The following is a 72089-nucleotide window of genomic DNA, read 5'->3' as shown; positions in this document are numbered from 1 at the left end:
CTCATCATGTCGGACCCCTCGAGCCCGTATCCCGCACTGGCCCTGTTAAAAGTGCTGTTTCTAAGACAGCGGAGGTGTCGCGGGTCGAACCGGAGTTTGAGCGCGTGCCAGCCGACTCGAGTGAGTCAAGTGCCGAGCTGAGTGAATCAAGTGAGTCAAATACCGAGCTGAGTGAATCGAGTGCCGAGTCAAGTGAGTCAAGTGCTGAGCCGAGTGAATCAAGTGTGTCCAGTGTTGAATTTAGTCTGTCCAGTGAGTCTTCAGTTCAAGTGGGCGAGTCTCCTGTTCAAGTGAGTGAATCTTCAGTTCAAGTGGGCGAGTCTCCGGTTGAAGTGAGTGAATCTCCTCTTCAAGTGAGCGCTGAATCTCCTCTTCAAGTGAGCGCTGAATCTCCTCTTCAAGTGAGCGCTGAATCTCCTCTTCAAGTGAGCGCTGAATCTCCTCTTCAAGTGAGCGCTGAATCTCCTCTTCAAGTGAGCGCTGAATCTCCTCTTCAAGTGAGCGCTGAATCTCCTCTTCAAGTGAGCGCTGAATCTCCTCTTCAAGTGAGCGCTGCATCTCCTCTTCAAGTGAGCGCTGCATCTCCAGTTCAAATGAGCGCTGAATCTCCAGTTCAAGTGAGCGCTGCATCTCCAGTTCAGGTGAGCGCTGAATCTCCAGTTCAAGTGAGTGAGTTGTCCAGCCCTGTGACGCGCCGCCGCAGGAGGAGGAGAAGGAGGACTCGTTCGGTTCGCCAGGCCCCGGTGAACGCGCCTCTGCGCCTCGCTCTGCCGGCCCCGCCTCTGCGCCTCGCTCTGCCGGCCCCGCCTCTGCGCCTCGCTCTGCCGGCCCCGCCTCTGCGCCTCGCTCTGCCGGCCCCGCCTCTGCGCCTCGCTCTGCCGGTCCCGCCTCTGCTCCTCGCTCTGCCGGCCCCGCCTCTGCGCCTCGCTCTGCCAGTCCCGCCTCTACGCCTCGCCCTGCCGGCCCCACCTCTGCGCATCACCTTGACTGCGCCCTTCAAGCTCCGGGAGACCTTTCCTGAACCCGTTTACCACCCAGAGGTTCCTCCCGTGAATTTCCCCAAGTATTTTTTGGGGGGGGGGGGCACTAGGTACTCTGCGGGGGCCTTGGAGGCGACACTGACATGGACCGCACCTGTGTCTGCTCCGCCCTCGTCTCTGTCTAAATCTGCTCCGCCCAAGCCTGCTCTGCCCTTGTCTGAGTCTGCCCCATCCTGGTACTCTTCCAAGCGTGCTTCCCCATGGTCTCTTGCCCTGTTCTGGTCCCCAGGCCCCAGGTCTCTCCATGTGCCTGGCCTCCTGCCTCTCCATGGGCCTGGCCCTCCATCCCAGCCCCCGTTGACCTCCCCCCGGAGCTCTTAGGAGCGTCTGGAAGCCGCTCCTTAGAGGGGGGGTTATGTGATGATCAGCAGCTGTGGTGCCCTCGAGAGCCACTAGAGGGCACTCTCTCCCCATGTTCTGTTTCCCCATGGACTCTTTGTGTTTCATTATGTTCAGCTGTGTTTCATTATTGGTTATTGAGTTCCTTATTTAAGCCTGAGTTTTCCCTGTGTCCCTTGCGAAGTCTTGTTACCCTGTAAGCGTACAATTCCGAGCGTTATTCCCTGTTCTGTATCTCCGTGTTTCCCTGGACTCTTGACCCTTGCCTGTTTCCTGGACTGCTCTCGAACCTGTGCTGCCTGCCTCGACCATTGCCTGTTTAGACCACGAGTTTCTGGATTGCCCCTTTGTTTGAGTGTTTGCCAGTTTTCATGTCTGCTTGTTTTAATAAAGTGCTGCACATGGATCCGACCGTCTCTGTCCGTACGTTACACATACACTGTAAGTTTAGTGAAGACACATTCTCTTTCTTCGTTTTCTAGAAATGGCAGCTGCTTGATGCTAGCAACAAAAAAACAAACAAAAAAATAATTCTATTAGTAGTTACCAAGTCAAAATGAAAACCATGAACAATGTTGTGCTATTAAAATGTTTAATATAAGCAACAATTTGGTGTTAATAATAAATAATTCAAAGAATAGTGCATTATTTGCAATACTTTTGCTTTTGACAAAGAAAGACATCTTACCTTTAAGCAGAATGTTGCGGGAGTGCGTATACCGGGATGAAAAGTCCGTTGTCATCACCGATTTCATTTCTTGAGTCATGTTTGTATTGTCTTCGCAGGGCTCGAGATGTTTCAGTAGTTTAGCCTGAAGAGGCTCAATCACAGACACGGTTGGTTGTTCTTCTTCGTACATCATAGTAGTAGCGATCCTAATGGGTGCCATCACTTTAACAATATCCTCAGCATGACTGATGTCCGTTTCTGTGAGAGTGTGTACTTCTGTTCCCCTCCGCAAATCCTTTGCCATAAGCGCTCCAATGATTGCAGTTTGTTGTTCTAAGAAACGCTCAATCATTTCCACTGAACTGTTCCACCTAGTGCAAACGTCCTGTTTAAGTTTGTGTACCGGCAAGCCGAGCATTTGCTGTTTCTTTTTCAGTTGTACTTCGGTGGAAAAAAGAGACAATACGTCTTACTTTGCCCAACAATCCCTCTGCACTGCTAACTTTCATGGCCTTTTGGGACATCAGGTTGAGGGTGTGTGCAAAGCAAGTGATGTGGGGGGTAAATCCAGCAACTTTACCTGCAACAATCATATTGCGGGCGTTGTCATTAACAAGAGCAGGGCTCGTGCCTGCAATTGTCCTCTCGGAGCAGGCGTCGCGCAGCAATTCTCCAATGTTTTTGCCTGTGTGGGCTTCGTTTAGAGTAGGGATGCACCGAAATGAAAATTCTTGTCCGAAACCGAAAACCGAAAAAGAGGAAACCAAGGCCGAAAACCGAAACATTGAAAGAAATTATGCCAATTATTAGTATCATTGCATTTATGGTTATGTGTACAAACTTTACTAAAATCAAGGCATTGCAATTGCATAAATTAATATAAAATTTTCAAAGAATAATAAAATTACAAATTACAAATATTTATTTAGCACAATGCACAGTATAAAATAAAATTCAAACTAAAATGTTTTTGACCCCACTCATGTGTACATTAAATAATAATATGGCCTGCAGAAAGGTTTTAAAATTAAATGTTCTCTCATAAAAACAAAGTCAAGCATGAACTTCTCATCACACCAGCACCCAGTTTGCAAGTCTAAATTAGTTGCTTACATTTTAAAAACTTAGCATACAAAACCATAAAAAGCCTGTTTAGTGAAACGCTAAACATGTTTAGTGAATGTAGAAAATATTTAAGAGAGCATTAATTTAGTTCTATACATACATGTCCTCATATACATGTCCCCATATATTTTGTAATGTCACAAGTAATAATCTCAGGGTTTATTGGGTTTAACATGATTATTTTTGTATTGGTGGTGGAATACAAAAAAAAAAAAACATTGTCATGTGTTTATCTTTCTTCTGCTCACCGATTCCTGGTTATGCTACGTTCACACCGGACGCGAATCGCGCGTCAAATTCGCGCTTGACGCGTCTAGTTTGACCACTTTGTGTTAATTCGCGTGTCAAGAGCGAAACTGGCGCGCGTAAAAACAAAAGTTTGAAGCGAAATTTACGCGCGTGACGAAATCCGTTGGCAGCCATTGTTTTTATGTCGACCGAGCATTCATCAAGAGAGTTACCGCTCTGTATTTACTCTGGAGAGCAGAACAGCGGCGTGGGGATCATCGTCGCCGTATATTTGTGTCCACCGGACCCTTCGGAGCCGAACCGTTTGGCGAGTTTCACCATTTGCTCGCTCCAGGAGCTGCGCTGGATGACGGCCGCTGTCAGCGGTACTTCCGCCTGTCACGCGCCCAGTTTGATGACATGTTGTCCCGCATCGGAGCGAGGATCACCCTCGCCCTCATCCGTCTAATCTAGCGGTCATTTATTTTTTGTTTTGATGATAAATAGAGCCAGCCTTCAAAAGTCATTAACCTGTCCTGTGATTTTTTTCTCTCTCTCACGTCCAGACACGAATTTATGCACATATGTTGATTGTCTTTACAACATAATACTATTTCATATAATCTAGCTATGGAATGAATAACATTCAATACAAAATGAACATGTCTCGTATATAGAAATAATGTTTTAAGTGATAAAACATTTGCTTTGTTGTGCATAATCCCACCATGCATTTAGTCATAACAAAATAATTTATTGAAGCATCCAGACACTTCACCACGTGAGCAAGCAGTTATGGTCCTGATTGGTTAACGCGGCGCGAATTCACGCCAAATTTCAGATTTTTCAACTCGAGCGGCAGACGCGAATTCGCGTCAAACGCATGAATGCACAAATGGCACTAACTGAATCATTAGCGCTTAACGCGCCAGACGCTCAAGACGCGCGAATGAGGCGTATTTGCGTCTTCCGCGCCTCGCTCCACGCCTCATTCGCGCCGCAGGAATTTTTCACGCGCGTAAAGCATCGTTGCATTGACTTAACATTGAAATCATTCGCGCCTGACGCGCTATTCGCGTCCGGTGTGAACGTAGCATTAGAGGACAGTTACTTGAGTCATCCCCTGTCGTTTCAAGGAATAGCACAACGGCGAGCGGGTCAAGTATAAACGCCTCGACCGTTTGGAGCGGTGCGCGCGCTGTCTGTGGAGACTCGCGCTGCCTTGTTTATACTTTCGCCTGCCTCCGCAGCGCGAGTCTCCACAGTTAGACAGCGCTCGCACCGTTCCAAACGGTCGAGGCTTGACCCGCTTGCATCCGGAGTCGTTGTCATGGCGCGCATTGTTTAGAGCAGATATAGGTGGATAAACAAGGCTTCTGTCTCCTCGCGGGTTCAGATACACTGAAATACGTCCGCACCGCAGACATGTTGCTTCAGACAAGCACGTGCAGGTCGCGGTTTCTGTTTGCGTCATCACAACATTTCGGCCGTATTGTTTCGGTGATAAAAGTCTTTCGGCCGAAAACCGAAAATGCACTTTTGGGCCATTTTCGGCCCAAAATTTTCAGTGGCCGAATATTCGGTGCATCCCTAGTTTATAGTCCTTGTTTGAAGAACGAAACTCTGCATTTGCCAGTTCATGGAAATCAGATGAGCTGTAATTGTCACATAAGACTCTGTCGAACACGACGATTGAGAAAGCTTGAGCTGTAGCTCCTCTTTCGTAGACCGATACAATTCCGGGATGCATTTTTCACTGAAAAATTAACAACTAGGTATCTTGGTTCTAAAGTGTTTATCATTTCTCGAAAACCAGTGTTTTCCACCACGCAATAGGGGCGCATATCCTTGCAAATAAATCTCGCAATGGATGCAGTTATTGCTTTAGCACGATGGGTGTTTTCGGGAAGACTCTGAAGTTGACCAAATAGGTTAGGAGTAGGACTTTTCACGTCTGACCCTGAAATACTAGCTGCTTTAGGTGCAGGTATTTCTATTTTAATGGCACGGCGTCTGCGGAGATGGTCGCCAAGGTTCGTTGTATTTCCAAAGTATTTTAACTCCGATATACAACGTTTGCAAACTGCAACGGACTTGTCAATCTTCCCATTTACCTTGTGAAAACCGAAGTAATCCCAAACCTTTGATTTCATGTTGGCTGGTGCCTTGCAAATTTCTCCTTCGTTGCCCTCCATAGTGCACTGCTGCGTTTATTCAAATGACAGCAAACAGGCGCGAATTGACGACTTCTTCGGTTGTCCATCGAGATCCGATGATGACGTCCACGCCTTTTAACGGTGAGATCTTTGATGGCTATACAGTCCTATACTGGACCCACAAGCTCTATTGCAGGTTGGGCATATGTATGTGATGGTGGTGGTAGTCACATTGGCAGCTATGGCTGCCTTTCTCCTGGCTCGCTTCTGCTGTTTTCTGGTTGTCCTCTCCATCTCTAGTGTACAAACCCCCTCTCCACATAGCTGCCGTCAGATGGTGCGGTCAGCAGCAACATCCTCCAGATCCTCAGGTCTGATCTTACACTTTCTCAAAGCGTTCTTCATCTGATCTTTATAGCGCTTCTTCAGACCCCCAGCTGAGCGTTGACCATAATGTAATTGGCCATATAGCTTCATTCGATTTTTTTAATTTAAAAATGATTATTGACCAAATCAAACGATTCACGATTCAAAAATCCATGTTTCAAGATCGATGCATATGCATCGGCAGGATTTGTAATCGATGCATCGAGAAAATGAATGAATCGTTACATCCCTAATTCTAACTAACCCACTGGTGTCTCATGGACTACTTTGATTATGTCTTTATTTCCTTTCTGGACAAGGACAGGATACCGTACACACATATTGAATGGTGGGACAGAAAACTAATTCTGACTAAATCTAAAATATCTTAAACTGTGTTGCAAAGATGAACGGAGGTCTTAAGGGCTTGGGACGACACGAGGGTGAGTCATTTTTGGGTGAACTAACCCTTTAAGGTGTCAGGAGGTGTTACTTATGCCTCGTTTCCACTGAGGGGTACGGTACGGTACGGTACAGTACAGTAGGCCTACGGGTCGGGTCGGGTACACCATGATCAGGCTTGCGTTTCCACCGCCAACAGTACCCTTACTTGATAGGCGTGGTATGCTGGAAAGAAGCGATCGACGTCATTTTCGCGTGAAGAAAGCGACATAGTAAACAACAATGGATGACAGACAGCAGATCTTGTTCTTGCTTCTCGGCATGTTTGCAAAGCCAACGCAAAGTCCGACTCAGGAGAATGATCCCGAAGACGCGAGTCCAGTAATTCTGTTAATGGAACAACGCGTTCTTGAACGCGGCACTCAGCTCGCTCTGGCTCCGGTTATCTCTGTATGTTCATTTTAGGCAACAATAAAACGAAATATGTTATAAAACACCACTCTGCTTCTTTTCGGTTCTATTTCAATCCATTTTAAACATTCTAAAGCACACAAATGTGCAACGCATAGCCTATTGATTAATATATTCACTGCATGTAACGTTATTTATAACAAAACTAAATATAAAACAACCCTGCCTCTTTTCGTTGAAATTTAAAAATATTAAACATATTCCAGGCAGTATGTAGCCTAATGTATTGCATAGGCTATCGCATTGGTACAAATGTTGCAATAAACAACATTACAGATGATCTTGTAATAAAATAAAAAAATGACAAAACTATCTCTTTTTGTTGAATTTAAGTTTTATCAATAATAGCCATTATAAAAGTATAAGTAAAAAGTACAAAAAGATATACAGTAAAGCTTAAATATAACATCAAGAAACAATTCAGTCAGTCAAATATAGCCTACTCAGCGCTCAAAGATATGAAACTTCACGTAGCCTTCTGCCAAAACTATTGGCCAGGGAACGAGTTATAGATTCACGAGACCAAAGATCACCTGTTAGGTTTATACAAGACGAACTATATCTCATGTTTAACCACTACAAAGAAATCCGAGTCAGCGGCAAACATCAGAACGACTAGCCGAGGAAAGGCTGTTCCAGGCGGGGGACACGAGCGCGAGCGTCCGGTGATCGCTTAGAATGGATCTCAGTCAAATTATTATAAATCTATAAATAAACCACAGATTAACTACTTTCTCGCCTGAAAAACTCTTAAAACCACATTTCGTGACACAATAACAGTAGAATTATATTTCAACTGTATATGCTTCTAATGCCCTTGTAGCACGCGCGAGTGACGATACTCGGTCCACCAATCAGCGTTCTGCAGTGAGTCTAGCTCCACCTTTTAGTACCCTTTCACAGTGCTAGGTACCCCAACGGAAGGGTACCCAAAAAGTGGTACGGTACGGTTCGGCTTTTTGGTACCATTCACAAGTTTTGACAGTAGAAACGCAAATAATTGCGTACCGAACCGAACTGTACCGTACCGTACCACTCAGTGGAAACGAGCCATTAATGTGCATGACGGTGTAGTCTTTAAATCCCCAAAAATCCAACAATAGAACACACATGAGATCACAGAAAAAAGCTTAGAAAAAACGGTCCCACTTTATATTAAGTGGCTTTAAGTACTATGTACTTGCATAGGAAAATAAGTACAATGTACTTATTGTGTTAAGGTTGTATTGTAAAACTCTTTTGCTGCTATTTAGGTGTGATATGGGTAAGGTTAGGGACAGGTGTGGTGGTATGGGTAGGTATCAGGGTGGGTTAAGGTGTAAGGGAAGGGTCAACTGTGTAATTACAATTGTAATTACATCAATTAATAACAGTTGTAGTTACATGCAGGTATTTTCAAAATATAAGTACAATGTAAAAACATGTATGTACACAATAAGTCCAATGTATCAAAGTAGTAACTTCAATGTAAGTATATAGTACTTAAAGCCACTTAATATAAAGTGGGACCGAAAAAACCAACACGTATGACATAGATGACACAGAACAAAGCTTAACATTGAACGCTAATGAACAGACACAAAAACAGGTGTAAATCAAATCAGTTAACAATAGAAACAAACTAGATGCGGGAAAATGAGAACAAATGAAACCAAAGTAAACAAAACCAGAGCATTCACATTACTCAAGTTTGCTTAAGATAAATCTTTAAATGCAATACTTGTTATTTGTTAGCATTTATACCGCTTATTAAACAATAAAAATACTGATAATAATCCATTAAAACATGACGTTTACAATTTCAAATAGACTACAAATATCCAAACTCAGTATTAACCTACTTTGGAAAAGGAATTCCCAAGAAGGGGCAGAGGTTTACTCTTTAACAGATAATAATATAAGAAGATGACAGTGTTAATACCTGTGAATTATTGAGGGGGTTGAACTTGTACTGCCTTATGACTCTTTAATAGAGTCTGACTTTTGGATGATGAAACAGGACATGCATCCAGTGGGATGTTCTGGATAGAGTCGGTGTACTTTCCTTGACCCATTGAACATTTTAAGATCTCACCACGTGTAGATACCAGATACTTTTATATGTGTTGACATGAACCAGATGGTGTCCACTGGCAAGACCCTCTTTTATTAGTCAGGACACCTGTTTTAGACCGTGGCAGTAATGGTCAGCCCTCATGGCAAGACTGAGCAGCGTTCGAGTGTGGATTGTCTTATTAATTTTAAAGCAGAGTCACTGAAGCAGTGTACGTTCCCTCCGGGGAGGGCTCTGCACTCTGTGCTTCAGTGATAATGACAGGGCCAGTCAAACCCATTTAATGAAAAGCACCAATGACTTCCTCATCCATCACATAACAGACAGCATAACCAGCTCAGAGCTGATGGCTATGAGTCAAATGTGAAAATACATCAAGGGTCACAGAACATAGTTTTTGTCAGGATGTTACACCGTTGCAGATGTTCTGTTTGAAATGAACAGGTCCCCAGTTTATATTAAGTGGCCTTATTACTTGTGAACTAACATGGTTACTAGACTTGGTATGTAATTACAGTGTAAATACACATTGGTACATAATAGTAATTATTACAGCTATAATATTTGTGTAACTACACATAACAACCCACGTAAAGGTGTAGGTAAGTACTAGGGATGCACCGATACCAAGCTCATGTACTTGTACTCGTACTCGTAAAAATACCCCGATACCAAAGACCGATACCTCACGCGACGTAACTGACAGAACTTTCCAGTGCACACAGAGACACCAGATGCAATGTCAGCCTCAGCAGTGTGGAAATATTTTCAAAATCAATGATGACGACCCACGCATGGCAATCTGCACGATTATTTCTGCATTAATATGGAGAGTAGGGCTGCACATTTTCGAGTTTTTCATTAACCGGTAATACTCGGTTAACCATAGTGTTCGTGCTGCAACATACAGAGTTAATTTTTAAAACCTTTAATAACTGGTTGGACCCCATTTGAAACGAATTAATTTATAGAAATAAAACGCAGTGATAAGTAGGCTACAGAGCAGTTAAAGTAGGCACATTTCCATCACCCTTCAAACTGAAATTGCCAATTGAAAATAGCCTACGCACAGAAACAAGTCCATTTCACAAAAACTCTGTGTCCGCAAATAAACATTTATGATCATCATCATTATTGTAACATTTTATTAGGCTGCATATGTAGAAGACGCCTTTATCCAAAAAAGGAACAAAGCACAAATAAACACAATATTTTGACGCATATCCAGTGTGTGTGCTTCGTGTGGAGCGTGCACTGATGGCTGCGAGACGTTTGCAGTTTCATTGCAGTTCTTTCAGTGGAAACAACTTAAAATACTCTTTCATTTCTGGTCATACAGAAAATAATAATACATTATTGACAAATACATTTATTTGCGTAAACTCACAATAACAAGAAAACGTTGTGCTTTAACAGCAGGCGCGCTTCATGATCTCCGTGAACTGAAGCGCGAGAACTGAAACAGCCGCATTCCAATTTGTTCGTTTTAAATTGGACATTTAAAGCTTTAGTCTGAGTAGACTAAAGCTTTAAATGTCCAATTTAAAACGAACAAATTCGAATCGAAAGCCAATATCTTCTGACTATGTAATTATGTAGCCTAGCTAATTATGTATTTCTCTCTAAAGGTGGATCTGGGGATGGAGATTTGTTTTTAGCAGAAACTGATTTAGAAAACAATAGTTTATTAACAAACAATTAATGTTTTGGTATTTTATATTATTTTATTATCAGACACATTTATTATATCTTATAAATCATCTATAAATCTCCTTTCTGTAGGCTGTGGTTACGGCTCTACTCATTCATTACTGTGGGGAAAATATCATTTCCAGGTTCTAATTTGGCCTCAGAAAACCAGTAAAATCTTTTTTTTTTTTTTTTTCCACATTCATTTGCCAAATATTTTAAATGTTTAAATGGGCAAAAAAAAAAAAAATCAAACAAATATCTGAAAATTCGTCGATATGTATAGCCTATATATAGCCTATATATTTTTGTGCAGCATTTGACGTAGTCCTACAGTTCAAATGAACATTTTGGTGTTCAACTTTGTGTTTTACAAAATAACCATTCATTTTTCGTTTTGCAATTAGGCCTACGGATTAAATAAGGGGAAACGAATGAACACTGACCGTTTGGACATAATACGAGGCAGAGTTATTTATTTATGTTTTAAATCATAAAAGATTAAGGAATAGCCTACTAGACAAAACCTCAAAGAAATGCCAAAATCAAGACCTCGGAGCAGAAATGAGGGAGAAACACACAGAAACTCTGTGTCTTTGCCATGTGCGTTGGATATTTACGCTTTTGCAAAAGCGTTATATATGGCGCTTTGGGATGAGAATGCATTGGGATGACACAGCACGTCTCCTCACATAAATAATAATAGGCTAATGTCTAGTGCGGTGGTTGTGATATAGACCGTTGCCATTATTTTTGGAATGACTTATCGCGAAAGAAAAAAAATGCTTTAGTCGCAAAACATCTTTAATAGAAACGCTGTCATTTCACAATATTTCTTTTATCGACATTCAGAAAAAAAAACGCAAAAGTTTTGTGCAAATGTATTGACGCCACAATTTTAAACGGTTAATCGGTTAACCGGTTTTAACCATGGACACCCCTAATCGAGAGGAGGTACAAAAGCCAGTACATATAATACAAGTAACTTGATAAAACATCTGAAATTTAAACACAAAAGTGAGCACGGTGAATTTGCCACTAGCAGTAGCACTCTGCAACAAACTTTTTTCCAAAAAAACCAAACCAAATCACATGAGGGTGATAAGATAAGATAAGTGATAAGATTTTCTTTTTTAGTTGGACTATCCCTTTAAGACTACTAGGCAAGGCAAGGCAAGTTGGTAATTCAAAGTGCTTTAATTAGAATTCATTAAAATAATCAAAAGAAATAAGAATCATTTAAACGGTTTATAATAAAAAGGAAATAAAATACAGTGCAAATAGTCAGGCGAACAGTGACACAGTGCTCATTCATTAGATGCACTAGGACTAGGACTAGCATGCACTAGGATGCACTATTCATTAGGAGCACATCTGCGGGCCCCCCTTTTTAACGATCTGAAACGCAAGTATCAAGCGGGAAGCGCAAGTAACTTTGTGGGCGGGTCTTGGGCGCTGTTGCTATTTAACCGGTGGGATAAATGACTCTTGCGCTGGACCCAAATCTAAAAGAGGTTGATCTGAAGTAGCTTCATTATTCATAGGTGTGGTTTGGGGCGTAACGGGAAACAAACCAATAAGAGCGTCAGATCACATTCCCTTCAAGAGCATGATGAACGAGGTGCGCTTGTTCCATGGCGCAATACTATTATAACGGCGCAATTACCAGGCGCACTTCACAAGCCGAAGAGATCGATGTTCAGTCGGTGTACAAAGTCATTTGCACTGGGTGCAAGATAGGGCCCCTGGTGCCTTCTGGAAGCTCCTCAACAGCAAATCCAACCGTTGACTTTATCAATGGATTGGCACAAGGAGTCAATGGGCTATTTTGTAAAGCAATAGGGCTAAGTAGAGCTGTGTGTCATCTGAATAGCTGTGGTAACCAATCTGGTTCCTACTCATTATCTCATTGGGAGCATACAGGTTGAATAGAAGTGGCGCAATAATAGAGCCTTGAGGGACTCCGCAAGTCATGGATGTCGACTCAGACAAAGGCTCAATCCCAATTCACCACTTGCCCCTACCCCTTGGCCCTTCCCCTACATTTCGCACGTTCACGTCTAGGGGAGTCCCGATTCTTGTTGAGATCGAGGGGTAGGGTGAAGGGGTAGGGGTACATAGCCCTCGAAACAGAGATTTTTCAGAGGCACACTCCAAACGGAGGGCTGCGAGAAAGTTCACGGAATGCATCGCAAATCACCAGTGAGATGGCTTCGCAAATGGTTAAACATTTAAATTTAGCGCAAGATGATTCCACCACTCACTTTATTTACTTTTATAATAACATTATAGTCATTTAAATTAAGAAATGGTATAATAAATTAATTTTCCGATCTGAAAAGACATACATTTCAAGGAAGGGATGTTATAATCATCATGTTTATTCAAAGTTAAGACCAGCTGTGCTGATTGTCAGTCGTTGTCATGGAGAAATCCTGTACAAACTCTGTAACGGCAGAGCCATCTCTGATGACTGATGATGTATCGGGTTCATGACGGGTTGTTCCATTTCGTAGGGGAATATTTCAACTCCTTGGCCCTTGTAACTCTGTTAGGGCCAAGGTGTACACTCGAAAACAAGGGGTAGGGGCAAGGGGTGAATTGGGATTCAGCATTATGGTCTCCTATATTCACATAATAACCTCTCCCTTCTAAGTATGACCTGAACCATTTTAGGACTATCCCAGAAAGCCAGACCCAGTTTTCCAGCCTTAAAGAAGTATGTTGTGTTTGACAGTGTCAAATGCAGCACTGATAAATTGCCCGTATAAATATTTAAGCGAATATTGTTTATTATCTTAATGAGCGCTGTCTCAGCGCTCTGATGTGGTCAGAAACCAGATTGAAAATTGTTAAAGTATCCATTCGACCTTAAGAATATGATCAACTGATTGATGACAACTGTTTCAATGATCTTGCCTATGAAAGAAAGGAAGATTTGAGATCTGTCTATAGTTGGTTATTATGGTCTTATCCAGATTGCTCTTTTTCAGGAGTTTGCAGTTTTCAGGGAAAGTGAAGTGAGGCATTTACCACTTCTAGGAGATCAGCTTCTAAACAGGTAAACAAACTTTTGAAAGTGTATCAATCACGCAGGTTGATGTTTTAAGGTGCTGTATGGTTTCTTCAAAAAGTTTGTCATCAATTCCTTCGAAATCAGACATAGTGGGTCCCATCTTGCACCTAGTGCAATTGAGTTTGTACAACGACGCATGAATTATTCCTATTTTGTCTGTAAATTATCGAATGAACTTGTGCCCCTGGGGATGGTTCAGCGAAAAGAGGATGTTCTTTTTTTAAAGTATCACCTTATTCAGATGCTATTTTAAGAGCGAAAAATTTCCCCCCCAGAAAGTCCCTGCTGGTGAGGTAGTACTTTTTCAGAGGTCAGGAATTTTCAGGGTGGGACTTTGTGCGCTGAACATGCTGGTTGGTTCTTACTAGGGCTGTAGTCAAGACCACCTTTGTCGAGTCCAAGACAAGTCCAAGACCAGGAGTCGGACTAGTCGAGTCCAAGTCAAGACCGAGTCCAAAGAGGTTCGATGTGCAAATGGTAAGCTTTATTCACGATGCACTGCTCGATTGTGCAAGTGAATATTCCGTCATGTCCCGACTCCTGAACGCGAGTGTGTATTATCGCAGCAGCGCTTTTGAGAGAAGAGAAGACGCAGCACCGCCGAACACTCACGATGTTTGTGAAATTGCGTCTGGCAGATAGTTATTAAAAGAATGATTTGATTTTATAATCTGTGTGGATTACGATTGTGGGAATATCCCGCATTATAAATGGGAGACCTGCGGGAATGATTAGAATTGTGCGCAACACAACAAGTAACGTTAGCTAGTAACTATAGTAACAGAGAAGATGCGCTCCGTTGTAGTGAGCACTTGGTTGGTTAATTTTGGCATTTTCTAAGTTAACGTTACCGTGATAGGCTTGCCTAATAAATGAACACACATTCAAAAATGTTGGACTCGGTCGAGACCAAAAGTCATATTTGGCAAGACCAGTGGCCAAGACCGAGACAAGTCCGAGTCCGAATACCAGCGAGTCCGAGACCATAGAAAAACGGTCTCGAGTCCTGAGTACTACAGCCCTCCCAGACAGCAAACTGACATTGAATCAACGTGGAAACGACGTCTCTCATGACATTGAAACAACGTTGATTTTGCTCATCGAATTAACGTTGAACCAACGTCAGACGCGGCATTCTTCAAAGCTAAATGAAAATCGAAAATTGGTTTGCTTTCATAACGTTGAAACAACGCGTTGATTTCAAGTTGATTTTCCGTTAGTTTTGAAAGAATGACGCGTCTGACGTTGGTTCAACGTTAATTCGATGAGCAAAACAATGTCAGATCAACATTGTTTCGATGTCATATTTCCACGTTGATTCAATGTCAGTTTGCTATCTGGGTTAGTTCTTACCACGCTATTCTTTCTGCCCGATGGCGTGTTCGTCCCATCCATCTCACGGTCAATGTCCGCTGATAACAAATGTCTACTTTTATATCCAGCATTACGAGCTTTCTGAATACGCTTTGGGTGCTCGTCTCTTTTCTGCCGTTTTGTTAATTACCTCGTTAGTAAACCAATCGCACACAAAAGCAGCAAAGCTTGAATCTCCTCCATACAAAACTTAAAAAAAATGCGCAGGCTAGGAAGAGCAGTCACACGCAGTTCAACGTCACTACATAATCTTCCCGTCCCGGACCGGTACTTTAGTATGCAGTGTAAACGCAGTAAGCAAGCGGTCTGGGGAAAAAAAGTTCCTCGGACAAACAGTTCCTGGTAATTGCGGTGGAAATGCGGCTTTAGATTGGCGTCGGCCGCAAGATCTGCCCACAAAGTTTATTGTGTTTTGCGTATGATACTTGCGTTTCAGATCGTTAAAATAGGGCCCAGAGAGGGCCAGTGAAAATCAACAGAGTCAGCACATATGCTTATTGTTAAAGATATAGCCCTCATGAACAGTACAGTAGTGTTTTCATTTAAGCATCTCTTTTTGACAGAAACAGATCTAGCTTCAATGACAGGAGAGTTCAATATATCAAAGAAAATACAGAAATTATAAGACAGTGCTAAATCCTTAACTATTGATGAAATATTTAGACCCTTACTGGTAGATAATTCTTGATAGATCTAGATTAAATAGAGCAGCTACAAAACCACCTCTCCTACATTTCTTGATCAAGATCGGTAGACATTATGGTATTGGTTTGTTAATCAGCCTATTGTGTCTAATGTATCAACTTCTGAAGATCCAAATTAAAGGTCATACTTTTCATGTTTTCTTCATTTTGTTTTTTATTTCAAGAATAAGTATAGCTATCCTTACCAACACTCTTTTGGCTGCTCTTTTTATTGTTATTAATGCGTGAACATGACCTTTTTTCAAACATTTTGTTCCTCAGAAGTAGGGATCACTCTCTGATTTTGTGTTGTGTCGTGGAGAGCACCAAGCCTTACAGAATCTCTTCCAACATTGTCTTGTCCCACACTCTGTACTTCTTCTGTCGGTCTCCAGCATGATAACAGATGACTTGAGCAGGACTCACATTTTCCACTAATGCAGCAGTCATAGACACCCACAACAATAATCACCAAGGCACTGAAGACAGCGATCAAGACATAAGCTGAAAACTGGGGGAAATAAATACATGTATTATAGGTTATCTCATATGATAATAAGATTGCTTCAAACACACATCAAGCAAGCATATTTGAGCTTCCATGTTTACCATATATGTACTGTACTATGTATAGTACTTACATTATCCAACCCCCGACCTTAGTTTGTATTGGTAACTAGGGGTGTAACGGTACATGTATTTGTATTGAACCCTTTCGGTTCGAGACTTCCGGTTCGGTACGCATACAAACCGAACGATTGCTTGGACCATTTTTCCTGCCGGCAAAATTCGTGCTGACACGGCCAACACAACGTTGCGCAACATAATGAAAGCGAAACGAAACTGCGATACTCGTTATGTGCCTCACGGATCGTTTATCAGTTCGGACCAGCAATATCTGTGCAGCGCGAGCCGATCTCGATCAAGCAACACTGTTAACACACCGCGCTAAGAGACCCGGTAAAGAAAACATTTGAATTCGCCACTGAGGTAATAACATCGCTGCGAGATCTAGTGAGATGCAGTCACATGGATCTCTATTAGATCAAACAGCGCTGTCATGGAAACCAGGAGAAACATTGTGCCGTGATTGAACTAGTAGTACTTTACGTCCACAGACCAGCAACATTCACCATGGATTTAATATAGTAACACTAACTGGAACCAGTTTGGCTGGAATGGTGAAATGCTTTCAAGTACTTCACACATCTATTTCCAGCACTTCAAAATTCAAATATTATATAAATAAATATGTATTTAAATGTTATTGTTAATGTGATGACCAAAACATTTTTTGTTCATCCTTCAAAGATGACCCCCATTTATAAACCTGAAAGTTTCAAGATCTACTGTAGGAAAACTCACTTATTTAAAAATATTTTTTCTTTAAACAAATAGGAAATTTCTCTGGCATTTCTTTCTTTTTGCTGTATCGAAAATGTACCGAACCGTGACTTTAAAACCGAGGTACGTACCGAACCGTGATTTTTGTGTACCGTTACACCCCTATTGGTAACACTTTAGAATATGGTTCCTTCGTTAATGAATAACTACACAAGAACCAATGAGTAACACAATATTAACAATCTAGTAACTAGGGGGGCGCTTCCGGCACCGAATGGAGTGAACGTGTTTTTTATAGCTCTCCACAAGTCTGTCGTATTGTCAGAGAAAATACCTTGTAGCCGCTTAAATATCACAAGTTATTAATTCTGAACATCCTGAGCAATGCCGACAAAGCAGAAGAAAACTGAAAAATCGAATACGGAGGAGCCAGGAGGTACAGATAAAGTTCGCGAGTCGTCGCCGGCTAAGGCTAATCTTCAAGCTAACGTTAGCGTTGAAGCAACAGTGCCGACGAACACAGACATAATGGAAGCAATAGCGAAATTGAGCAGCACCTTCGACATGAAGTTCGATGTCCTTTCATCTACGTTATCCGAGGTGAAAGTATCACTTGCTAGTATTTCCACTAGAGTAGCAACGACTGAAGAGGCAGCAAAAGTTCACGAGGCCCGCATCGAATCACTGGAGAAGTTATGTGCACACCTGGAGTCCGAATGTGAAAAGCTTAAGGAAAAGTCCTGTGACTTAGAATCAAGATCCCGACGACAAAACGTTAGAATTATCGGCATAAAGGAAGGCGCTGAAAATGGCAAACCTACTGAGTTTGTAACCAATCTTCTGGCTCAGGTGTTGGGTGAGGAGAACTTCGACCGACCCATTCAGATTGACAGGGCACACCGCTCGCCACAACCCATAAGAGAAGGCCGCTCTCGGGCATTCATTGTACGACTTCATCACTATCAAGTGAAAGAACGCATTCTGCGCCTGGCAAGATCGAAACCTCTGCAATTTGATGGAAAAGCGATGCATATCTTTCCAGATCTCGCCGCGGACATCTTGAAGCAGAGGCAGAAGTTTGACAACATACGAAAGAAATGCAGGCAGCATGAAGTGAGATGCGGATTTCGTTTCCCGTCCAAGTTCATCGTGACCGTGAGGGATAAAGAAACGAAAACTTTTGATTCACCCGAGTCGGCCGAAATATTTCTACGGGGCGCGGTGGAAAACTGGTGAAATTGCTACGTTGGACAACAGAGTCAGAAGAGACTTGTGCTTAAATAATTCCATTTGATATATTGAAAAAACTACAAGGTATTGTTTTTGTTGTATTTGCTAAGATGAGTGGTGGGTTATATTAACGGAAGAATGCCAGGTGGCATCGAGGGTGAGTTGACAGATGCAAATGTTATTTTCTTTGGGGTGGGCATCCATAATGTTCGTATGGGAATGGGATGCAGTGGGTGGGGGGTGGGATGGGAGGGTGTATCTGCTTTAATACACAAGGTTCGTAATGTTCAATTTCATGGGAAGGTTACATGTTTTAAATTGGAAGGTTTAATACAGTTTTTATTTAATGTGTTCAGGCAAAACACGTTTTATTTAATACACTGAGTAACGGAGTGAGAACTTGCAGTGATGGGACACTGAATTTATTAAGTTGGAATGTGCGTGGAATTAATAGTCCAGTTAAAAGAGGAAAGGTTTATGCGCATCTTAAGAAATTGGATGCGGAGATAGTTTTTCTTCAAGAAACGCACATCAAAAGTACAGCGAAGTTTAGCATTAAGGCTCCATGGATGTCTCAGGTCTACCAGTCAAATTTTTCTACTAAAACTAGAGGAGTAGCAATTATCATTAAGAAATCGGTCCCCTTTATACATAAGCAAACAATTAAGGATAGGAATGGCAGGTACTTAGTTGTGTGTGGGGAGATAAACTCATTATCCATCACTTTAGTGAATGTGTATGGTCCTAACTTTGATGACCCTTCATTTTTTGAAAATGTCTTTAAAATCATACCCGACTTTATGCATTCACGAGTTATCATAGCAGGCGATTACAATTGCGTGTTAAATGCTAGGTTAGACACGTATCCCCGCCGAACCGCAACTAGTAAATCATCTGGGGTACTAAGCAATTATATGCAAAAGTTAAATCTAATCGACTGCTGGAGAGCTTTGCATCCCACGGATCATGACTTTTCATTCTACTCCTCAGTCCATAAGGCATACTCAAGAATTGACTTTTTCCTGATAGATTCCAGACTGTTGCAATGCGTAGTTTCAACTCAATATCATAATAGATTATTATCAGATCATGCCCCTGTTTCTCTTAATTTAAGAATACAATTTAGTAAAGGAGATTATGCCTGGAAATTTGATAATGTGTTATTAAATGATGTCAAATTTTGTGAATATATTTCTAACAAGTTTACACTATTTTTAGAAAACAACAATAAAGGAGATGTATCTGACTCGGTCCTGTGGGAGGCAATGAAGGCAGTTATCAGAGGTGATATTATAGCATATCAAACTGCAAAAAATAGAGAGAATAGAGCCAAATTAAATAATATTGACAAACAAATAACAAATTTAGAGATGGAATACAGATCAACCAGTTGTGAGACTATACTCAAGAAAATAATTGCGCTGCGAAGCGAATATAACTCAATTCTCTCTAAGAATATTTCAAGACAACTTGTGTCTATTAGGCAAAGGCAGTTTGAAATAGGTGATAAACCCCAAAAACTGCTTGCACGCCAATTAAAGCATTCTCAGGCAACTCGTGCGATATACAAAATAAAGTCGGATAGTGGGAAAATAATCGTTGATCCTAAAGAAATTAATTGTTGCTTTGCTGATTTCTATAGAGAAGTCTATGAATCAAAATGTGAAAGAAGCTCGGAAGTAATAGAAGATTTTTTTTCTGGTTTGGACCGTCCCATTCTTAACACTGAAGCAAAACAATTTTTAGACAAAGAAATCACACTGGAAGAAATAAATGAAGTAATATCACAGTTACCCAATAATAAATCGGCCGGACCTGACGGCTTTAGTGCTGAATTCTTTAAAAAATTCAGGAATAATCTTATTCCTATAATCCAAAGATTGATTAGAGATGCAACAACACAATGTAAATTTCCACCAACAATGTACCGTGCGAGTATAGTATTAATTCCAAAACCAGGACGAGATAAACAGCAGATGGCTTCCTATCGACCGATTTCTCTTATTCCCATTGAATCTAAGATTATAAGCAAAATTCTTGCGAATAGGCTGAAAAAATACATTTGTTCAATAATTCATCAGGACCAAACAGGTTTTATGCCCAATAGGCATATATATTTTAATTTGAGACGACTGTTTAACATAATTTACAACAAAGAAAACGTAAAGACATGTGTAATTTCACTAGACGCTCAACGAGCCTTTGACCAGATAGAGTGGAAATATATGAATGCTGCACTAAAGAAATTTGGATTCGGTTCAGAATTTGTTAAATGGATTGAAATGATTTATGCGCATCCAGTAGCTTCAGTTATAACTAACCAAGACGTTTCAAATCCATTTCAGTTATCTCGTGGCACACGACAAGGATGCCCCCTATCTCCTTTTTTGTTTGCCATTTCAATGGAACCATTGGCAGCAAGTATCAGGCAACATCTTAACATAGCACCTATAACGATCAAGGGCAGACCCCAACATCTTTCGCTGTATGCAGATGATATTATATTGTACATTTCTAACCCTGAAATGTCTATTCCACCATTACTTGAGCTTATTGAAAAATTTAGCAGTTTTTCTGGATTCACGATAAATTGGGAAAAAAGTGAATTAATGCCAGTCTCTGACGATCTAGATAAAATTTTTTTAGCTAGTACTAAATTTAAAATTGCAAACAACTCATTTAAATATTTGGGTGTGTTGATCACTAAAAACCCCGAAATGTTATTAAAATTTAATTGGAAAAAGAAAATTGATCAGCTTAAAGAGAATATAATTTTTTGGAAGACACTCCCCATGTCCATGGTAGGCAGAATAAATGCTGTAAAAATGGTTGTACTTCCAAGATTTTTGTATGTGTTTCAATGTATTCCTTTCTTTATCCCCCTTCATCATTTTAAACAGCTAGAATCTATTATAACTAGCTTCATATGGGCCAACAAGACTGCGAGGATTAATAAGAAACATCTAAACAAACTTAAAGATCAAGGTGGATTTGGGCTTCCTAATTTTAAATATTACTATTGGGCAGCCAATTTATGTTCTTTAGCATGGTGGAGGAAATCTGGATTGGTGGAGTTAGGTGACAAGCCAGAATGGTTAGCAATTGAAGAAGCTTGTTGTAATAAGACTTCATTAACGGCTCTGCTCAATAGTCCCATTAAAATTGACGCCAAAAGTATCAACGGAAACATAGTTATCTCTAATATAATTAAGGTGTGGAAACAAATTAAGGTATATTTAAAAATTCCAGATATATATCTGGACACACCAATTTGTAATAATCATGCTTTTCCTCCAGGGTTACATGATAAGCTCTTTTTTCAATGGAAACACATGGGTATAGTAACAATTCTAGATCTTTATAGAGAAGGCACATTTAGCTCTTTTGAACAGTTAAAACAGAACTATGCTCTTGTTTCTGCACATTTCTTCCGTTATTTGCAAGTTAGAGACTTTGTTAGAAAGCACATTCCAAACTTTGAAGTTTTGAATTTGAATCCCACCTTAGAGAGAATCGTGAATGTACATCCTGGTTCGAATGGTAGTGTGTCTAACTTTTACAAATTACTGTTAGAAAATCTGGATAGCAACACAGAGAAAATAAAACATGACTGGGAGGAGGAAATTGGTCTTGGCATTCATGAAAATGTGTGGGATGAATGCTTGAGAAACATACATACATGTTCTGTGAATGCTAGACACAATTTGATTCAGTTCAAGGTAATACATAGGCTTCATTATTCAAAGTCAAAACTTCATAAAATATATCCCACAATTTCTCCACTATGCAATAAGTGTAAAATGGCAGAAGGCACACTGTTTCATTCGTTATGGTCATGTAGTAAAATTCAGCAATTTTGGAAATGTATATTTAAATTTATTTCTGAAGCAAATTCTATTGAGTTGGAGCCTGAGCCTTGCACTGGACTTTTAGGAGCAGAGAATGCTTTTTGTAATAAATATCAGACACAGGCCATTTCATTGTGTATGATGTTGGCAAAAAAACTTATTTTACAAATGTGGAAAGCTGATGCTGTCCCCACTTTTGAGATGTGGGCTAGGGAATTGGGAAATATGCTGTTCTTGGAAGAACTGAGATTTACATTAAAAGACAAATTATCCATTTTCATTAAGATTTGGGAACCAGTAAGAACATTTTTACAGATGGATTGATCAAGCGTTATATGTTATTTTGATTCCTGTTGTTGCCATTCACTTGGATAAAACTGTGTATGTTTATTCTTTGCCTATTTATAAAAGTTTTTGTTTGTAGAGCACTTGAAGAAACCTTCTACAATCATTGCAATATTGTGGGGGGAGGGGGGAGGGCTGTTCTAATTCTAAAAAGCTGTTAAGTATTCAGCCAAATGTAACATGTACAATGATATTGCTTAAGAAATATATTTAGCCGTACTACTGTATAGTTACTGTTTGGTGGCATTGTGCATGTAGGTTGTCCTCATGAAAATTGAAAATAAAGGGATAAAAAAAAAAAAAACAATCTAGTAACTATTAACTAACAAGAAACTCTGATTAACGAACTAGTAAGTAATAGCGCATAGATGAAAGTGGTAGTTCACTATTAACTAATCAATAACTTCTATTTTTTTTAATACTTCCCAGAGAACTACTGAAAAGACATTTTCTAAAAGTATACTAAAGTTCACCAAAAATCTCAAACGTTTGCACAAATCATGACTAGATCATGTAGTAACACTTGAGTCATTACTAGTTATTTCCAATGATCTTCACTTTATAATACAGATCCAAATAATTAGTAAGTAATAGCTCACAGATGCCATGTGATCGGTTGATTCAACGCATTCTCATCCTTTAACGTCATATAGAACGCTATATGACAAAACGGCGCTATACTACGCACATGGCACCCGTTATCGTTAATATAACACGCGCTGTGAGGGCTAAGTTTAGGTGTGGGGTAGGGTGTGCGTGTCATATTCACGCTAAAGGATTTATAACGTCTTGGGTTCGCGTGTTATATTAACGATAAAGGGTGCCATATGCGTAGTATAGCGCCGTTTTTGCATATAGCGTTCTATATGACGTTAAAGGATGAGAACGGGCTGGTTGATTAGATAATTGCATTAATGAGAAATTGAACAGGTGTTCCTAATAATCCTTTAGATGAGTGTATATATATATATATATATATATATATATATATATATATATATATATATATCAAAACTTATCCGTTCAGCGTCCTCCAACAAGGACATTTGGTGGTGGGGTTCATAATGTTCACAATAGGATTTTATTAGTTGTTGGTTTAACCATGGCTCATGAGGTAATGGCTGTTATGTTATTTTAATTTCCATGACTTTTCTTGTTACATGTTCATTGCTGGATTTATAGAAAAACATCAACCAATATTGCATATCCATAATTATTATAATGGATATAGTTAAATAATCCTTACACTATAACGTAAATTTGAAGTTTAACCAAAGTGTAACGCTAAAAACCGATGTTTACGCCTATTTTGAATTCGAATACAAATACAAATATGCTTGCACAAATATGCCTTGTCTGCTTTACACACCCCTAATATATATATATATATATATATATATATATACTGTATCAGTGTTGTAGTCGAGACCACCTCACTCGAGTCCGAGTCGACACCGAGACCAGAGAGAGTCGAGTCCGAGTCAAGACCGAGTCCATAGAGAGTCGAGTCCGAGTCGAGTCCGAGACCAGAGACGGTCGAGTCCGAGTCGAGACCGAGACCAGTGAGGGTTGATTACCTAATTTACTAGGTAAAATCTTTAGAGAAATCCCTTTTTTTTTTTTACTGAATTTACTTAGAGTTTAAAAAATATGATCAGTTTAGGGTAAAAAGGCCACATAGTAGGTGGTGTTAATTTTATTACAATTTGTCATGCGCAGTTGCACACTAGAAAATCACCAATCACTGGGCGTGTCAATCAATTTAAAGAAATATTTTATTAACATACATTAATAATCATGAAAAATATTTTGAATTGAACTCGAGTGGACTCGGGAATAATTCCGAGTCCTAAAAAGAAAATGTTCAAGTACGAGTCAATTCCGAGTCCAAATGGACACGAGTCCATGACAAGACCAAGACCATTAAAATATGGTCTAGAGACCGAGTCCGAGACGAGTCCGAGTCTCGAGTACTACAACACTGGTATATATATATATATATATATATATATATATATAGTATAAAGTATATCAGGAAAATTCATACAGGAAACTAAATTATATTTACCTGAGATTGATGAATATATTTGCGAGTTAAATCTCGTAGTGCTGTCTCATTTTGTGTCTTTTCAGTAGGTTTGCACCAAGACCTGTTGAGCTCCTTATCAAACACATACATCCCCTTCCAGCCAGTCATGGCACAAGCAACAAAATCACCTTGAAATAGCAAGATGGAGATCCACATAACAGGTGGAATCAGGCAAGATCCAAAAGCTTTAGGACAGTTCTGCTGAGTATCATCACTTGCTCCTTCACAACAGAGACTGCATTTATTTTTAAAAGGCCTTACAACGAGGAACATTAAAGTGAATGTAAAAAAAGCAGGTCCAATGAAGATGGACGTTGTTAGCAGTGCATTCACCTCGACTATGCATGGGCATGAAAAAAATTCTATTTCAATCATCTTCTCCACTCCGATTAACAAAAGACTCATTGGAAAAGACATGAAAGCAGGAGTTCCTTTCAGAAATAAATGTAATTTCCTTAAAAAATCTTGTGGCGATGCCATCTTCTGAGAGAGAGAGAGAGAGTGCAGGCCAGATTCCTTTCAATGAAAAAGTTATTATTTACATCATGAAATATAAACCTATTGTCTCCAATAAATATAAAGATGAAGTTTCTATAAACAATCAGAAAAAAAAAGAAAAAAAATCTGGTGGTACCCTTTTTGACACAGAATTATTCTTTTTGATAAAGCAAACATACACTCATTGAGCACTTTATTGCAAGCACTATACTAAATACCACCAATGTAGCAGAGCCGAAATCACTAGTTACATGTAAATGGATAGTTTCCCCACAAATGAAAATTCTGTTGTAAAGTACTCAATATCATTTCAGTTAAGCCTGTATTACTTCTGTGGGAGCAACAAGATATTTTGTCGTCAGGTTTTAAAATATTAATGTTTTACAATAAATCATATTTATTGTTTAATTTTTCTCCAATGAAATGAGAGCAATGGGTTTATGTATTTGAAAATGGTTCTATCATATATCTAACGATTGGTGTGTGTATATATATATATATATATATATATATATAACAATTTACATAGTTTTAAATAGTTATTTAAATTCTGCACTTAAAAGAAAATAACAATAATCAATGAATAATGGATTTTTGTAATTTCATAACATTTTTCCAGCACAGTAATATATGAGCAGAGTAAAATATTAAAATTCTAATTAAATGAACTATTTTTTTCTATGTAACTTTTGTTTTTTACTTACTTGCACAGGTGATAATATGGTGTTGCGTGTGTATGTGTTGTTTTCTCTTTGCACTGCTCTTTATCAAATTTTAGTTTCAGTTTTCACGTGGGACTGCTTGTCACTGGTCAGCTCTGCTCATTTAAATACTGTCCATTGGCTATCAAAACCTAAACAAATTAGGCTATGGCAGACTCTCAAAAAAAGAAAAAAAAAGAAGAAAAAAAAAAGAAAACTATTTGGCTTAATAATTTATTCAATCATGGAGAGTGGTTCCACGTAGCTAAATTAAGTTATCTGGACATGTTTAATTTTAGTTCACAGGTCTGATGTGTTCACTCTGGCATGGGTTTTCACCATTCAATCTGGAGCTCATCCAAGATGTAATCTCCTTCCCAGTGTTCTAGCCACATGGAACATACATGATTCACCCTCAAACAACAAGAAACGTCCACAATAGAAGTGGATTCAGACTAAATTAAAAACAGCTCAGCACAATGAGAAGATGACCGTCTGCAATGACTTAGAATGAACAACATTACACTCAGAGCCAGAAGAGCAGGTGCAAGAAAGATGAAGCTGATCAGTGTCATGATAAACCCAGTAGAACATGCAAATTCCAGATCCATCTTCTGCAGTCCATGTAATGCAAAGCTAAAATGCAAAAGCGCTGTTTCTACCAAAAAATACCATCTGTCATGAACAAGGAGTAACTGAACAAGGAGTAACTGGACACTTTGACTTACTGAAGGACTGCGATCTTATTAAACAGAAAATATAATTTATGTTTGTTGTTAGAAAAAATGTGTAACAACAGATCTCATAAACAGCAATTTTGGATTATTATCAACTATTTAAAGGGGTGATGAACTGAGAAATCAAATTTTCTTTGAGCTTTTGAAATCTAAGAGGTCTTCATATAATAAGAATATCCTGTAAGTTTCAGAACTGAAAACGTCCCTGTTAGTCCAATAAAAGAGGATAACTTTGAAGAAGAAGATCAACGCCTACTTCAACATGGCCAGTTTAGCCCTGCCCACCGATTCACGCATTACATGCATAGCTAAATAACATAGGCCTACCTCGTGATGACAAACCGGATAGAGCTACCGAGCAATACAGAATATTGTGCAGTGTCTGGTTGTGGAAGAAGACAGTCGCTGCTAGCCTGGTTAAAACCAGACCATCTCAGTTTGTAACTGAGTTATGGTCTGGCAAAGCTTCATAGACAAATCATTTCCAGAGGGACGTCACCAACGGACGTAGCTCAAATGCCTCAAAGGCGAAATTTTATAGACTTAAAACCAATCAGAGCACTGAAGGAGATGACGTATGCAGAGCGACGTTAATCTGTTTGAAGAAACGAGCAGGCAATCTAATTAGCTACTTGCTCTACGTTTATTTAAAATTAACAGCAAGACAACTATAAGTGAATGTGCCCCATTATCACACACATTAAACACACATTAAACCTTAACAAAAAAAAAAAAAACTTTGCAATGAACTTTGCCATTTAGACACACCAGTATGGTGAGACCCAGAGGTGAGACCTTACTGTCTATGGGTGAGACATACATGCTCGGGCAGATTCGGCTTGAAGTTCATCCCCGGACGCGGTGCCGCTACAAAAAAAGCCATGCACACAGCTAAGGGAAATGGGGTCGGTCTTGCGCACCGAACGGGTCATTTTTGGCGCGCACCTTCGCGCTCGTGCGGACGCGTCAAGTATCGGTAACGTATCGCTCTCTGATCGGTAAAAGTGCACAGACCTCTCCCGAATCATCTCCAGTAGTAGCAGTCTTTGAAGCACCACTATCTCGGCCTCCGTTTCCCTCGTAAGCTGAAATTAGTATTTAAACTAGGGCTGTGCAAAAATGAATTGCGATTAATCGCATCCAAAATAAAAGTCTGTGTTTACATAATATACTTGTGTGTGCTGTATATTATTATTTTGTATATATAAATACACACACATGCATGTACAGTATATATTTAAGAAAATGTGTTATTCATATATAAAATATTTATATTTATATAATATAGATTATGTATTTATATATTAATAGAGAATTTAAGTGCAAATAATTCTTAAATATGAACATCCATGCATAGGTATTTATATACACAAAATAATTATATACAGCACACACAAATATATTCAACGCATTCTCATCCCAAAGCGCCATATAGGACGCTTTTGCAAAAGCGTAAATATCCAACGCACATGGCACCCTTTAACGTGAAATGAGACGCTTCGGTTAATGGTTAAGTTTAGGTATGGTGTAGGGTAAGGGTTAGACCACTAGGGGGCGCCTTCTGCCCAAATATATCTGCGTCTCATTTCACGTTAAAGGGTGCCATGTGCGTTGGATATTTACGCTTTTGCAAAAGCGTCCTATATGGCGCTTTGGGATGAGAACGGGCTCATATATTATGTAAACACAGACTTATATTTTGGATGTGATTAATCGCAATTAATTTTTGCACAGCCCTAATTTAAACATTGTGAAAAAATATTTTAATAACATGTTTTTGGCGGTTATAGAGTTCTAATGACAGTGCTGATCAACTATAACCGTCACACCTCTTCACCGTCGCTGTGCTGTCGTCATCGTGTAAAGTCCGCCCCAACGTTTCTGATTGGTGCCGCGATTTCGGCTGATTGGAAATGAATGAGCTTTTTGCCAGACTAACTTTCAGTGCAAATCTAAATTTGCCGGAAGTTGTCTGGGTTTTCCCAGGCTAAGTCGCTGCATAAGCTTCCTCTGGATTCCAATAGGACTGCATGGATAAACTATATTTTTCATGACGTTCCAGCTGATGAGGTAAAACATCGTCGTCTGTTCGCTTATATATTCTAAATCCATATTCTAAATCCCATATTCTAAATCCCTTAATCCAACCCAATACCTAAACGTACAAAATGTATCCTTACTAACTATTAATAAACAATAATCATTGGCGTCATTTACAGGGGGGACGGGTGGGACATGTCCCGACCACTTTTTGCCAGGGTTGATTTTGTCCCCACCACTTCTGAAACATCTAGCAGCACAGATGAACCAATACAAATAAAACATTTTCCGTTAAGTAGCAGCATTTGTTTCATTCGTTTGTTAAATAAGAGGCGATCTAGCGCTGAAATGTGTCGTCTTCACTCGGACGCGCACTTCAGTCCGTTGCGGAGATTCTATAGACCTTATGTAACCCCGCCCCTTTTCAGAGCTGTGCTCGTTGTCTTTTGACTTCTGGTCTGTATTTTCACAACGATTTTGGATAGGTATGAATGAACTGTTTGTAAAAAATTTCCCGGTCGACATTTGTTAAGACATCTGCTTTACCAGCATAGTCTCATCCCAAGACATCATACAACTGACGCTTTTGACCATACGTCAACATCCGCCGTTTTAGGGTACCATAAACGTCGGTTAGAGATGACGTTATCTAATCCTAACCCTCACGTCAGTCACCAAAGGTAAAGCGTCAGTTGGATGACGCCCCAGGATCGTCATCTAACCGACGTTTTAGGGTACCCTAAAACGGCAGATGTTGACGTATGGTCAAAAGCGTCAGTTGGATGATGTCTTGGGATGAGACTTTGTTACCTTTACAATGCTTATGATAAATATCACAATGCTCATGATAACGTTTGTTAACTCTACAATAAGTAAATCCACTTCCCCAGCTAATTACTCCTCGAAAGCGATGCCATATATAGAGCGAACGCAAAAACGGAAGTTCAAAGACAATATTCCAAAGATGATGGCGCCCACTTTTCTCTGGTGCATAAGGTCCGTTCCACTGAAATCACAAATCAAAATGTACACAAACGTGTCCCTGTTTCTCTGGGTTCTAATCCACACTCGTGTATATATTTATTTTTTTGTGTTTTGTTTTTTTCCCTCATCAAAACCAATAATGTCTATCAGCGGTTGTATATTGATATGATTGATATTTTTTTCCCTCATCAGTTTTGATGAGGGGGAAAAAAAAAACTATACCAGAACCCAGAACCCTTGACGCACTTGACAATGGTTCCGCCTGGACCACTACAGTAAATACGCAACATAGGCGGATCTAGGTGTCTATTCACGTAAAAATTCACGATATTAAAGGATTAGTTCACTTTTGAAAAAACTTTTGCTGATAATTTACTCACCCCCATGTCATCCAAGATGTCCATGTCTTTCTTTCCTCACTCGAAAATAAATTTAGGTTTTTGATGAAAACATTCCAGGATTTTTCTCCATATAATGGACTTCAATGGGAACCGGATGGTTCAGGGTCCAAAAGACAGTTAATAACTGTTTCAGATGCAGCTTCAAATGTCTTTAAACGATATCAGACGATGAATAAGGGTCTTATCATGCGAAACGTTTGGTTATTTCAACTTATTCCAAAAATGTAACTTTTCTAAGGACAAATGCTAGCCTTGTAATATATTGTGAGGCGCGTTTGCAACGTCACGCAATACGTAATTACGTTCAAAAGGTCACGCGCGACGTAGCCGGAAGTACAGAATCAAAATCGTCCGACATCGTTGTTTTACTTTTTTATTCCTTTTTTGTAAATGGCGTTTGAGTTAGTTTTCACGTTCAACCTATGCGTTCAACTTGTAAACACTCTGACTCTGTAGTTCTGGCTACGTCGCCCGTGACCTTTTGAACGTAATTACTAGTTTGTGACGTTGCAAACGCGCCTCACAGAATGGAGAAAGGCTAGCATTTGTCCTTAGAAAAGTTACATTTTTGGAATAAGCTTTGAAATAACCGATCGTTTCGCATGATAAGACCCTTATTCATCGTCTGGTGTCGTTTAAAGACATTTGAAGCTGCATCTGAAACAGTTATTAACTGTCTTTTGGACCTTGAACCATCCGGTTCCCATTGAAGTCCATTATATGGAGAAAAATCCTGGAATGTTTTCATCAAAAACCTAAATTTATTTTCGACTGAGGAAAGAAAGACATGGACATCTTGGATGACATGGGGGTGAGTAAATTATCAGCAAAAGTTTTTTTCAAAAGTGAACTAATCCTTTAACAACATATATTTATATCTCCCTCTATGACCAATTAAACCCAAATCACGTTTGGTCGGACATAATCACATCTTTGTATACATTTTTTTATTTATTTATTTACATCAGTAAGTCACAGGATCGTCTTTCAAAACATGACCTGTGCGAAAGAGAAAAAAAATAATGAATGAGTCATTGCACCCAGCACTTTTGAAAATGCCCTTCCGAATGTGTCTCTGTCCCCAGCACATTTTAAACCAAACTGACGTCCATGGCAGTAGGAGTGGGAGTTTATTGAGGCAAAGGTTGTAGTGAGAACTACACAAAAGTGAGAATAGGAACCTAAAGTGTAACTGGCCAAAATATAAAGCTATTAAAATTGAACACATCTTCACTAAAAAGGCTGGTGTTTAGACAAATCATGTTAGATGTTTTTATCCCCTTAAAAAACATGCATTATTATTGGAACATGTATCACCTGAGGCCTACAGACTCTTTCCACATTTAACATTATCTTGTTCAATCATCTCAGAGCAGTTGGCAGCGTTAAAGGGGATTGATTTTGATATGCCCTCAACTCGTTCGTGGATGTTGAGTCTGTCCTTTTGAAGCTCTTGCTTAAGATGCGTTTTTTCAGAACTTATTATAGATCTGTTTTTTTCTTTTTTTCCTATATAGAAAGTTCACTCTTGTCTGCCCACTCATGTCAGAACAAGGGACTCTTATGATGAACAATCACCATTTGATCTAACACCAAGGAACTGCATTCAAAATCCATGAAGCATTCCTTAAAAAATAATAATAATAAAAAAATAATAGTGACTGTAAACCTTTGTGGTTGTGCCCTAATAAAGCTTTGATGAGAGTTTGATGTTTGATCTGGCTCTGATTTTAATGAGTTTTGAAAGTCCTTATACCTTAGTGTGCTCTACTTGAATTAATGAGGCAATTAACGAAGGTCTTTAAAAAAAATGGATATGCTTATCTTAATGTAAGACTGAGATAATAGATGATGTAAAGATGAACACTTTTATTAATGATGGGCAAAGGGAGGTTTTCACTCCAGCATTACTGGGACCTGTGAACGAAATGGCAAGAAAAAAAAAAATCTTGATATTTACTATATAGATCTTACACTGAAAATATCTAGCATTTGACCATGCTTCAATATCTGACGCTTTAGGTGCCCTTTAGCGTCAGTTAGATGACGCCCTAGGATCGCGTGTAACCCTACCCCCACCCCAGACCTAAACCTACACGCGTCATTTAACTGTCCCTTTCCTTTAGCGTCAATTAGCGTCATCTGATTGACGCTAAAGGGCGCCTAAAGCGTCAAATATTGAAGCATGGTCAGTTAGGTGACGCCTTGGGGGTGAGAATGGGCTGTTTTTATTGTTGAGTGGGCTTAGGGTTAGAGAGAGGCCTATAATTTTATATGCCCCAACATATAAAAATATGAATATTAATAATATGCAAATGCAAAGTATTTAATGCGTATTGATCTGACGCATAAGTTATTCAATTTCACAATTATCTAAATGTCCTAATGAAAATTAGTTTTCAAGCTACGATGGTATTTTTAATCATTGTGTCATTGATGGATGCCAGTAAACAGTTTCGGTTACACTTTATTAGAAGGTGTCCTTGTTACCATGTAATTATACATTTAAGTACTGAGTAACCTTAATTGACAACATATAATTACTTTAAGGTTAGGGTTAGGATTAGGGGTTTGTTTTAAAGTTAGCTGTATGTAATTATTCATATTGTATAGTTATTACTGTAGTAACTACATGTATCACTGTACAATAAAATAAAGTGTTACCAATTTCAAGTATATAGAGAAATATGGATGCACATTTAACAGTCCTATTTATACCAAAGAGCAAATATTCATTATATTATTGTATATATATTATATATACAAATATTGTGACAAAATTGGGGACAATAATAATCATCTAGTGGCTTTCCTTTGCTTTATTTGGCAGCATTATTTTGTTTCAGTTATGAGTAAAACATGCACTGTAAAATGGGTTGTATTAAGTATATGAATGACCAAAAATTCTTGTTATGATACCTTGTTTTTGTTTCATAATTATTTCTCGGGCCAATAACTGATTGGTGTTTAAACATAAAACATGTGTATTATGTTTTATCTCAAAAAATGAATTAGCCACAGTGAAAGGTCTATAATTAAGGTGATGATCACCACAGGCATTTTCCTTTGCATTTTTATGGGAGAGCATTTGTTTGCACGTCACCTTAAAAAAATGACTGTAAATAACAAGAAGAACACATTATAGACTCTCATAACTGATGGGCACAATAGTGTGAGGTGCTTAGTTCTTAATTAAATGTCTTCTTTCAGATCACTTCTGTCTGTTTTGAAATATGGAGTGTAATCACAATGCAATAACATCACTAATATCTAACTACCAAAACTTTTTTTTAAAGGCACCTGATATATTGTGACTGTTGGCCTCCATTTACAACTTGGTTAATATTGACGTTTTTGTGTGATTTTACTCTGCAAATACCCTTGTTATTGACTTTGGAGGGTTTTGAATTGTTGCCAAAAGAACTAATTCAGGGACCCTATCTACTTGTTTTTCACTCTGGGGAAACTGAGTGCCACATTAAACCATCTGAAAAGTGTGTTAGCCTCTCACCCTTTTTATGGTTACTTTGAGCTGACTTAGTAAGCTCATTTCGGAAAACCGCAACTTCCATTAACCTCTGGTAGGAACGGTGAGATACTATATGCACATTTCATCACTGTTAAAAATAAGACATTACTAGAGGAATATTTAGCCTAAGGCCACTGAAGGACAGTTATAGAGTATGACTGGGGTGCTTCATTTGGGCCAGATCCTTCATTAATAAGAAAAGCCATGGTATTCTAAGGGGAAGGCAAGTTTATTTGAGTCGAGGTGGCCTCTTATTCAAAGGACCTGGCCCATGCAGTGTGTAATGAGTTTCTGGAATCAATAGACCATCTCTGTTTCCCACAGTACTGGGAGAAAGCTTGTCCCACTATAAAAGACTCAGCCCTTGAAAGAGGGAATCCTCTTGAAAGTGCCATTTTAAAAACAGGAATGTCTTCTTTCTATGGAATGAATTAAACTCTATTTCTGGGACGTTTGGGAAGAGACGGCTGTGGATGAATAGTCATATCATAGATGTTTATGGAAGCAAAGCAGGGGGTTGGAAAGTGTACGTTTCTTTGTCTGAGAACAACCATTCATCTTGTTGAACTCCGCATAGAAACTCCATCTCTGGAGTATTTGTCAGGTTTAGTTGTGCTATTGAAAGAGGCAAACCCACAAGCACAGCATATTGCATTCAGTCAAGCGGCTGAAGTAGGCACAATGCTTCGTGTGTCATGTTATTGTACATCAGAGAGAGGTATGTACAGATTTTTTTTTTTTTTACAGACCATAGAAAACATTTTGTAAAAGCCAGTGCAGTTTTTTTAAAAAAACAAACAAACAAACAAAAAACCAACATGATTTTTATACTATATGGTATTCAGGTTGTAATCTGTGAATTGTGTGATTTTATGTAAATAACTGGGTTTTACTGTACATACATTTATAGGCATGGGGTTAAGGGTAGGGTTATAGGCCGTCAAATATTAAAAAAAAATAATAAATTAAAAAAAATTTTGCTGATAATTTACTCACCCCCATGTCATCCAAGATGTCCATGTCATTCTTTCAGTCGAAAAGAAATTAAGGTTTTGGATGAAATCATTACAGGATTTTTCTCCATATAATGGATTTCATTGGAAACCAAACGGTTCAATGTCCAAAAGACAGTTTCAGTGCAAACTGCAAACTGTTCAAAAGCCTTTAAACAATTCCAGACGATGAATAAGGGTCTTATCAAGCAAAACGATCGCTTTTTTCAAAAAAATTGAAAAAAAAAAAACATTGAAAAAAAATCATTGAATGAACCAAATGACACGAAAAAAGATTTGTTCATTTTGATAAATGAGTTCGAACAGGAGAGTCACGAACGTGCATCACAAAACAGAGCAAGGCGACCATTTGAGCCTATAAAACTTAAAGTTTTTTTTTTTTTTTTTTTTTTTGAGGGAGCGTTTCACTTGATAAGACCCTTATTCATCCTCTGGAGTAAATTATCAGCATAAGTTTTTTTTTTTTTTTTTTTTTTAAAGTGAACTACTCCTTTAATCTCTATCTGCAAACAATAGAGTAACTAAAATGATTGTGGTTCTTGAAATCAAATCACCTTCATTTATTAGAAATTAATGGAACATATAACGTTTTGGCTGTACATTCATTTTTTTTTAACTTATTAACTTACGGAGTGCTTACACGACACCATTTGCAACTGCGCTCTGGCTGTTCATTTACATGACAGCGGCGTTTTGGTGGCCTGAGAACGCAAACTTTGAATTAGGTTTCAAAGTGCAAGATTTTGAAAACAAGTTTTGAAAACGATACCGTAAATGTAAATTTAAAAAACGTGAATCTGTGAAAACGGTAAGGGCTTGCACATGCATATTACTTGACTAGTCTATAGGTATGCGTGTTTGAATGCAGATGAACGTTGGCGTGTAGTCTTTCGTAAATTAGACGTAAATTACATTTGTATTCTAAATAAAAGGCACCGGTTGTACTGAATGTCAGCTTGCTTATTTTGCTCAAGATAAGGATTTATTACCTCCAAATGTCATGCAATATAGAAACGATGCCTCTAACCACAGGTCGAGAGCTGTCGTTCAAACTACACAACTTTGCGATGCTGTTTGCGAATGTTTGTTGGAAAGATGGTTTCGGGAAACACAGACTCGTTGAACTATGCTGATAACGACGGAACTTGCGACTATAGTTGGCTAACGATGCTTTCGGGAAACGCACCCCAGGTTAGCAAAACCTAATCTCGAACACATAAGTCACAGTATGTCATGTGTACAGACAGTATTTAATATCTATAAAATATAACATATGTAAGGGATAATGTATAGCAATGTGGTTGTTAGTTTTGAAGCATTTGTATTCGCTATACATTATCCTGCTTATATTACATGATGGCGACCTACCAAATAAATCAATAATGTAACAAAATATTGATTTAAAAAGCAGTTTATTTTTTTAAAAGTGACTGTATTGCTTCCACTAAAGAAAATAGTCCTCTCTGAACTGCGTCCACGGCAACGCTCTGTTTATCATTGCAACGTGCGTTATAATAAGCAGTGTCTGTTATCAAATCGACCGCATTCTACATTGGAATTCTACCAAGCCATGTAATCAATGCCTATATTTAAATCCAAATATAAACAATTTCAGTGATAAATCACTAATATATGACTAATCGTGCACCTTTCCTGTCCATGCTGCTGGGTCCTTCCTCATCAACGCATTCTCACCCCAAGGCGTCACCTTTGACCATGCTTCAATATTTGACGTTTTAGGCGCCCTTTAGCGTCACTTACATGACGCGATCCTACGGCGTCATCTAACTGACGCTAAAGGAAAGCGTCTGTTAGAGGACGCGGTTAGGTTTAGGTGTGGGGTGGGGGTAGGGTACACGCGATCCTAGGGCGTCATCTTACTGACGCTAAAGGGCGCCTAAAGCGTCAGATATTGAAGCATGTCCAAATGCTTCCCAAGGCGTCAGTTAAGTGACGCCTTGGGGGTGAGAATGGGCTGTCCTCATTGACACCTGTGGCTGCCACACAGCACCCTTTTCAGTACGAAAAAGGTCTGTTAATTTGGCGCATTTAGCTGCCTCTTGTGCCAACATTTTTTTTTTCTTTTTAATTCTTATTTTTTCGGCCCCACCCATTTCTTTCTCTTCTTTCCTTCTTTTCGCCATTTTTACCGTCCATTTCATTTCATTTTTATTAGGATCCCCATTAGCGGCTAATTTAAGGGCAGCCAATCTTCCTGGGGTCCTCTTTAAATTATTCACAACATAAAAATTATACAAAGCAATAACAACACAAATTATAATCAAAAAAATTAAAAGAACATGACACTTCCCAGCTTTCACATGGTCATTTGCAGCAATTCCTGGGTTACTGTCCTCTTAAATTTATATTTGTTCTGAATTCTGCATGACGAGTCAGAGAGTCCAAATATCCAAATAGATATTGCTCTGTAAAGTGATATGCGTTTCAGAGAATTTGTCCCGGGAAGGGGAAGTGTTATGTCACCGCCTAATGCCTAACTGGTGGTATATGTGTCTACTTCCAACAAAAACAAGCTGCTCAGAGAGAAACAGTGGCTGTTTCATAAAAACTGCATTGACAGTCCTCGTTGGTCTGTTTTGTGCCACTTGAAGCTTACGAAGGTCTTTTTGTGATGCAGACGACCATATAATTGGACAGTTTTCTAAATGGCACAAAACAAGAGACTGAACAACCTGTTTAGCAATGGACATAGGAATCAACCCGGTCTCATCCCAAGACGTCATATAACTGACGTTTTGGGACGTCTTTTGACCATACGTCAATATTCGCCTTTTTAGGGCCCCCTTAAACGTCGGTAGAGGTTATGGGATCCTAACTCTACCCCAGACCTAAACCTAACCCGTCACCTAACTGACACTAAAGGTAAAGCGTCAGTTGTATGACGGCCCGGGATCACCATCTACCGACGTTTAAGGGGGCCCTAAAAAGGCGGAAATTGACGTATGGTCAAAAGACGTCCCAAGACGTCAGTTATATGACTTTTTGGGATGATACTGTGTTATAGGAATATATATGACATACATTTTCTAGACATTGCAATACCATTCCCCATTTTAACTATCATTCCATCAACAGCTGACCAAGACAAGTAAGAATCCAAGGTGATGCCTAGTAACCTGGCTTGCATAGCCTGTCTTAGCTGCAGCCCATTAACTGACAAGTTCAGAGAGGGCTGGGTAGTTAGTTTTGATCTTTTCCAGAATATCATAGATGTTGATTTGTCTACATTTGAAACTAATTTGTTATCTTTTACCCACTTTCTTATATTGTGCAAATCATGATTTAATAGATCTGAGACATCTTGAGGAGTTTTTCCAGAACAGTACAGTGTGGAATCATCGGCATACATAACAATAGTTGAATGTTTCACAATAAAAGGTAAATCATTTGTAAAGATCAAGTATAGCCTATCTAAGACCCAAGGCAACTACCCTGGGGCACTCCACAATGTATTGTCATAGTAGATGAATATTGAGCATTAAAGAACACCCGCTGCTTCCTATTGGATGGGTAACTCCCCATCCATGACAGAGACGAAGGTGTAAAGCCATAGCATTCTAATTTCTGAAGGAGTATTTCATGACCAATCAGGTCAAATGCTGCACTGAAATCCCACATCACTGCTCCTACTAATCTGTTTGCATCGATTTCTTCTAACCAGTTATCGGTCATATGATTTAAAGCAGTACATGTATAGTGACTAGCTGGCACTTGGTGATCAGTTAATTAGAAAAAAAAATATATTCATAAACTTGCTCAAAAGCAATCTTTTCCATAACTTTGCTGAGTAAAGGTAATGGACTGATTGGTCGGCTGTTCTGTCCTGTAAATCTGGCTCTTTTATTTTTAGGCAATGGTATGATTTTAGTCTCCCTCCTTCAATTTCTCTGGAAATATGCTCCGCAACAAACTTAAATTGACCAAATGAGCAATAGGAACAGACAGAGCTTCAGCTGCCACCCTGATAAGCCTGGAGTCCAAATGGTCCATGCCTGATGCCTTTCCATCAGGAAGAGCTGCAAGAATCAATATCCATCTCTGTTGCATTCACACAAACCCGCCAAACATGACCAAAAGTCAATGAGCCAATCGGATGTCAGGAAAAACGAGGATCAGTCCAAGTTGGGAGGGGCTGCTTGTATCAGATTGAAAGTATTGGCCTGGCCCTGTCTGAAACACACACACACCCACACATACACATAGTGTTCCGTTGCAACTGCGGCCGGTTAGATCGCGTATCATTGAAAAAAAAAAAAAACTGGCCGACCACTGACCACTAGGGTTGGGTATCGTTTGAATTTGAACGATTCTGATTCTGATTCCGATTCCTTGTTTCGATTCCGGTTCCTAACGATTCTCGATTCCGATTCTTTTAAGGGGCAGGGTCAAAAAAGTTTAGCTAACCTTGCAAACCAACGTCCTTTGTGAAGGAAATAATCCTTTCTGAAGGAAATACTCCTTCTGTAAAAATACTCGTTTTGTCACAAATTTTGCATTTTGCCGAGATTTCGTTATTTTTAGAAAAGTGAAGCCACACTTTGGATCGCCGACGTAAGGTACTCATGTTCGACTCGCGCGGTTATGCCAACACTTCCGGTAGACGCTTCTTCGTTGGTGTTGTTCAGCGGTTTCTCCTTCCGCTCGGCGGACTGTGAATATCGAAACTAGGAATCGAAATTTTAACTTTTGAACGATTCCGGGAAAAACGAAAAGTTAGTCTCGGTTCTAATCGATACTCGATTCTCGATACCCAACCCTACTGACCACCGGCCGTTCAGGATTGCTCCCAGTATTCCCTATGGCCAATCCGCCCCTGCTATGTTTTATTGATAAAGTCGCAGGGCAACGCTGACATTTCTACAGTATGTGGTTTACTCTACGTGTGTGTATTTGCATGGATGAGAAAGCAGAAGAAAGCTGGAAAATGGTTACTAACCAATTAATTTAATTCTGATTATGTTTCAAAATGTACAGAAAGCGCAGGGTGTGCTAATAGGTTAGTAATTGTGGTAACACTTTACAATAAGGTTCATGAGTTAACATTAGTAAATGCATTAACTAACAATGAGCAATGCATTAGTTACAGTGTTTATTAATCTTTGTTAATGTTAGTTAATACAAATACAGCTGTTCATTGTGCGTTCATGTTAGTTCACAGTCCATTAACTAACGCTAACTAATACAGCCCGTTGATTTTAATAACGTATTAGTAAATGTTGGAATTAATATTAACTAAGTTCAATAAATGCTGAAGAAGTATTGTTCATATATTGTACATGTTAACTAAGGTAGTTAACTAATGAACCTTATTGCAAAGTGTTACCGTAATTGTTTTCCATTTCCAGCTTATCTGATTTCATGAAATCCACTAACTTTGTGATTGGTTGTTGTAGAGTGATGCACGGATGACTCAAAACCAGGAAGACTAATTCACCACTGGTTGCTTTGAGATTTTCCTATGGTGTTTTATAATGTAGTTTTTCAATATATGAGTTAAATAAATCCTTTGGTAAACAAAACTTGACAATACTTTGACGTTTTGTTCTACAGCATTAACTGTACACACCCATGCCGAAAACACAAATTTTGAAGCAGTTTTTTTAAACACAAAAACTTGTTTACAAGTAACACGCAGTTTGGCGTGTGAGATAGTGTGTGCAGTTTAAGTGTATTTTGTAGAACAAAACGTACTTATGATATCACCCTGGCCCCTCTGTAGAGTTGGGACTGCTTCAAAATATCATGAAGTAGAACATTTCAGCATTTGTGTACCAGAAACCACAAAACAATCTTACGACTTCCGAAGGCTTGTTATAATGGGCATGAATCCACTAGACTTCTGTCCTGGGAATTTTTATATGCTTTTTGGAGCTTGACAGTTACAATCACCATCCTGTCATCCCTCATCTTTGTGTTTCACGGATGGAAACGTCAAACGGGTTAGGAGCAACATGAGGGTGAGTAAATGACAGTATTTATTCGGGGTGAAATATTCCTTTTGTAATTGCTACTGTAAAGCTGTAATTGAAAAAAAAATGTATTCATTCACTTATTTATGGATATGGTAAGACCCATTTTATAATTAAAATTAGTTGTTTTTATGCACTGCATACACAGCCTTTGCAGAAAATAATTGATTAGTGTAGACCTTAATCATATTTATTTACAGTTTTTAAAGATTTTATTAATTTACGGAAAGCGTTAGTTATAAACAACACTCAGAAAAATAAAATGTTGCTTGTTCAATTTGCCAATCAGAAACTAGGAACACAATTTCCACTTCCATCTTGGGCTTGATAACGTAGAGTTAATATTGAGTGTAATATATATAATAAGCAAGCATATTGAGCAAGATAAGAGAAATGGGAACACTTGTTAATAATGTACTATATGGTGAAGTGTCAAGGTGTGCTTGGGTTGAGGACCTGCTAACAAAAACTCAGATTTCTTTAATATAAAAGTACTACATAAAAGAGCCATGGATGGAACCAGTATCAACTTCTAACTTCTGTGTAACATTATATTAAAAGAAAATGTGGACCTTAGTATTATTATTAACATTTTGAGCACTGATTTATCATCTATTAACACCGATTGAGCCAGTGAGCATACCTAGACATTTACAGCCAATAAGCATGTCCGGAAATGCATTTGGTTCTTTTTGAATCACTTTCTTTTTCTAATTCTTTGGTTCAATAACCCATCTAAACGGATTCATGCTACTTTGGATGTGCATCTTGCATCATCAATCTGGAACTAAAGTTCAATTTTGTGAATAATTATTTGTTCAAGTTATCCCTTCTCCCTAGCCTGGCTAACCAACGCATTCTCACCCTTTAGCGTCATAATAGAACGCTATATGACAAAACAGCGCTATGGTGAACGTTATAGTTAATATAACACGCGCTGTGAGGGGTAGGTTTAGGTGTGGTGTAGGGTAGGGTAGTCTCATATTACGCTAAAGGATTTATGACGCCTTGGGTTCGCGTGAATATTAACGATAAAGGGTGCCATGTGCGTAGTATAGCGCCATTTTGTCATATAGCGTTCTATGTGACGCTAAAGGATGAGAACGAGCTGGGCTAACATCAGACCCACTTCTCGTTGAGACTTGGGTCTGGGAACCACATGTTCATTTTCCCGTATTTGAGGCGTGGTTTACGAATGCCTGGGGCCGTTTATTGGATGCTCAGAATGTCTATCAAATGCGCCTGTAGCTCATAGCCGATCGTTTCAATTAGAAAAACACAGGTATTACAGTTTAACATAGATTTTGAAGTTATTGCTTGCGCTTGTACTTCACAAGTTTTATTTTTGTACTTCAAAAATTTTATTTAATGACTAAAGTGTCAACAACTTTAATCGGGTACGTGTGCACAGCTGATAGTTATGCTACTAAAGCGGTCGCTGTATACTGATATTGAAAAGCAACACAACTTAGTGGCACTGTGACAACCACAGTAGGTAGTCTACAGGCATAATGACAATATTATATTAATAAATATCACTTACCATTTCTAAGTTGAATGGACTTCGTTGACGACGATGCCAAGCAGGTTGGTACTATACTCCTTGGCTAACATGTCTTGCCACTTTGCGCTCATCCAGACCTCGGGACTGCCGAACAGAAGTTGGTATCGACAATTCTTTATCGCATTTTCCTTCTCGGGACACAGCTGAGCGATATTACAGATATTCCAAGGTTGACCGCCTCCTCCTGTACCTGGTCCTCCATTAGGGTGATGAATGGCGAGACAACAATAACGACTGGGGTCTCACGAAGTTTAACACCAAAAGCTGCTCTTTTTTTTTCAAAATAAACTTGCATTCTAAACTATTTAGAACAACATCTAAAGCTGCATCAAAAGGTCTGCTGCCATGTTGAATCCATAGATATAAACAAACTGCTTCGATGTGTCACATAGATGCCGTCATCGTCTTGCTGCTCCCTCCCCATTCTGTGAATGGTTCCCTAAATTAGGCAAACGTCTGGGCCATGGTATCCAAACTGCCTTTCAGCGTGAATAAAATCGTGCTGCGGGAAGGCAGCACGGGGAAACCCAGACTACCTTCTCCCCATAAATGATCCCTAAAATCACTGGTGAATAATAGGCAACAATAATAACACTGATGCTTCTAAGCACCTCACCCCGGTTGTAAACCTAAACTTGACATAAACTGCAAAGTTGTCCCTCAAATCTGATTAGTTGACTGGGATGTTGAGCCAGGAACATGTTCTACAGTACTTGATGAATCACATCCACTAAAGTGGGACAGCATTTTGGGAAATAAGACTATAAATAGAAAGACATCCAAAACGCACCAACCTGATATCTGCATGGTATAAAGTGACAGTTTTGGCATTCAGACAAATTAAAAATGAGAATGTGCTTTTAAGCCAATCTTAAGCGATGGCTGGTGAACAAAAACGATTATCTCAGGTCTGCAGCCTGTTTTTAAGGATGGCTTCGGAGGCTTTTTCTCTCCACTCCAGCCCTTCAGGCCAGGGGAAACGGAGCCCTTTTTCGCCTGCTGTGTCTCTGTGGGATTAACTCGCCCGTCGGAGACCCGCTCCATAGATGGATTTATTCAGCGTTGCTACGAGAGGAAGACTAACCTTTCCTCTCAGTGCATCAGGCCGAAATCTGAAAAACGCGTCTCGATAATCTGGTTTGGAATCAGTGCTTGTCACAAAATCTCACTTGACTTTTGTATTGCATTATCTGTATCACGAGGGATGGTCATTGGTCATCCTTTAAGCGCTTCAGGAATGGGGCTTGTGATAAATACGCGCTGATAAACAGTTGAGATGGTGGTTTGATATTTGGATGCAGCATGGAAGAAAGTCGCAAGGTCTTGATTGCAAAGTGAACAGCTAATTTCTGTGCGGTCCATGCCCTTGCTAAAGTTAAGAATCAAACTATTAAGGTCAAAATCAGTTTGGTTTAGAAGAACACTGAGTTCTGGATATTTGACTAATTAAGAAATACAATATATTTGTTCAGCAATTACCTTAGCACATCAAAGACAAAATGTCCTCTTGTTGGCAATTTACTTTCTGTACATTCTTCTGTGCCTTTTTAACAAGTCTCAGAAGGACAATGTTCTTGCAAACAAGTAGAACAGACAGAGCAACAGATATTTATTTTGTCTCCTTTTAAGAACTCTTTTATATTTAAAAATAAAGTGTGCTTTATTTTATTTTGTTTGAGCAACTAGTATCACCAAAAGTGACAGCAATTGTTTAACACTGTAAAGCGTGACATCACTTTTAGTTTTTTTTTTTTAATGAAAGTTTATTGAATCTTTGGGGGGTAAAAAGATTTACATGCATGCAGTTGATTGTGTCCAACAAGTTGTTCAACAATGTTTTTGATCATGTTGAGGGTTTCAAAGTTTGTATATCAAATTTGATAAGTAGGCCTCACAAGGTTAATGCTATTGTTTTATGTAAATCTACGGATGTGGTCGCCACTATGATTCCAGGATAGCAACAACGCACTTTATTCAAGAACACCAGTCAATATACCTTGAAGAATAACATCTGATGTCTCGTACAAAAAGGTGAGAGAATCAGCTGCTTGGTTTATGACCTTTATTTCCAAAGGGCAACTTCAACAGAGCCATGAACTTTGCTCATTAAATGTACTCTCAGATGTCAACAAATGCACATGCCTTGAGACTAGTATAACGCTACATTCAGCCGTCTAATCTGCTGTGCTTTTATGTGCAGCGTATGATCTACAGGAGAGAGGAGGATGCCTGTGAAGAATAAAGAATTCTGAGATAGGGGGTCCACTGAGAGCTATTGATTCTCAGATGATCATTTGAAGCTACCTGCAGGATATGTCTGCTGTGAAGCACTCAGAAGTCAGAGAGTCGAGGCTTCAATGACCCCAATGTAGTGCAAATGCAAGAAGGTGGTGAGAGAAAGAGATGACATGTCCTGACAGTTTTATGACCATGTCATAATCCACTCCACTCTGCTGTGTGTGGATAATGGAAATCTGAGTGCCTGGGGAAAGCTGGTGGCTATCTTGAAAATGTCCAGTGGGATTTTAGATGCTCTTTTCTTCAGTCTTGGTGTTTTACCATGTTTCAAGTCATTTTTCAGATGTTGAGTAACATGTTATAAATACTTTATTGACAAATGAAGCTGTCTGGCGCATGTGAAATTTGCCATGCAAACTTTTGGCTGTGGGACGATACCATACCTTGGAATGATTTTTAGTATACTATTGCTACCAGATTTATAACTTAAATGGTTAGTTCACCCCAAAAAAAATATGTCATCACTTACTGTATGAGTTTCTTTCTGCTGTTGTTATCCTGTGTATGTATGTATATATATATATATATATATATATATATATATATATGTGTGTGTGTGTGTGTGTGTGTGTGTGTGTGTGTGTGTGTGTGTCTGTGATATGTTAAAAATATGTTAAAAACTTATAACAATTTGAGGGTTTAGAGGGTTATATATATATATATATATATATATATATATATATTTACATACTGTATATATATATGAAAAGTTCAGATGCAAAAGCCTCTAAATGCCATTTGAAATTTTCTTCTTTAATGATGATTTTTATCAAACTTGTATATTTAAGTTCAGTAATTTCACTTAAATAACAATTAATAGGTAATTATCATTGCCATTTAAGTGAAATTACTGAACTTAAATATACAAGTTTGATAAAAATCATCATTAAAGAAGAAAATTTCAAATGGCATTTAGAGGCTTTTGCATCTGAACTCTTCATATATATATATATATATATATATATATATATATATATATATATATACATACAAGTAATTTATATTAAAGTCCTATTTCAAACGCTAATGGCAGTTGTGGAAAAAAGTATTCTTGAACAAAGCACAAAGGTCCTTTCTACCAGATGAAGTACCTGAAATAAACTATGTCTGTCACATTAACTGGGTATTTCCTCTTTAATGAAACAACTGAAACTAGGGCTGCCAATAGATTAAATAATTCATTGTCAATAAAAGTCCCTTAACACTTCTTGGGGGTTCAAGATCTATCTAGGCCTTCTTCAATTTGAACTCTACCTTTCTGTAACTACCACTACCATTTCTTAGTGACCTTACTGTATATGGATGTATTGGTGCATTTGGGAGCAGCATAATCAGCTCACTCAGAACTCAAATTTTTCATGATGCATCTCATCCAGTTAATCAGGAGCCGATTACTCCGGTGGCTCAATGTCAGCAGGCTAATGGTTTGTTGGTTTACAGTAGATTTTATAGCTCTAAATAAATCTCCAGAAGCATGTTGACCCAGAGCCAACCTCCACATCAAGCTATATCAATGATCATCAATTTGATGAAGATGTTAACCTTGTGCTGACTTTCATTTATTCATGTTGTGTCTATTTTGTCTGGAAAGCAACTGCAAAAATGAGCAGGGCCTTTTAGCATCAGAACATAATTTTGCAGCCTGGGTAATATTATACAAGTGTTGGTTGTCCAAAGGACAAAACTTACAAGGTTATCAGTTGCTAGACGGATGCAGGATAGTACAGGATGTCCTTGGTACATATTTTACGATTTTCCCAATTCGTATGAATGACCTACCCCTGACCCCACCCCTAAACCTACCCATCACTGGGGTTTAGATAAAACATACAAATCTGTATGAGTGAGGTCGTGAGCTGGTTCGTCTAAATGAATCAGTCGCAATGACTCACAGCCAAAATTGTTTTGAATCAAACAACTCAATCACTCCACTGAATTGGCCTGACTTTTCGAACCACAAGTCATTAGTTTTGTACTTTCCGAAACCTGATCTACCCTGACTATAACGTTTATCACAATGCTTACCCTGTGTATAACAGGCACAATTGTGTAGAACAAAGAATGCAAAAATAAGCAGGTAACACTTTAGAATACTGCTTCTTACTGCATAACTAATAAGGAATTACTGAAGAACTGGTATTTTTTTTTTATTGACACTTAAGTCACTACTGTTAACTACTAAGGAAGATGTATCAGAAACTAATCAGTTTGTAATATATTTGTATGATTGTGTTTTTTGTGTTTACACAAATCAAGTTCTTAAGTAAAACATACCACAATATAATATTACTCCAGTGAAATTATAATTAGGCCTATTCATTTTCAAAATTACCATAGTAAAAGTACAAAGGTAATTAATTTTTAAAGTACTTTTAATTTTTTTTTTTTCCTGGCCAGTTTTAAGACAATTTCAAAAAGACAGATAAGTGCAGACATTTACCTAAATTCTATAATGATGTGCATTTTTTTTCATTTCATTAGCAAAACTTATCATAATGTGCATTACATTAATAGTTTTTTTTAGTTTGATTTGAGTCAGAAGTATGTGGCAATGCTTTATTAATTATTAATGGGTTCCTTGTATTTTCACTTTAGAATACTGTTTCCAGTTGAAAGTAATTCCTGAAGAATTATCTAATATATATATATATATATATATATACATGCATACATACATGTATATATATATATATATATATATATATATATATATATACATACATGCATACATACATATATATATATATATATATATATATATATTATTAATTAACATTCATTTCCTTATATTTTCACTTTAGGATACTGTTTCAGATTATCAGTTGCCTAATTCATGGATAATTATCTGATAGTTCTTTATTAATTATTAATAATGGCTTCACTATATTTTCACTTTAAAATACTTTTTTCAGGTTCTAAGTTATTCCTTAAGAATGATCAAATAATTATTTATTAATTACTAATAAGTTCCCTATATTTTCAGTTTCCATCAGTCGTTGCCTCAAATTCATGAATTTACTCGTTGGCATTGCTGAGGAAAACAGACACACACAGTACTGTACATAAAATATGAAACTAATCTGAGGTTAATTATGGCAAAGCACTTGTGTATGGTTCCTTTCTGAAGGTTTCAATTGTTCCTTCTATTAATAACGTTGGTAAATAATAAAGGTCACAACTTGACAAATGACTGTTCATTAGTTACTTATTATTCTTGAACCTTAGTAGATAATTAGATCTTCAGGAGGTATGACAGAATTAATTAATTAATTATTGATTTACTAACTGTTACTTAACACAATCATACAATTATATTGCATACTGATTAGTTATTACTTAGTAGTTAACAGTAGTGAAGAAGTAGTCAATGTAGAATTACCTATTAGTTATACAATAATTCCCTATGAGTTATGCGGTAAGAAACCACATTCTAAAGTGTCACCGCTTTCAGTTTTCTGTTCCCTGCAATTGTCATCCTCTGCCATCCAGATCACAGCACATGCCTGTGTCTGTCTGTTCTCAGTTACTGCCTCTAAAAAATCTGAGCAGAGTAAAAAAAGACCTTTGATATGCAAATCATTCTCTTTTTTTAACCTGCTACTATAATTTATTGTTAGCTGCCTGTTATATGAGCACAGAGGTCCCCTGGGTAGCAATTTCAACTCAAACACTCCAGGGCCTTGCAGTTTGAATAACGCAATTTTCAGCCATTTTCCCAAACGTATGCTCTGCCACCAACAAACAGTGCTATTTATTGCTTTATTGTCATGCATGTTGGTATGTTTGTATCAATAAAAAAAAATAAAAATTGATGTAGAGTCTGTAACTATAGATGCACTTTAATAGGTGTTGTGCAGTTTCCATTTGATACTGTCACTTTAGTGATCCTCATTGTATTTGTGCCATTAAAGGAGAAGTTCACTTAAAAAAAAAAAAAAAAAAAAAAAAAACTTTGGCTGATAATTTACTCACCCCCATGTCATCCAAGATGTCCATGTCATTCTTTCTTCAATCGAAAAGAAATTAAGGTTTTTGATGAAAACATTCCAGGATTTTTCCCCATATAATGCACTTCAGTGGGAACCAAACGATTCAAGGTCCAAAAGACACTTTCAGTGCAAACTGTAAACTGTTCAAAGGGCTTTAAAGGATTCCAGACGATGAATAAGGGTCTTATCAAGCGAAACAATCGATCATTTAATAAATAAATAAATAATAAGTTTAAGTTTTAGAAGCTCAAATGCTTGCCTTGTTCTGTTCTATGATGCGCGTTCGCGACTCTCCTGTTCGAACTTGTTTATCAAAAGGAACAAATCTTTTTTCGAGTCATTTGGTTCATTCAACGAACGAAATGAATGAATTGACTCGGAAAAAGATTTGTTCATGTTGATGAAGCGTTCAAACAGGAGAAGTCACACAGAACAGAGCAGGGCAAGCAATTGGAGCTTATAAAACTTAAACTTTGTTATTTTTTATTTAAAAAAAAAATGGCTGATCGTTTTGCTTGATAAGACCATTATTCATCGTCTGGAATCGTTTAAATCCCTTTGAACAGTTTGCACTGAAGCTGTCGACCTTGAACTGTTCAGTTTCATCAAAAACCTTAATTTATTTTCGACTGAAGAAAGAAAGACATGGACATCTTGGATGACATGGGGGTGAGTAAATTATCATCAAAAGTTTTTTTAAACGTGAACTACTCCTTTAAGATCACTGTTTTGAAAGAATATTCTGACAGAAACGGATATTTCTGATTAAACAAAAGTCAAATATTGTGATGATTATGGTTCCAAGTTCCATGCCACACCCATTACAGGCAAACCCTTACAATGACAACTGAACGAATTAATCGATTAAATTAAATCGGATCATTGAGTAACAGTAGAACACACCATAAACAATGACCAATATTTGAATGTTATTTTAGAATACCATTTACTACAGAATAATTATGTTGTGAAAATGTAATAATGTTTCCCTGTTCATTTCAATGTGTACAGAGCCCAAAATGTATTCACAGTGATTGAGTCTTTCGTACTGACTGTTTAAAAATAATCATTTTCACTATCACTATTGACTTATCAGACTGATATCAAGGTTTACACTTAAACACTGGTGCACACGACAGTGAGATGATTATATTGGTCAAAATTGTGTATGGACAAACACAATGTTATCACAACTGACACCAATGGCAGCTAACTTATTTGTCTCAAATTCTACTTTTAGTTGTATGTGCGACCATTTTGGTTGCAGTGTAGAGTCCTACAATTGTTGGTTCAGTCACATTTACTGCTTTTTCAGCAAATTATTGCTGGAAGAATCATTTCAATAGCAATCCATGCGATCTGGATGCAGCTTTAGCAACAGAAAGGTGCTTGGTTTGAAAGTGACTTTTGTGTGAGCTTCATATATCACAACATTATTGACAATGGACAATTGACCTTTTTTCCCCCTGCACTATATCACTGTGACTGCACCTAAACCCAGGCTTTTTGCACTCGCAGCCACGTTTAAAAGGCAAGTGCTGCCACTGGCGTGTAAGGATTAATAACTCAACCATCTGATGATGATTCTATGCAAAGCAGAGGAATCAGGACAAAGCCAGAGCACTTCCCCAGAGTCGTCTGCATCGTTCACCGCCATGAAAACAAATGAACAAACTTCTCCCTCAGTGCACACTGGTATTTAGTTCAGCAATATATGCATTCCTAATTAGTCCTAATATCGGTCTTAATGGATCCGCTCTGCCCCAAAACGGTCGTCTTGACCATGTCTTGCAGCATAAAATGCCAAACTGAGATTGGCGCTACAAAATAGATGGCGGTTTTCCTCTAAATTATTCACATACACAAGTCTAGTGGGAACTCTGTTAGTGTAATGTGACAGGAGCAATCTGACAAACTCTCACTCACAGATTGTCCTCCGTTGACTCAGTGGCGAGTGTCTATAAGTCGCTATGCCAAACAGGCCTTATCGGCACTGCCGTTCCCCTATTTGCCCCATTAAGTGTTGCCATGCGGGGACTCAGATGGCAAACACACCTGCCTGTGGCTTATTGAAGGTCAGTAGATCAAACGCAACCAAGCCTTGGAAGTTGTCCAAACCCCCTGGTTGTGCTTGGCAATAATCCTTTGTCTATGGATCAGCCAAACAGCTTTACAAGCCAAACTGAGCTGTGCCTGTTGCTGGGTGTGAAGCTTGTATTCAGCATTTTCATAAAAATAGCCTGATTTGATTGCTGAAAAAAAGTAGTTGAGGAGGAGAGATACTTTGAGGAAATCCTCATCCAAAATGATTACTATTTAGGCAAGGCTAGTTTGCAGAGAGGACGTCGTTATTCAAACAATACATTTTATGTTATTATGCTCTTTAATGTGGCATGACAGATCACTGATCAGTTCAAGCAGCAGGTCAAAGCAGAATGTAAATTGATCATCTGTACTAACATTAGTACTAATTACAGCTGAAAGACCCCAATCAAACAATGTCACATAATGTCACCTTTACATCACAGAGCCATTCAATGCCATAGTTAGTTTGAGAAATGAACCCTAGGGAGCAGCATATGATAAATATATGTATATCACATGGTCATCATATTTCAAAAAGTGTGATGCATTCAAACACATGACAAACACCCAATTTCAGATGTTACATCTAAAATTGGTTGTTAGCCATGTGTTTGAATGCATTATACTTTTTGAAATATAATGAATGATTATATATTTAAATTATATATCATTAAGTATTCCTTAAGGAATCTGCTAACAGTATAATGTCTTTTAACTTTATGAAAAGATGTATTCATTATAATGTACATTATGAAGACCTTCTAAAGCATTTATTAATCTTTGTTAATGCTAATTTCAACATTTATTATTACAAAGTACATTATTATAATTAAAAGTTGTATTTGTTAATATTAGTTAATTCACTTTGAACTAACATAAACAAACAATGAACAGCTGGATTTCTATTTGTCTTTCACTTTAAGCAGGATGATGCGGCTACCTGATTGGTTCATCCCCCTGCTAATCATCGAATAGCTTGGTGAGGATGCAACGGGGCTTCACCAATGAGTGCGCATCGTCAAAGTCCTTTTAGGCAAGTCCTGGCCATAGACAGTAAAAGAGATGGACAGAGCGACCCCATTGATTTCAACGGAGAAGACTGAAGCCTGATTTTTGCACTTCCTGTCTGATGTCTGAGCGACTGCGCAGGCTCAAACTGAGCGTGACGACAGTCTGACAGTTGTAAATCTTCTAGTAGCTGTGCCAAGCTAAAACGTTGACATATTTTGTCCCGTTGCTTTTATGGACTCACTCATCACTCATCTATGGGCTTCTCCTATAGACAGTAAAAGGCTTCTCCCTCGACTTTATGCCTCAATGTCCCCCAGATTGCCTCACAGACAGTAAAAGATTCCCTGCGAGCTTCTCCTCCTGTCTATACGGTAATGTTTCTATTGTGCGTCAGAAAGTTGCGTAGTGATGACGCAATCGGGGCCATAACGTAAGATACAAAGTAATAGAGCGTTTCGTGTTTCTTTATAAATAAATAACGGACAAATGAAGTCTTTGGACACCTCATATGTAAAGTTATTTGCTGTCAAAGTGACTACAAAATGAATGGGAGTCAATGGGATGTTAACAGCAGGTCAAGTTCTGCTACAATGGCGGCTCCCGCGAGGATAGAGGACAGCTGATGGATTACCCCCTTGGGCAAGTCCTGCCACTCGGCCCCCATCTTGCCGCACATCAAATGTTCGCGTGCATCAGTGGAACCAGACGATAGGTGGTTCATATAGGTGATCAGTGGAACAGAACGATAAACGATACCTATAAACGTTAGGTGATCAGTGGAATAGACGAAGGTGCTCTACTCATACTCGTGTCAGTGTCCCTGGAAATGTTCCCTCCCTTAGTAGTGTGCACATAAGTGTCAATGTCACTCTTTCCGAGGGTTGTGTCATTTGTTTCCATGGGTTCTTGAAGCGGTGAAAGAACTGGCCGCATGTGAGTGCGGTTTCTCCTGATCAGACCTCCCTCAGTGTATACTAAGTAAGATCTAGGTGTTTCTGCCTGGCGAATGACAGTCCCTGTGATTTCTCTTTCTGCAACCACACGCTCTGTCCAGGCCGCAATGTTGGTAAGGGACGTGTCTCGTAACGCCTGTTGTATTTGCTTCGCTGTCTCTCTTTTGCCCACTTGTCAGATTCCCTTAATCTTTTAATGTTTGGCCATCGAGGAGTTAGAAACGTTGGAAGCTGTGGTATGGTAGTACGCAGTTGTCTCCCCATTAAAAGTTGTTCTGGAGAGTACCCATTCTCCAACGGGGTAGACCGATATGTCAGCAAAGTTTTTGTTTTCTCACCCCCACCTTTCCAGAGACCTTTCACAGTAGCCACTGCGCGCTCAGCCTCTCCGTTTGCTTGAGGATATCCCGGGCTGAACAGCTGTAATAAATGACTCCACGCTCTCTCCTGGCTCTTGATTCCGCTTGTTGAATCGTGCCCGTTCAAAGATAACATTCCTCTTGCTAACGCGATGCTTGTTAAAAGCCTCCGTAACGTCAGCATATGATTTCTTCAGAGCCTCCGTCAATGGTAACACATACAGTATATCTTCAGCATCATCTCCCGCTGCATACATGAAAGTGTTCACCTGATATTCCTCTGTCTGTTTATCCAAACCGGATGCGATTCTGTAGCGCTCAAAACGCTTCATCCATCTTGGCCATTCACTTGTATTAGTAAAGTCGAACTTGCCGGGCATAGCTAGCTGTGAGGTTAACATCGGTGGGGCTGGCGCTTCTCTATCCATTTTCCCCTTACGTCACCGATATTACTCCCTTTTTAGGTTCAGTTCGCTTCTGACACCATGTTGTGTTATCTTCACAATAACAGACCAGGAATGCTCGTGAAACTCAGAATAACTCTCGAAGTCACGTCATAACACTGTGTCCCCACTAAACTCCCCGTACTACAACAGTTCCCTTAACATAGTTCCCATTACAGAACATGGTGGAGAGTTTGCGCTACACGGCATGTCAAGGCATTGCTCAGCGTGGCCACAGAGAGAATGAGCACTCAGCGAACAGGGGAAACTTTGTCGAACCTCTAAATGTCATCGGCATGTTTGACCAAACTGTTGCCAAAAAGATAACTGAAAATCCATCAAATGCAAAATATACTCACCACGAAGTGCAAAATGAGATCATCGCTATTATGGCTGATATGGTAAGAAAACAGATCAGTAATGAATTGGAGGATGCTGGTTATTTTGCCTTAATTGTAGACGAGAGTAAAGACATTAGCAAAAAAGAACAGATTTCGGTAGTAGTCCGCTTCTTGTCCGCTTCTTCTTTTTTTTTCTGGTTCAGTGCTCCATGACATTTTTAACAAGAAAAAAAAAACAGAAGGAGCTTGAACCATCTGAACAGCCAGTTGAGTTGAAGAAACTTAGTGAAACACATTGGGCATGTCAGTACAAAGGCGAATTGCATTCACTTGAAGAAAAAAAAATCTGCTCTGTTTTTCTGAATTGACGAGTTAAATTTTCATGAGAAAAAAAATTTGCTCTGTTTTTCTGAATTAACGAGTTAATTTTTCATGAGAAAAAATTTTTTTGCTCTGTTTTTCTGAATTAATGAGTTAATTTTTCATGAGAAAAAAAAGTTTTTGCTCTGTTTTTCTGAATTAATGAGTTAATTTTTCATGAGAAAAAAAGTTTTTGCTCTGTTTTTCTGAATTAATGAGTTAATCTTTCATGAGAAATTTTTTTTCTGAATTAATGAGTTAATTTTTCATGAGAAAAAAAGTTTTTGCTCAGTTTTTCTGAATTAATGAGTTAATTTTTCATGAGAAAAAATGTTTTTGCTCTGTTTTTCTGAATTAATGATTTAATTTTTCATGAGAAATTTTTTTTCTGAATTAATGAGTTAATTTTTCGTGAGAAAAAAAGTTTTTGCTCTGTTTTTCTGAGTTAACGAGTTAATTCATAAAAACAGAGCAAAAAAAAAAATCCATGAAAAATTAACTCATTAATTCAGAAAAACAGAGCAAAAAAATTTTTTTCTCATGAAAAATTAACTCATTAATTCAGAAAAAACAGAGCAAAAACTTTTTTCTCATGAAAAATTAACTCGTTAATTCAGAAAAACAGAGCAAAAAAAATGTTCTCATGAAAAATGAACTCATTAATTCAGAAAAACAGAGCAAATTTTTTTTCTCATGAAAAATTAACTCGTTAATTCAAAAAAACAGAGTAGATTTTTTTTTTCTTCATGTGAATGCAATACGCCTCCATATGTCAGCACTCTGCATTGTTGGCTATTAAAAAAAATCACTCCCTGCCATTCTGGCCACTTTGCAGGATGTTCGATTACAAACAAATGCGAGGCAAAAAACAGATGCCAGGGCAATGCAGGGGCTTATCGACCAACAGTTTGTATCGCGCCTTATTTTATTTGAGGACATTTTCCAGATCACCAAATTTGCTTCAGACCAGTTGCAGTCACCCAATCTGGACATCTCATCAGCAAGTGATCTGATTCAATCTGTCGTCACAGCACTATCTGAGAAACCTTCTGAGGAATATTGGAGCCATATTCAAAACAGTGCAAATGAACTGTGTGCCAAGATTGGCCTAGTATCGGGGAGCATACCATCACAAAGGAGAGATGCCCGACAACAAAGCCAGCGACTGAATGACTTTATCGTTGAGGCCCCAATACAGCGCGCTCACAACTCTGATAAGAATCTGCGCACCGACTGCCTTTATCAAGTTGTTGACAGACTGGTCAGTGAATTGACGAGACACTTCTCTAAAGATGCCGACGATGTAATGATGGGGGTCTCAGCTCTCAGCACACAACACAAGTCATTCTTAGAAGTGTCTATTGCCCATGGCGTTTGCTTGAAAGAAAAATAAAACAAGGACACTCGATTAAAAACCCTTCTGAATTGCTGTTACTTATGGAGAGATGCGTTTAAAAAACATCACTTTCACATTCAATGAAAGTGAATGAAAAGATCCTAAGTTGGTCTGATGGGTGTTTTAGTAAATGGTTTCAACATATTTTAATTGGTACTATTATTTTCTTTTTTCAAAGAAAAAGTCAAATGATTATGGATGAAAGAAAGAGTGCCTGCATTTCATTGACAGATGAGTAATTTTTTAAACACTTTTTTACAAAAATAAATCTTTAAAATGTTAAGTTGATGTAATAGTTTTTGATCAACTATTTTATTTCATAGACTTACCATATGAAATTAAAGGAATGCTTTATAAAGAAGATAGAGCTTTGAGCATGTGACCTTCCATAACACCCATATTCAGACATCAAGCACTAGTACAAAACACAGAAATCACAATTCTATCCAATTAGGCACAATAAATCAGTGTCGTTCTCTGTTAATAATTGTAACTCAAGCTTTTTTTGAATACTAATAACCTTCAAATACTGTAGGCCCTTATTTTGTCAAGTCTTGAAATTCTATCCCCAGCAGCAGCTCGCACTTCATCTATCTTTCTCATTTTGGTCAGAAGTGTTATCCTCTAAAGAAGATAGACTGCTTCATCTCTGAAAGGTTCTTTCTCATGAAGGATATTTTACTGATCCACTGCTGGAGCACATCAGCTCCAGTCATTTGTAGTGAATGTAATTCAAAGAGCTGAATAAATCACTGCCATACAATATGCTATACATTGTAACGCATCTCAATATCATAATTAGATTGGGATGGAAACCACAGCTCTGCATTAGAGACACCCAACCTGGCTGTGAAAGAATGTGAAACTGCACAGTGGAATTCATTCATTATGTATAACTGTACAATTTGTGAGTGTACACATGTTAAAGGAATCAAAGCAATATATATACAAACAATATAATATTCAATATCATGAACGTGGCAGTCTAAGGATCAGTCAGTCAATATGAGGTAAATTCTCAAAAACCTCTAGGTGACCCTGGAGTGACATAAACCACCAAACTGAAAAATTGGTACTGAGAAATATATATTTTTTTCCCAACACGGCAAGTTGTACTGAAACGCTGTAATGTTAAAAATTCACTTTGAATTGCTGTCCCTGCTCTGTTCTGATTTACATTTGAAACACAGAAAATATACAGTGAGGTCCCTTGGCTTTTGCTTTATGTGTACAAATCAAATCAACAATGTGCAAAACCTTTATAAATAAATTAGAAACTTTGTGTTTGTTGCCAATGCGAGCTTGAGACATGGTTGAAGAATAGACATGATATATGAAAACAATCCTAGGTCAACCTGAGGAGTATTTTAGAAGAAACAAACAAATAATGTTTCCCCCTCAAAGAGACAGCCAACATGATTTTAAATGGAAATGAGGCATATATTAAACAGATTATTAAAGTATTTTAAAAGTTACTTTTAAATGTGTTCTTTAAAAAAAGAAAAACTGACGTGACACTCTTATAATACTCTTAAAAGCTTAATAGGTTCATTTTGCAATGGCATTTTACTTACTACCTTAGCCTTACCACCTTTGCGGTCCATATATATATATATATATATATATATATATATATATATATATATATTTGCTGTACAAAACATAAGAAAGAAAAAAAGTATTGCTGATAGTTTCCGCGATAGTGGAGATATAGTTTCCCACAAGTAATTAGATTTCGACAGACAATTATATATTTCCAGGGAAGGGAAAAATAATTATTGCAAGAACTTTGATATTTTGTGCCATGGGGGAGGGGAAAACATAATATGGGGAGGAGCAAATATATGAAAGCTTCCAGCCTTAAACCACTTCACTATGTGCTCTGTGAGCTCTCTCTTTATACTCCCTCTCTCTCTCTCTCAATTGAAAATGACCTCTAAGCCAAGGTCAATTATATTTTGTCATAGTTCTTTGAAAGTGACAGAGGAGAATGTTTCTGAGATGGATGATATTATTGAAGAGGACCCTTATTATGAGGCATCCTCCTTAGATGAGCATGAGACTCCTGGTGTTGACTCCTAGTGTTGATGTTATCTAGCAGATAAATTACCTTCCAAAAATGGAACGTTATTATGGTCCCACTTCCTACTTTAATGACATGGTACAGCTGTGGCCAAATTTGAACATTTTGCTGCTTCAGTTTTTATGATGTTGATTCACATTTTTCTAGATTATTGTGCAGAGGCATTTTACATGTTTTTTTTTTTTTTTTTGCAAAAAGCTTTATCACAAAGCCCTAAATTTCACTGTTTTTGTCCCCAACAAATGACCAGCTTTTACTTAGGGATGCACGATTAATCGCAATTTCCATGTAATCGCAATTTAAATCGAGATGGCTTATAAGCAGTTTGTCATTGATGAATGGCTCTTAAACACTGCTCCAACTGAAAACACTGAGTTTGAGTCTCTTATAGTGTGCATTTGAAAAAGCAACACACGTCAAACATCTTTTCAAACATGAGAATCATTTTTGAGAATCATTTTTGAAAATAATTCTGCACCTGAAAGAACCATTTACCAGAACATCAAGAGCTTCGAGAATAGAAGTTCAGCTGCAGTTAAGAAGACTTTAAGAACGTCCCAGAGTGTCCGGCAAGTGCCAGGACCTTCTCCTCTCTGAGCTACAAAATCGTGTCACCACCAGGTCAGAACTGCTCAATATTGGCAGGGTGTGATGCCTCTGCACACACAGCGAGGCCAAGACTTTTGGACAACATCCTGCTGTCCAGAAGGGCAGCATAGAAGCCACTTCTCTCCAATAAAAACATAAAATATTGACTGATATTCTGCAGGAAGTACAGGAATTGGACAGCAGAAGACTGGTGCAAAGTTATTGAATGATGAAGTTATTGCATCCCATGACTGTTTGGAACATCTGGAAAATCGATTGTCCAGAGAAGAGAAGGTGAACTCTGCCATGAGTCCTGTGTTGTACAGTGAGGCGAGACTAAATGGGAGTTTCAAATTGACCCCAAACCTGCCCTTGATAACATAAATTGTATAATATGATAATATAAAGCTATTAAAACGCCAACAAAAATATTCAACTTTTTAATTTTACGTCAGAATAAAATTACATAAAATGGGGGTGGGGGTAGGGGGGGGGGGGCATCTACATCTATTAAATATAGATGGCATCCTTACCATCTATATTTAATCCTAATATTGATTCTATAACCTTGGATATACCGACTGATTGGAACCTATTCAGCACTTTCCACGAAGATTTAGGATCTTCCTCAATAATCTGAATTTGTTCTTTTATAAAAAATACCTTTTGCTGCATTTAAAATCTTCAGACAAAAATTTCTAAGTGCTTGAGTGGATGGAGTGGATCTTTGCTTAACTCTCACCTGTCTAAGGGGAGCAATACTATCCATCACTTTACAAAATAAAACTTTAAACTATGTCCAAGCATCTTCAACTGTTAAGATACAGTATTATAAATGTCATTCCATTTTACTCTTTTAAATTGTTCCAGTAATTCAATGCTATGTAATTCAATGCTATAAGTAATTCAATGCTATATGTTTTTTAATGATCTACTCCGTATTATTTTATGATTACTACATTTTACTCTACTACATTTTTTTGTGCAAAAGATGATATAGTGATCACTGATGCCATATTCTATTACTCCTCGAGACATTCTTCTCATCAGACACCAGTATCTGTAGTACTTTCTCCTCCATGCCAAACTCTTGTATAATTAGCCACATAAGTCACCATTAAACGTTATAACACTCTCAATTACACTATACATTTTTTAATCATGTTTCAAAACTTTTCATTTAAACCAAAAGCCTCTAAAACGTCTCATAAACAAGCATGTTCAACTCAACTGAAATAATAACTAAACCTGAGCAGTTAAATAATTTGAAAACCACTATAATATCTCTAAGGAAATATCGTCAAAGATTGACCTGGTTGGTACACAATAAGATTGATCTAGATGGATCATCTGTCCTATTATTTGTGTCAATCTATTAGCTAAAGTTTTAGAAAGTAATATATAATCACTGCGCAGAATTGATACCGGCCTCCAGTTCTTAATCTCAGTGAGATCTCCTTTTTTGGAAGAGGAGTGACCACTACAGTTTGGCAGTTCAATGGCATCCCACCCTTCAGCAATCTGTCATTGAATACCTCTAGGAGGTCAACACCCATCGCCGACCAGAAAGCTTTCAGAAAATCCAATGGATGTCCATCCACACTCGGAGCTTTCCCAGACTCCCTATCTTGGAGTACCGTATAGAGCTCTCCCAAAGTTAGTTTCACATTCTAGTTCTTCACTGAACTCTTCTGAGATCTTGGTTAGATCCTCTAAGAAAGGAGACTCCCATTTTTCTTCTCATGGCCAAATAAATATTGGGAAGGTGCATCCATCTGATCAATATTTTAAAAATGATCATGAACTAACACTCATGACAGCTTTAACAGCTCTTTAAGTTCCTCTTTTTTCTTTAAAAGGATGTCCATAAAAGTACCATCACTTAAGGTTTGAGACAACATTTATAAATCCATCAAATCTTTTCGAAGCATTTCTAAAGAATGATTAAATTTTTTGATATTTTAAATATATTGTTGCGCAAATTGTTGTATCTGCACCTTGCCAAAACCCCACCATTGTAGATTTAAAAAAAGGTTTCTCCTTGAAAATTCAGTGTCAGATCTAGATCCGCGTCATGTACATAATCATGTACACAAACCGCCTAAAAGAGAGAATACGTTTCAATAAATTTGACTCGCTACTTATTGGAATTTACTTATTTACTTAATCGCTACTTATAGTATTCTTTTTTTATTGGTGACACTAACTTTCCATAATGTGTCAAAGCTTGCGTTATAAATCCATCACTAACAAAAGCTGATACATTACAGGGGTTGGACAATGAAACTGAAACACTGGCCAATGTTGGAGGTTTCACATCTATATGCCTGGCGGCCAATCTTCAGAGTGAAGCACGGGTGGATCAGTGATGGTTTGAGTTCCATTATCATGACAATCCTGATTGTATTTGATGGACACGACACTGCCGAGGACTACCAAACCCTTCTGGAGGATCATGAGCACCTGATGCTCAAACCGTGTATCAGCATGATCATGCACCAACACACACAGCAAGACTTGTGACAGAAGGGTTTGATGAAGATGAAAGTGACGTTGAACATCTCCCATGGTCTGACAGTCACCAGATCTGAATATTATTGAGGTGTTTTGGAGGAGCGAGTCCACCAGCATCATATAGTGACCTGGACACTGTTCTGGAAGAGGAACGGCTCATAATCCCTCTGGTCACTGTGAAGGACTTCTATCTGTCAATTGGTGCTGTATTTGGATGCAAAATGAGGCCCTCACCATTCTAACAAATTATTGTGTAGTAAAACCAGGTGTTTCAGTTTTTTTGTCCAACCCCTGTAGATAGAATAACCTTTTTCGCTGGTAAGGAGAATGGGAGAACTGAAATAAATTCGCTATCAATAACAATTCCCCATTGTACCAACACATTCGCCTTGTCTACACTATCCAGAAAAAAAAAAAAAAAAAAAAAAACACTGTTGAGTTGTTCATTCCAGTGTTGAGACCAGCTCACTCGAGTCCGAGTCGAAGCCGAGACCATAGAGGGTCAAGTCCGAGTCAAGACCGAGACCAAAGACAGTCGAGTCCGAGTCGAGACCAAATAGAGTCGAGTCCGAGTCGTGATCAGAGAGGTTGGATAACCTAAGGTTGGGTCTGAAACCAGACTTAAAAGGTATCTTCAAGAATGTGTAAAATAGTTGGTGGCAAAAATAAAATTGGCAACATACTCAAACAGTAAACCAAATATACCATGGAATATTGTAAACTGTAATGGTAAAAAGGCCACATAGTGGTGTAAAGGTAATTTTATTACAATTATGACTTACAATTATTACAATCAAGTGCTCTGTCACATAACATTACTGAAGACAGATTCTGTGTGGCTCTTATATGCAAACTGAAGTATGGATCATAAGGAAGACATTTTCAATACATAGTTGAGCTAGAGCAGGGGTAGGCAAGTTCGGTCCTAGAGAGCCGCTGTCCTGCAGAATTTAGTTCCAACCCTAATCAAACACACCTGAACAAGCTAATCAATGTTTTCAGGATTACTAAGGCTATAGGCAGGTGAGATTTTGTTCAGTGTTGGAGCCAAACTCTGCAGGACAGCGGCTCTCTAGGACCGAACTTGCCTACCCCTGAGCTAGAGGCTCCACATCACATCTGACCTGGGTCCTGCTGCATTTGCGCGCCGCGAACGTTATAGTCTCAAGTCATGCGCAGTTGCTCACAAGGAAGTCAGCAATCATTGGATGTTTCAATCAAACAACAATTTAAAGAAATATTAACATACAGTAATAGTCATGACAAATTTTGAATGGGACTTGGAATCCTAATATGTTACGAGTCAGTTCCAACTCAAAATGCACACGAGTCCATGACAAGGCCGAGACCATTAAAATATGGTCTCGAGACCCAATCCGAGTCTTAAGTACACAACGCTGGTTCATTCTAGAAGCGGACAAAACGCTAGCATGTCCCACCACTTCCACAACAGCCAAACAACATTGTTCGGCGCTCACCGCAGACGCCACCTTAAGGGGTCTCGTGAGTGAACTAAAAACCCTGCGTTTGCTGGGCATACATGCCTCCAAATAATGGATCACACACGGTCCTCAAACTAAATAAACTAAATAACAAATCAGACAACAAACATTGGGGAAAAAAGATAAGCAGAAAGAAGAGGAAATTTTTCACTGACACCAGTCTGCACCACGCACACACTCGCTCAACAATTGCACCGGAAGAAGGGGGGGGGGGTAGGGGGTTAGACAGAGAGGTATTACACTAGTGAATGCAAAGCAAACAGAAGAGACAGTGGAAGAATTAAATTGGCCATGGGACAAGAAGTGGGAGTCAGACAGAATGTGTTATTTACTGCCGAGGGCCACTGGGGGCTTCAGGCTCCAGTGTAAGATTGGCAGCTGGTGATTAGTTTTAAAGTGAGTGCACTAACGTTCTCTTGTCATCAATCTCAACTGAAAAGTGTTGGGGGAAGGGAGACAGTGCTGCCCACAATGCAATAAATAAAATGTGAAAGGGTTTAAAGGTGCAATCGGTAATTTATTTCTCATTAAAAAAGTTTTACACACTCAGTGCAAACTGCAAACTGTTCAAAGGACTTTAAACAATTCCAGACGACGAATAAGGGTCTTATCAAGCGAAACAATCGCTCATTTAAAAAAAAAAAAAAATATATATATATATATATATATATATATATATAAAACAAAGTTTATGTTTTAAAAGCTCGCGTTCGTGACTCTCCTGTTTGAACTCATTTATCAAAATGAACTGATCTTTTTTCGGGTCATTTGGTTCATTCAAAGATTCATTCATTTTGATAAACGAGTTCAAAACAGGAGTCACAAACTCGCATCACATAACAAAGCAAGGTGACCATTTGAGCTTATAAAACTTAAACTGTTATTTTTTTTTTTTTAATTGTTTTCGATTGTTTCGCTTGATAAGACCCTTATTCATTGTCTGGAATCGTTTAAAGCCCTTTGAACAGTTTGCAGTTTGCACTGAAAGTGTCTTTTGGAGCTTGAACCATTTGGTTACCAGTAAAGTGCATTATCCTGGAAAGTTTTCATCGAAAACTTTAATTTCTTTTCGACTGAAGAAAGAAAGACATGGATATCTTGGATGACATGGGGGTGAGTAAATTATCAGCAAAAGTTTTTTTTTATTTATTCGTTTATTTTTTTATCTATTAATATTCGAAAGAGAGTTAGCTGACATGTAGTTGCAAGGTTACTTACAGTCAACAAACTGTTCAAAAGGGACCATCAAAATAAAGTGTTTCCGAAAAAAAAAATACATAAAAATATTGCTTTAGATTTATCCTTTCCAAAAAGGATTGTTATTATAGTATTATTATAAGCATATTTTGTGAACAGTAGCTTCATTTTAAAATCTTTTTGGGGGCTAAAAATGATCCAAAATACATATTTGTGAAAATACATAACCAGCCAGTGTTCAAAACTCTCTACTTGCCTTAGCTCGATTCAAAGTGAAGCAAGTCGATCAGGGCAGGCAGGAAGCATGGCAGGCGAACGCAGCTCTCGTTCCCTCTCTGGAATGGAGAATGGTCTCAACGACCTCAGTCGAGACTGGATTCTATGAGCCGGGCCTCCTAGAGGCCAGGCCAACAGTTTCCACAACTCCGTTCAAGGGTGAAATATTGTGCCCCTTGCCTGGGATAGCAGGTCCCTCCCGAGCGGAATCTCCATGAGTGAGCCGTCCAGAAATGACATAAAGTCTGAGAACCAAACTCGAGTCGGCCAGTAAGGGGCTACTAGTAGCAGATTAGCCCCTTCCCGGAGAACCCTCTCCAGAACCCCCGGGAGCATAGATATCAGGGGAAATGCGTACAGGTGCAGCCTCGGCCACACCTGCACCATCGCATCCAGTCCGAGAGGAGCTGGCTGCCTGAGGGAGAACCATATAGAGCAGTGTGTGGTACAAACAATGTGAAAAGTCGACTTGACTTTAGTTTGACCAAAGTTCTCCCTAAGAAGCTCCACCACCTCGGGGTGAAGCCTAAAATCCCCCTGGGCCTCGGCCCCTGCCTCAACAGGATATCTGCTCTGATATGCGAGACCATCAGTGTGTTGTCCGCCATTCGCTGAGCAACCACTTGTGAGGGAAGCATCGGTCGATAGCAATATGCGTCGACAAGAAGCCCCCAACATTGGGCCTAGGCGAGGAACCAAGGTTCTTCCACATGACCAAAGCACAAAGGCATAGCCGCGTGACATTGATCATGCGAAAACGTATTTCCCCTCGGAGAAAGCCCTTGGTCCTGAGCCATCACTGCAGGAGTCTCATGTACAGAAGGCCAAAAGTAATTACGTTGGACGCAGCTGCCAAGAGACCCACCAGTCCGAAACTGTTTCACAGTGAGTGACTGGTCTAGATATACCCCATTATGGATGTGAGAATTGCTACACCTAGAAAAGTGGTCCTCGGAGCACACTCTTGTTGGCGTTGAGAGGCAAACCCTTAAATGAGACAGAACGACATCTCGAAGACGGACTGCCATGAACTTAGATTGAGCTAGGATCAACCAATCATTGATGTAGTATAATACGTGAATGCCCTGGAGTCCAGAGGAGTCAGAGATGCATCCACGCATACTGTAAAAGTTGGGGGGTAAAAAAACATAGGCCGAATGGGAGAACCCAATAATGGTATGCTTCGCCCCCGAAAGCAAACCTCAGGAAACTCCCTCATCCTCTTTCTGAAACAACGAAGTAATGGCTGTCTGCTGGGAGGAGGAACCCTTTCTACAGCTCCTTTTGCAAAAGTGTCAGTACTTCCTGCTCCATATCCAAAGCCTGCTTGAGGTCCACCAATGAGAGGAGGACCCCTAGAAATCTGGGAGGACGAGAACCGTACTGAATTCTGTAACCCGATTCTATAATCTGCAGGACCCAATGAGATATATGTGGCAGAAGTTTCTACGCTGCCAGAAAATCTACTAAGGGTACCAGTCTCTCGAGACTGGCCTCTGGATTTGATTGAACATCCACTTCGGTGCCCTGAAATGGATAACCGGCTGGGAACAACCGACATGACTGTTCTACAACCCTCCTCGGAGGACCGTTTGGGGACGCCCCAACACCTCGGTGCCCTGAAACGGATAACCGGCAGGGAACAACCGAACTGACGGCGCTGCGACTCCCCTCAGAGAGTCGCACCCCAGAGGAAAAACGATTTCTCAAAATCACCCTTTGGTTGCACATTCACTACGGTGCCCTGAAGCAACAAACCGGCAGGGAACAACCGAACTGACCATTATACGACCCTCCTCAGAGGATCGTATGTAGACGCTGACACCTCGGTGCCCAGAATGGCGAACCGGCAGGGAACAACCAAACTGCCAGCGCTGAGTCCCTCCTCAGCGAGTCACACCCCAGAGGTCACCGAGGAAAAACTATTTCTCAAAACATTGCCTACCCCGGAGGAGCCCTCAGAAGCCTCATAGCCTTGTTTTTTTTTTTTTGTTACAGGACTTCTTGTCTCAGCTTTATTAGAGATGTCGACAGGCCTCAGATCTTGCCTACCTCTAACTAGCTTAGTTCCTACGACCCCCCTCAGAGGATTGTTGGAAAAAGCAGGCACCTCGGCGCCCTGAAACGGCGAACCAGCAGGGAAACCGAACTGACTGCTCTTCTTTTTTCTTATTTGAAGGCTCTTTTGGGGACACTGACACCTTGGTGCCCTGAAACGACGAACTGGCAGGGAAACCGAACTGGCAGTGCTGCGACCCTCCTCAGAGAGTCGCACCCCAAAGGGCACTGAGGAGAAGGGCACCAAAGGGCACCTACCCCAGAGGGGACTACCCTTAGAAGCCTGACCGCATCTGTTTTGCACTTTGTGCTGCGGGGAGCTTAATAGGTCGAGACTGCTCCCGCCCAGCTGTCTCAGGAACATTAGATTGGTGAGGAAGAAACCTCTGGAATGCCGATGAACGGCTTATTTCTTAGTCTTCTTGAAAGTGGAGCGTCCAGAAGAACAGACATATTTATTTCTTTATTTTCCCTTTATTCTTATATCATAAAAAACATACACATATAGTTCTGTGGCCACCAGCGGGAAACAACCGAACTAGCAGCGCTGCAACCCTCCTCAGAGAGTCACCCCTCACATTCATCCATGTCCTTATATACTTTACCCACCAGGGCTTTCTGATAAAAATGTATTCATTATTTATGATGGCTGGTGGGGGTTAATAGCGATGACACCGACCGACTCGGGAGAGAGCAAGCTTACAAGCGTCTCTTTAACCCAAGGCATTGTCATACTATGATACTTAATACCCAAACATTACTATAGTTAGACATTTACATTTCATCTAAAAAAAAAAACCTCTTTATTTCCAATCTCATAATGTTCAGCTGGACAATACATATTTAACTGGGAACAGCACAGATAAAACCTCAGATAAAAAGCTCCTCTTTATTCAGCAGAGATATGAGCTGACTTATTTATTTATTCATTGAAAACTCAAACATCTGTCTTTCTCTTAATATTTTTATTTGTTTTGTACTTTTTTCTTTTTAAACAAAACACTATTGATACCAATTCCTCAGAACTGGAAATCGCTAGATCTGGCATGTGAAAGTTGAGAAAGAGCCCGCCCCAACCCCTGCTGTCAGATCCGTTTGCCAACCCAAAAATGTGAGTCATCTCCGCGCCTCGGCAACAGAGAAACCCACCCGGGGAACGCTAACCGAACCGTCCTCCTCAAAGAACGCCCGGCGGGAGCGTCCTCGCCGACAGTTTCTCGTAATGCTCACAGTCAGCTCTCTCGAGAACTGACTGCTGGCATGGTCCACTCCCAAACAGCAACATAATAGCTAATGTGTGTCCCCACCCATGAAGTAACGAGGGCAGGGAACAACACAACGTCTATAATCTTGCTTGCTAGCCATAATGATAGATAGTGATACATATTAGGCTTTGACAAACAACAATAAATAGACAAGGACTGATTTCACAGAGAGCACTTGCTGAAGGTACAGAAGCTGGTGAGGTCTGACTTCAGGGGTGCTTTTATAGTTTCCTGGTCTATGACGTCACCCGCCTTGACTTTTCGGGTTTCCATTGGACTGATTTTACATGTGCTTCAAAACGTAATCACGCAGAGCGTTCCCACTGCGTTCTAACGCAGCTCGAGGTTCCCTTGAAAGGGAATCTATTATACACTGGCAGACGGCGTATAAAAGTGAAAAGAAATTGTGCATTTACAATGTTCACAAGAGACTTAAAACACAGTGAAACCAGTAAACCTTGGGCCATTAAAAGCAGAGTCCATAACACCACACCCTAAAACAGTCTGAATGACTTATGCAAGTGTCCAACAGTGTTTATAAAATCCATGTGATAGTAAGTCAAAATGGTTGTAACTGGAAACGTGATTCGAATAAAACTCCACACAGTCCAGGTTCGGTGATCACCAAGCGCATTTGATAATGCCCAGTGCATGCTGCCCCCTTTGTTCTACTCCTGATTCCTGTCATGTGATTGCCCATGGCAGGCAGACCTATACACATTTACAGTGTTGGGGAAGCTACTCTGAAACTGTAGTTTGACAAGCTACAAGCTACTCGTACTTTAAAGTAGTTAAACTACAGTCAAGTTACCCTTTTGGAAAAGTAGCTAGCTACACTACAAGTTACTATCAAAAAGTAGCTAGCTACGTTGAAACTACTTTTGCTTTTTGAACAACATATTATAAATATTATATTACATATTATTATTATAACATGCTATAAATTATATATTCTAAATAACTGAATAAGTGTCTGATGAATGTTTTAATTAAAATATTTAGTGTTTAAAACAATGCAATACAATTATGATTTCATAGACTATTGTTTTATTACACACAACACTCAAATATCGCAGACTGTTTGTCAAAAGTGCAAAATTGCAACAAAAAGCCTACAACATTGCAAGAACAAAATATACATTCAACATAAATTGCATTTAGAACATTTTCTCAAAAATACCGATTGAACTTGGACAAATAAGGCCATGGGTAATTAACTTTAGTTGTTTCTCCATCATCCAAATCTGCCGTCACCTCTGGCTCCATCATAATATGGGTGTGTCACTGTCAACCGACTTCTTTACGTCAGTGAACCGTTAGCCGCAAGACGCGTGATTAAACAACAGGTGGCGGTAATGGCAAAAAAATGAGTTTGTAATCTAACGAGAAGAAGAATATCCTTGCATCGCGTCGATTCGCGCAAGCTCGACAAACGCAATGTAGCTTTTGCTCGCGCTACACCGCTACTTGCTGCAAAAAGTAGTTAGCTACTGGAAAAGCTACACTGTTTAAAAAGCAACTGAGCTACAGCCAAGCTACTGAAAAATGTAGTTAAGTTAGTAGCGTCGCTACTTGTAGTTAACTACTCCCCAACACTGCACATTTAAGACCTACACAAATTAAATGGTGAAGAAGAATACAAATGGCTAAGACAACATGTAAACCCATTAAGACCAAATATTTATAAAACCATCATCATACAGTATTGAGCGGTATACATCGTCTCTTATGTGACAGTGCCACTAATGAACTAAGTGGTTTTGTCCACATTTTCTGAAAAGACACGATTGCTTTATATGATGAACAGATTGAATTTAGGCTTTTATTCACATAAATATGGATCAGTGAACAGGGTGAGTTTTAATTTTTGGGAGAACTATTCCTTTAATACATGATTATTTGTGTACTTGTATTGTAAAATGTCAGCGTTTGGCAAATATTCACATAAAGCAAAGATAATACGCATTGTCTAGATCAGTGTTCTTCAACCCTGCTCCTGAATGAGAACCAAGACTCCTCATTTCCTTTGTCTCCCTATTCAAACACACCTGATTCAACTCATCATCTCATTAACCCAAGTGATAAATCATTAAATAAATCGTAAATCACTGGTCTAGATCATTATTTCCCGTTCTGTTGCCTCTGCTTCATAATTTCTGAAGCAAAAAATCATTCAAGGCAGGCCCCGTTTTTATTCCCCATTATTTGGGACTCAATGAAATTTCGATGTCGGCAGACTGAGGTTGTCACATTTTGTTGGGGTTTGAGTGGAAGTTGTATTGTGAAATGATTTAGTAGCACTGTTGCCTGATCGGTTTCATTTGTTAGGTATTGTTTTCATGTGCATTTTTTTTTTTCTTTTCTTTCATTGGTTTGTGTTTGTATATATTGAGCCTGATTTCTGGATTGCATTTTATTTTACAGTGCATGTACTTACAGTGTTGGGTATAAGACAGTACTGGGTAATATAAGTTAACGAGGCTACATGAGTTAAGGTTAGGGTTAGAGGTTGGTTCAGGGTTAGTACTTAGTTATTACCCAGTTATTCTAATCTCTCAATTTTGGTTTGTTGTTCTGTTCTTGTTTTTGAAAGCCAAGTATCACGAGAAGCTCGGGTTTATGTTTAAGTTTAAGTTTGTAAATAAATAGAAACTACTGAATAGATCCAGCTCCATCTCCTCTCTGCGTCAGCCGACTGTGACAGAAATGTTTTTTTTTCTTAGGCTGACATTCTCATAATACCACTACTGAATAATATTCACACCTCTGCTGTAACCGGTTTCTGATGTGGCTTTGTCTTGAAAGTTAAGCTGCTATTGTGCAGTCGTCAGTTTAATAACTTAAACTGCAAAAAATAAATAAGTGATAAATAAGGGAAAGAATGTAAATCATGTGCACTATATAGTTCTACATTTTGCAAGGCTGCATTTATTTGATTAAAATACAGTCAAAAACTGTTTTCTATTTGATTATATTTTAAAATATTGTTATTGCTGCAAAGCTGATTTTCCAGAATAATTACTCCAGTCTTCAGTGTAACATGATCCTTCAGAAATCATTCTAATATGATGATTTTCTGCTCAAAAACCTTTTGTATTAATATCAATTTTCAAATCTGCTGTGCTTCTTCAAATTTTGGGCGATTTGTAATCCATTTTTCTTTTATGTAGATAAAAGCTGTGCATTTACTGAATGAGCACTGTGCCACTGTTCGTCCGACTGTTACTGCACTTCATTTTATTCTAAATTGTTTTAATTTACTGTATTTTATTTTTATCATAATTTTTATTTTTCATTATTTCTTATTTTTTATTCTAAACTGTTTTAATTATTCTGATTTCTTTTGATTATTTTAATTTCTTCTATGTAAAGCACTTTGAATTGCCATTGTGTATGAAATGTGCTATATAAATAAACTTGCCTTGCCTTGCCTTGCCTTATGAATAAAAAAAAGTTTAAAAAAAAATCATTATTCTGTCAAGCATTTTTCTTTCGATCGGAGAATGGACTTTCTTTTCTCTCTGTGGTTCATAGTGAAATATCATCAAATTGTCTAGATGCACTTATGCTTGATGAGCGCATAGCTATTCAGCTATTCTGTAAGCGATAAGTGGTCCAGAATCGAAAGGCAAAACAAAATTTGAGTTTACAGAAGAGTCATTATTTTCCAAAACAATCTGAGATCTATGGCAAGAAATGGCATGAAAGAAGAGTGGACAAATACCTACTCCATTGCATTCTATTGCTTTAAAAACCACAAGTTTGTTAACAGATCAGCCAGGCTCTCCCACCAGCCAATCCCCACTCATCTGAATTCCAAATCACACACACCTGCACCTTATCACTAAAACTATAAAGATAACACCGTCTCATCCCAAGACGTCATATAACTGACGTCTTGGGACGTCTTTTGACCATGCGTCAACATCCGCCCTTTTAGGGTAGCCTAACGTCAGTTACATGACGATCCTGGGACATCATACAACTAATGCTTTACCTTTAACGTCAATTAGGTTTAGGGGTAGGTTTAGGTCTGAGGTAGGGTTAGGATCCGATAACGTCATTTAACCGACTTTAAAAGGGTACCCTAAAATGGCGGATGTTGACGTATGGTCCCAAGACGTCAGTTAGACATCTTTCTGATGAGACTGCGCTGATAAAAACACACTCCTTACCACTGTTCATTGTCCAGTCCCGTGCACGTGAAGAAAATGACTTACCTTACGACCTCCGATCCCGATTCTCCATCTCCAGCGTCTCGTCTTTCCTCTCCTCTGTTTCTCCATTGTATTCGATGCTCCCCGTTCCTGTCATCCATCTCACCCACCATCAGTCTTCATATCTGTTAGAAGAACCATTTTACTCATCGCCTGCGCACCGCTCTCCAAATTATCATTGTTCATATCGCTTACCTGCATTCTGTTCCCGCTCTGTTGTCAATAAACTCCTGTTCACTTCCAAATCCATCTCATGAGTCTGCTTCTGTAAAAAAAGTCAAGTTACCTTTATTTATATAGCGTAGGGTAACCATATTTTGATTATCAAAAAAACAGGACACTCAGCCCAGCAAACAGATACTCAAAGTTTACTCAAAGATGCCTTATTAATGTCAATGCTATGCTATGCCTCCTTTATAGAAATGTGTTATATTACAAGACACAAATTCAGATAGGCTTCTCAGAGGTTACTGAACATTTTTATTATGACAGGCAGAGGTGTCAAGTAATGAACTACAAATACTTTGTTATTGTACTTAAGTAGAAATTTGGGGTATCTATACTTTACTGAAGTAATTCTTTTTCAACCAATACTTTTTACATTTTCACGCAATTATCTCTACTCCTTACATTTTAAAAATAGCCTTGTTACTCCCATTTAATTTTGGCATGTTGTCCTTCCAGCTTGTCATCCTTCAAAAAAATGACCAATAACACACACGGATAATAGATCTGAGTCCCGTCTCCAAACTGAACAAATCTTTTCCCGGGAAAAAAGTTAAACTTTTTTTGTTTGTTTGTTTTTTTTTTTTTATTAGCGATCATTTCGCTTGATAAGACCCTTATTCGATGTCTAGAATCGTTTAAAGCCCTTTGAACAGTTTGCAGTTGTCTTTTGGAGCTTGAACCATTTGGTTACCAGTAAAGTGCCTTATATGGAGAAAAATCCTGGAATTTTTTCATCAAAAACCTTAATTTCTTTTCGACAGAAGCAAGAAAGACATGGGTATCTTGGATGACATGGGGGTGAGTAAATTATCAGCAAGTGTTTTTTTTTTTTTTTTTTTCCAAGTGAACTACTCCTTTAACAGCAATTATATTCACAGAAGCACAGCGACCCAACTTAGCATTTTACTTATGTTAATTTTGCAATATGCTACACTCTAAAA

General features: G+C 38.7%; 1 protein-coding gene and 1 long non-coding RNA gene across 3 annotated transcripts in view; both read right to left on the bottom strand.

Annotated features, from left to right (window-relative positions):
• Positions 1-1882, bottom strand: part of LOC148977518 (uncharacterized) — a 3919-nt gene extending 2037 nt beyond the window's left edge. The window contains exon 1 of the long non-coding RNA XR_016169646.1: positions 1818-1882. This is a non-coding gene — a long non-coding RNA (uncharacterized LOC148977518). The remainder of the gene's footprint in view (positions 1-1817) is intronic.
• A 13984-nt stretch (positions 1883-15866) lies between these two features.
• On the bottom strand, positions 15867-71682 carry LOC120475722 (calcium homeostasis modulator protein 5-like). 2 transcript variants are annotated; one of them, XR_016169645.1, is made up of 3 exons: positions 71116-71682; positions 70924-71045; positions 16044-16183 (listed from the first exon to the last, which is right to left on the bottom strand). XR_016169645.1 is itself a non-coding variant. In XM_089134753.1 (2 exons), exons 1-2 carry the CDS (start codon positions 25006-25008, stop codon positions 15935-15937), a joined length of 750 nt encoding a protein of 249 aa, XP_088990879.1. In that variant the 5' UTR covers positions 25009-25236; the 3' UTR covers positions 15867-15934. The 2 variants fall into 2 exon arrangements, 1 of the variants encoding a protein (XP_088990879.1); XM_089134753.1 differs by lacking the exons at positions 70924-71045; positions 71116-71682 and adding an exon at positions 24508-25236 and having other exon boundaries at positions 15867-16183.
• Positions 71683-72089: the final 407 nt, after the last annotated feature.

The sequence above is a fragment of the Pimephales promelas genome, chromosome 9 (genome assembly GCF_988280905.1).
Source record: "Pimephales promelas chromosome 9, fPimPro1.hap1.1, whole genome shotgun sequence".
NCBI classification, from domain to species: domain Eukaryota; kingdom Metazoa; phylum Chordata; class Actinopteri; order Cypriniformes; family Leuciscidae; genus Pimephales; species Pimephales promelas.
The sequence above is the reverse complement of the archived record's forward strand: the minus strand, read 5'-3'. Positions and strand labels throughout refer to the sequence as shown.

Coding starts and splice junctions, on each gene's coding strand:
- LOC120475722 (XM_089134753.1), bottom strand. CDS start 25,008: ATGGCATCGCCACAAGATTTTTTAAGGAAATTACATTTATTTCTGAAA. Junction 16,184..24,507: donor AATATATTCATCAATCTCAG/GTAAATATAATT, acceptor TATTTCCCCCAG/TTTTCAGCTTATGTCTTGAT.